Source organism: Acipenser ruthenus, chromosome 59 (assembly GCF_902713425.1).
Source record: "Acipenser ruthenus chromosome 59, fAciRut3.2 maternal haplotype, whole genome shotgun sequence".
Lineage (NCBI taxonomy): Eukaryota > Metazoa > Chordata > Actinopteri > Acipenseriformes > Acipenseridae > Acipenser > Acipenser ruthenus.
The window spans coordinates 2,895,002-2,960,001 of NC_081247.1; the positions used below are offsets into that span (position 1 = coordinate 2,895,002).

Genomic DNA, 65,000 nt, shown 5'->3' on the forward strand with positions numbered 1-65,000 from the left:
CACACGCACGCACACACTGAGACAAATATACACACACACACACTGAGACAAACATACACACACACACACACACACTGAGACAAACATACACACACACACACACACACACACACACACACTGAGACAAACTCTCACTCACCGAGACAAACACACACACACACACACACGCACACACTGAGACAAACTCACACACACCGAGATAAACACACACACACACTGAAACAAAACTCACCGAGACAAACACACACACACGCACACACACACTGAGATAAACTCACACACACACACACACACACACTGAGACAAACTCACACTCACCGAGACAAACACACACACACTGAAACAAACTCACACTCACCGAGACAAACACACACACACGCACACACACGCACACACTGAGACAAACTCACACACACATACACACTGAGACAAACTCACACTCACCGAGACAAACACACACACACACACACTGAGACAAACTCACACACACACACACTGAGACAAACTCACACTCACTGAGATAAACACACGCACACACACACACACTGAGACAAACTCACACTCACCAAGACAAACACACACACACACACACACACACACACACAGAGACAAACTCACACTCACCAAGACAAACACACACACACACGCACACACACACTGAGACAAACTCACACTCACCGAGACAAACACACACACAAACACATGCACACACAATCACACACTGAGACAAACTCACACACACACACACATACACATTGAGACAAACTCACACTCACTGAGACAAACACACACACTCACTGAGACAAAGACACACACACACTGAGACAAAGACACACACACTGAGACGAACACACACACTGACACACTCACACATGACACACACTAAAACACACACACAAAAACATTTTATTCTCTCCTTCTCCAGGTTATTAATTAATGGGAACTGCATTTTGCTTTTGTAGTTTCTATGAACCAATCTGTCATATTCCAATCTGTCATATTTTTGTCAGTGTGTGAGCCGTCTCTATTCATTTCTATAAAACCAGAGCCATATAGTTCTGTGCTGTAAGCAATCGCCATCTTCCAAAGTAATTGAATTCCTTTATGTTTCCATTTCCCTCCTTATTATCTGATGGTGTTTTGCTTCAGTCATTCTAAGTGGCTCCTCCAATATTGTTCTTATCATTTTAAATAAACTAACCCTTTCAAAGTGTCCCACAGTCAAAGCACAGCAACGTTAATAAAGCATAGTAAAATCATGGTAATAGGAAAGCATTGTAAACCACAGAGAGGTATGGTCAAGAATATACAAAAATAAACCATGGTAAACTAACCCTTATACAAGTTTCCAATAGAAAATGCATAACAACTTGTAATAAAGCACAGTGAAAGCATGGTAAAGCACAAAGAGGTATAAGAACATAAGAAAGTTTACAAACGAGAGGATGCCATTCAGCCCATCTTGCTCGTTTGGTTGTTAGTAGCTTATTGATCCCAGAATCTCATCAAGCAGCTTCTTGAAGTATCCCAGGGTGTCCGCTTCAACAACATTACAATAAATAAAGCATTGTAAAAAAAAAAGCTATGTTGAACTATTACATTAAAGATGCAGGCAGGCAGGCAGGCAGGCAGACAGACAGACAGACAGACAGACAGACAGACAGATAGTGCCCACAATCCTGTTCAGTTTGGCATTACAATATAAGACACTGAGACAAACACATACACACACTGTCACACACACACACACACACACACACACACACGCACACACACGCACGCACGCACGCACACACACACACACACACAAACACACACACACACATGCAGAATATGTTTGGCACAGTTTCATTCTATTTGTAATTTAAGCACAACCCTTATTTTTCTTATTTGCAGGATCATGATATTTTGCTGGCAATGTGATAATCTGTCTTCGCCGACAGCATTGTAATATACAAGTGAGACCTGCCTTGATTTACAAGTCCTGCAACAGAAAAAAACACAAAACATGATTTACTTTACAGTATTTCTCAACCGCTAACTCCCTTTTTTGGAAACTATGGTCAAAGATATCTAACGCATGACATCAGTTTTCAGTTTCTGAAACTCATTTTCAGAACGTCTAATCCCTTTCTACTCTTTGTCCATGAATAGCATATCCTTAGCACTGTTTGCACAACTCTTAACACAAATGTCATCAGTGAATACAAGATTCACTTGAGAATGCTGTGACTACAAATTGTTCACACATTGTTCGCAATTTAAGGAAATGAGTTCCATTTGTGTTAATTGTTTCAGCGACTGTGCAGCACAATAGCACAGAATACTTCATCGATCAATCAGCCCAAAGTCATCTATATACGGAGATATAGGAAAGCGTCAGGGAAGGCAGAAAAAAATGGAAGCTCAGAGAGAAACAGTGAGAGGAAGGGGTGTGCGTGTGAGGGGAGGGAGAGGAGCGCAAGGTTGTCAAAGAAGTCATACCAGAACAACAAATGTCTCAAATGAAATCAGAGCCACAATTGTGGACCATGTAATCAACCATGGCCTGAGCATGGCTGAAGCTGCTCGAAGAGTCCAACCAAATCTATCCAGATCGACAGTTTCATCTATCATGAGAATCTTTAGGATAGAAAATGGGTAAGTACTGTATCTCTGCCCAGCACAAACACTACAGTAATGTAATTGTACACTATGCATGTATGCACTTCCTGTACTGCAGCATGCTGTACTGTACAATCCCTGTAATGTGATGGACATTGTTGTTCATGGACATTCTTATGTTTTTATGTTGTTAATTAAACTCCAACCACCTGTGTATTTAAGGAAGGAATAGCCACAAGAGTAAGTGTTTTGGAGGAGAGAGTTGTTTTGCTGTATCTGTGTGCGGGGATGAGGAGAGTTATTGTATGGCGAATTACTGATCGCCTGTGTTCTTGGAATGTTTGGACTACCCTGCCGGTTGTAAGACCCTGTTGTTTATATGAAAACCTGTATTGTGTACCGAACTTTGCTACTCGACCTGAGAATCCCTCTGCCTGGTAACCGGGAGAGAATAAAGAACCAGGCCTTGCCCTGATTCAACGCAGAATCAGTGTGCGCTATCATTATTCTCATACTGATTGATACACAAGTTTGCCGTTGTGGGCCCTGCTTTGCTACAGCATCAAATCAACTCACACTCAGCAAGCCACCAACACTTTAAACACGGATACAATTTTCTTCTCAATTTATTTTTTCTGCTTTTTAAAATTGCTAATTTAGCTTGACCAAGGAGAAACGTAGCCAATTTAACTTTATACACACCCCCTTTTGAATAATTAACCCCATAGATAACAACAACATGAGAGAATTTCATTTTAAACCATTAAACACATCTTCTAGTAAAATCATCTGAGACTGCAGCCTTGGACAGAAAGGAAAACAATGAAAAACAGTTTCTCTCTGATGAAACACACACACACTTATCTGCCTCTGTCTGAATAATACTGAGAAAATAGTTCACAGCCACAACTCTCCACTGGAGATCACCTACTCTTTTCTGGATTGGTGGCCTATACAGGTTTCTCCAGGCAGATTTAACAGATTCAACCCCTAATCTCTCCCTCCAATGCGTATCTGGGACGTCTTTTACATGTTTCAAGTTTCTGACCTTAACACACAACCTGTACAATTCTGTCTATTGATCTGAATTGCAGGCTGTAGAGTGCATCAAACTGTAGAGGGTGTCCTGGGGAGTCAGCTTTCTGATCAACAGCAGGTCTAAAAAACCTGCAGATCAAAACCTGTTTCTAAACAGAAACATAAAACAGAAACATAACAAGCCCTCACTAGACAAAAACCTTTATCATCCACATCGATCTCACTCCTAGCTATTTATCATCCACACTGATCTCACTCCCAGCTCAGAGGCCAGGACTTCAGCGCTTTTCAAAGCCTGCTCTTTAAGATCTAATAAATGTGCAATTTGAATAAATTCTTTAGTAATTCACAAATACTTCAAACTATTTGACTCTGAAAGGGGGCATGTCAAATTAGGATTATATACTAAAGGCTCTTCTGAGAGCCAATACAACCCCACACACTTAAAATCTCTTTGTACTCTAAATAGCATCCAGGCGTTCAGCAGCCCTCTGTAAAAATCAGGTGAAACAGACAAGTCCAACTGTGAGGTATTCAACTAAAACACCTGTCTGGCTAATCCTAGCTTTCACGCCTATTGAAGGAAAGAGAAGCCAGTACTATCCAGGGGAGAGATTCGGGAGCATATAGCAGCCTCTGTAAAGAATACAGTCTAAATGCTGCCACCCTACTCACAATATCAACCAAGCTCTGCCTTCCCTCTTCAACAGGCAAATACAGCACGCTCTGCTTTATCCAGTGCAATCCGTCCCAGAAAAAATCCACCATCACCCTCTGGATCTCTTTTAGTAACAACACTGGGGGATCCACGCATCTTAATCTGTGCATAACACAGAGCAGTGGTTGCCAAACTTTTCTGTGCTGTGGCACACCTTGATATATAATATTTTTTTGATGCACGCCACCCTATTTTCTCCAACTGAACTCACTCTCTGATAAAAGACTCTATGTTTAAACCTCCTAAAAACAATTCAAGCCACCCTCAGAAGAATTTCTTATCAGTTTATGCTGTTTACAGTGATAGACGTTCAATGCCACAGGCTACAAGTCGGAGCAATAGGTGATATTTTGCCTAGATACCTGTGTAATACAATTTTCTAATTTATCCTGCATGTAAGATTTTAAGGGCAGGATTTTCAAAAGGTTAGAACATAAGAAAGTTTACAAACGAGAGGAGGCCCCATTCAGCCCATCTTGCTCGTTTGGTTGTTAGTAGCTTATTGATCCCAGAATGTCATTAAGCAGCTTCTTGAAGGATCCCAGGGTGTCAGCTTCAACAACATTACTGGGGAGTTGGTTCCAGACCCTCACAATTCTCTGTGTAAAAAAGTGCCTCCTATTTTCTGTTCTGAATGCCCCTTTATCTAATCTCCATTTGTGACCCCTGGTCGTTGTTTCATTTTTCAGGTCGAAAAAAGTTCCTTGGGTCAACATTGTCAATACCTTTAAGAATTTTGAATGCTTGAATCAGATCGCCGCATAGTCTTCTCTGTTCAAGACTGAATAGATTCAATTGTTTTAGCCTGTCTGCATACGACATGCCTTTTAAACCCGGGATAATTCTGGTTGCTCTTCTTTGCACTCTTTCTAGAGCAGCAATATCCTTTTTGTAGCGAGGTGACCAGACCGAACACAACATTCTAGATGAGGTCTTACTAATGCATTGTAAAGTTTTAACATTGCTTCCCTTGATTTAAATTAAACACTTTTCACTATATATCCGAGCATTTTGTTGGCCTTTTTTATAGCTTCCCCACATTGCCTAGATGAAGACATTTCTGAGTCAACATAAACTCCTAGATCTTTTTCATAGATTCCTTCTTCAATTTCACTATCTCCCATATGATATTTATAATGCACATTTTTATTGCTTGTTGATGTTGCATCCTCAAAAAAGTCAAGCAGGTTAGTTAGACACGATCTCCCTTTCCTAAAACCATGCTGACTGTATCCCAGGATATTGTTACCATACAGGTAATTTTCCATTTTAGATCTTATAGTTTCCATAAGTTTACAAAAAGCTAGGCTTATTGGTCTGTAGTTAACTGGTTCGGGTTTGTCTCCCTTTTTGTGGATCGGTATTACGTTTGCAATTTTCCAGTCTGTCGGTACAACCCCTGTGTCAAGAGACTGTTGCATGATCTTGGTTAGCGGTTTGTAAATAACTTCTTTCATTTCTTTGAGTACTATTGGGAGGATCTCATCCGGCCCAGGGGATTTGTTTATTTTAAGAGCTCCTAGTCCCTTTAACACTGTTATACTAAAATATATGGATAGGAACAGGTCGACATGTGAGGCATGTTGTCCGTGTCCTCCTTTGTAAAAAAGTAATCATTTAATATATTTGCTATTTTTTTCTCTTGATCTATGATGTTGCCATTTGTATCTCTTAGACTTTTTACTTCCTCCTTGAATGTTTTTTGCTGTTACAATATTGGAAAAACTTTTTGGAATTGGTTTTAGCCCCCTTGCCAATGTTAATTTCTATCTCTTCTTGGCCTTTCTAACTTCCTTTTTGATTGTGTTTGCAGTTAAAAAAAAATGATTCACTGCCCTCCAGTGTTTGACAAAGCAACTACATGGAAAATTAATAAATAAATAAATAAAGGGACTGGGTGCTTGTTGAGTTTTGTGAGGCAAAATAAATACTTAAAACAATAAAAATGGCACACTTTATATATGGGAAGTATATAAAGTATTGATGGAATACTAATACATGCTGGTGTATAAACTGGGTCCCACAATTGCCAATGTCGATGGTCTCAGTAGGTTGCCCTTGCCATATGCACCACCAGATTCACCTGCACCACCAGAACTGGTGTGTTTGCCGAGATCACCTGCCAGCAGCTTAAGTGGCGGCCATCCCGAGACCCTCTGCTATCTAATGTGTGTCAGCTAGTGAGAGAGGGCTGGCCCCATATGAGCCCATCTGAGGATCTACAGCCCTGCTTTAATAAGCGTAATGAGCTGTGTGTAGAAGATGGAATCCTGTTGTGAGGGCTGAGAGTAGTCGTGTCAGAATGCCATCAAGCACTTTTGGAAGAGCTTCATGAGACTCATCTCAAATATGAAAGCCACAGCTTGAACCTACATGTGGTGGCCTGGATTGGACGCTGCTGTGGAAGAAGTAGTGAAGTCATGTGGATTGTGTCAGCAGTTAAGGAAGGCTCCGGCAGAGGCTCCCATTTGCCCATGGGAATGGCCCGGCTGGCCGTGGACACAAATCCATATTGATTATGCAGGTCCGTTTATGGGAGACGCACACTCCAAGTGACTGGATGTGTTCCCAGCAAAGTTAGCAACTTCAGCCACTAGTGTTTAGTGTTGCCACACACAGTCGTTTTGGACAATTCTACCGTTTTCACAAGTACTGAGTTCAAAGGCTTTCTCTCAGCTAACGGGGTTCGCCACATCACCTCTGCACCTTACCATCCTGCCACAAATGGGCTAGTGGAAAGGGCAGTGCAGACCGTGAAGTTTGCACTTCAAAAAATAACGGAAGGCATTCTGCAGACACATGTGTCCAGATTCTTGGCTTCTTATTGTTCTACGCCTCACGCAACAACTGGCCTGTCTCCAGCAGGAATGATGTTTGGTAGACCACTAAGAACCAGGTGGGATCTACTCAGGCCGGATGTCCATGGCAGAGTCTTCCGTGGTCAGGAGAGGATGAAGCCGAGTCAGAAAAACCGTCAACCGGCACGAGTGTTAGCCTCAGGATCCGCTGTTTGGGTTAAGGACTTTACCGAGAAGGCAAAATGGCTCCCCGGTTCAGTGGTTGCTTCCATGGGACCCCTTTCATACAGAGTGTATGTAGCCGGTAACATGATGAGGTGTCATGAAGACCATCTGCTGTCCAGGCAGGAGGCCAGCGTACCCTCTTTGTTGGACCCCGATTCCAACAGTGTGACCCAAGAGTCCGACCTGGTACCGCTGGAAGGTCTCAGCAGCAATCCCGTTTCAGCTGATCCACCTGATCCAGCGAGATGTGGAACTCCCATGAAGGCTGTTCCTTTGAGCCCTAAGCCAGTGACTCCAGAATCAACTGCAGTCCCTTTCTTCAAGAGTTTGTAGAGTGCCCCTGCGTATGGATAGGTAGTTAGCAGTGGTGGGAAGGTACGGCCAGAATAGTCCTGCTTCCCTTACTGCTAGAGATGGGCAGTCTACCCCCGCTCTCAGCCAGAGTTTGTTGTGTTGTAATCCTGTAATGAGGGGGAGTTTAAAGTTCCAGTTATGTTTATTCTTAAGGGGGAGGGATGTGTGCACACAGGTGCGTGGATGTGCTGGGTGGAGTGAATAAAACAGTTCCTGTAACTTGGTGTGTGTGTGTTTTCCTTGGGTGGTCACGATGTAACACTTACCCAATCCCAGCAGAAACAACGGGTAGCTATTCTTCTGAGGCAGCTTCTGATAACAAATTCCTTTGGCTTTGAAGATTGTGTAAGGCGTATAATGGTTGATACACAATAAGTGGCTTCAGAAGGCTTTATTGGGAGAGTACACGGTGTGAGGAGGTGACAGAGCAAAAGGGATAGTGCAGCTGTTTAGTCTTGATTACAGTCCCACTCACATTTCTTCTCTCTCATTCTCACTTCCTGTATCCCCTACATTAAGGTCAACCCACAGTCAATGTACAAGAACCCTAACTGCCAAAATGAAAACATTAATTCAAACTGCCAAAATGAAAACATTAATTCAAACCTGTAATTTAAAGGTGTAGAGTAGACACACATTTCAAACATGTAACCAATACAGAGGACTTATTTTCTGTCCTACAGTTGTTAAAAAATTATACTGTCGGTTTCTCATTGCTTCTCTTCATTTTTCTAACGTTACTATATTTAAAAGGTTCAACGCTAGTCTACTTTTTAAGCAGGAATGATTGTATTTTTCTAACTAAGCAGGTTCAAGAATTAAAAAAGAAGGGTTGAGCATGGCAGCGACAGTGATGTCAACGCACTGACGTGTTAAAAACATGGGTTCTTTGAGTCTTACGACTCCCCTTAAAAAAGTGTCGTCAGTGTATTCGCTGGTTCCCGATGTTTATGTGGTCGGATGTGCAGTTAGAGAAACACGATCAGAAACAGCTAGGAAACAGTCGATACAGACACTGAACCAGTGAGGCAGTGCGCAGCACGAGCTGTAAATGTATTGGAATATCAATATTATATGAATAAATGACATTTTCCAGCAGAAAGGCATGCTAAGCACAAAATCTATTATCTCTGCCAGAGATGAAAATTGAAAGTGCACAGCCTGGCTAGGTCAAACAGCAGAGCCATGGAACGCCCGCAGTGCAGCACTTTGTGTGGGCTTTAGAAATATTAGTGAATCCAGTGTTTTGATTGGTTGAGAGAGGCTGAACAATTTATAATGTTTAAAGACCGCTGATGTGTTTTTATGCGTAAGCTAGCTGTGTGGTTCTCATTGTCAAAATATCAGTTATTACTCCTAATTTTAGCAGAATGTGTTCACCTAGTCACCAAGTGTTCAGTTAATTCTCCTGATTTATATAAAGGATTCTGAATGTTACTTTTTGAATCTGGCAGAAACTGAGGTTTTTTGACTGTTTCTGGAAGCTAGTGCAGCACTCTGCAGAACAGACGAGGCACAATCTAAACAGAGAATGAATATACAGTCCCAGAGTCAACTTTCATGATTTACAAGACGAGGACGTAAGGATTAGGGTCAGACTAGACAGGGCTGCGATTGTGGATCTCTGTAAGGTGATGTGATAGGTGTTACAGAAATGTGGTTGTCTGAGAGTGATGGAGACGAATATAATATTAGTGGGTACTCACTGTATAGAAAAGACAGGCAGGACAGAAGAGGCGGAGGGGTAGCGCTATACATAAGAAATAGTCTTGAAGCCCAGGTGTTAAATCAAGACAAAGAAAACAATGCAGAATCAATATGGGTCAGAATCATGGACAAAAATTCAAAAGGCATAATAATAGGAGCATGCTATAGACCGCCAAATTCAGACGCCGAGCAAAATAATCTGTTGTACAATGACATTCGAAATGCGTGTACAAAAGGAGAAGCCATACTAATGGGAGATTTCAACTTCCCCCATATAAAATGGGAAAACCCGATGGGGGGCACGACGGACAAAATTGAAATGGTGGAAATGACAAATGACTGCTTCCTAACGCAATTTGTCAAGGCACCAACTAGAGGGGAGGCATGCCTTGATTTAGTCTTTTCAAATAACGAAGACAGAATAACTAAAACAGAGGGGCAGCAGTGTGGAGTAGTGGTTAGGGCTCTGGACTCCAGACCAGAGGGTCCTGGGTTCAATCCCCAGTGGGGGACACTGCTGTTGTATCCTTGAGCAAGGTACTTTACCTAGATTGCTCCAGCAAAAACCCAACTGTATAAATGGGTAATTGTATGTAAAAAATAATGTGTAAAAAAATAATGTGATATCTTTTAACAATTGTAAGTCGCCCTGGATAAGAGCGTCTGCTAAGAAATAAATAATAATAATAATAAAGAGGTCAGAGAGCCATTGGCAAACTCAGACCACAACATGGTCTCATTCAAAGTTATTTTTAAAACCCCAAAAGTAATGACTAAAGATAAGGTTTACAATTTTAAAAAGCAAACTATGAAGGTATGAAACAGAGACTAACAGAAGTAGATTGGAGAAAAATAGAGAAAACATCCACAGAAAAAGGATGGCTGTTTTTTAAAAATGTAGTACTAGATGCGCAAAACAATTACATCCCAAAATCGATAAAATGGTTTAATAGATCAATTTTAAAAAATTCAACAAAAAAAGGCACTTTACAGAGCGTTTAAAAAGAACCAAAAACAAAGTACACAGAAAGAGTTAAATACATTTAATAATTGTCTTACCTGAGTTGTTGCCCTTGTTTTGATGTGGTCTCCCTTCTGTTTTTTTGTTTTCTCTCCCCTTCCTTTCTAGTTTAAATGCTTCTCCTCCTCAAGGATCCTTTCTCCGAGTAGATTGGTTCCCTTTCTGTTTAATTGCAGTCCGTCCCACCTATATAGATAGTCCTTGTTGTAGAATGTGCTCCAATGTTCAAGAAAGGTGAAGCCTTCCTGTGTGCACCATGATTTCAGCCATGCATTTTGATTTTGTATTTCCAGCTGTCCATATTGTCCTTTGCAAGGTGCCGGCAGGATCCCAGAAAATACCACAGTTTTGGTCTTGTCTTTTAATTTCCTTCCTAGCTCTCTGAATTTGTTTTGCAGGGATCTTGGCCTGTCTCTTCCAATGTTGGTTGTACCGATGTGGACAACTACTACCGGGTCGTCTCCTGTTCGTTCTAGGAGCCTGTCCACTTTCTCAGTGATGTGCTTGACAGAGGCTCCTGGAAGGCAGCACCCTGTTGAAGAAAGGGGGTCCAAACTGCGAACTGAACTTGCTGTGTCTCTCAATATGGAGTCCCCAACAATCATGACCTCCCTTCTTTTTGCTGCCTGGCCAGCACTGTCTATAGGGTCCTGGATGTTGTTCCTTTCGTTCTCTTGATGTTTGTTTTGGTCATCTAAATGTTGAAGTGGCTCAACTTTGTTGGATGTCTGGATTTCTGGTGGTTGTGTTTGACAAAGTTTCTTTTTTCCCCTGCTTCTGCCTATCTGATCCCAGCTGTTTCGACTCTCTTCCATCTCTCTGGTGGCTTTCAGTCTGCTAGGGGTGCAGACTTCCATGAATTGTGGGTGTGTCAGCCCCTCAAGCTCCTGTTGTTGTCTCATTTCCTCCAGCTCCATTTCTAACAGACATACTTGTTGAAGCAAGTCCTGGATCGTGCGGCACTTTACACAAACTTGGTTGAGCTCTGTTGGGTTTTCTCGGATTTCCCACATCATGCAGTTGTCACAGATTACTGGCTTGAAGACTATTTTTTTTGGAAGTTTAGTTTAGCTTCTGCAGCTGTCAACCTGCTTTCAAACTGCTTCTAACTGTGATGTACTTGTCCACTCATACTTCTCCCACGCTGCCGCCTCACACTGTCGCTGTGAACACTGGCTGCCTTTTGTTTGTTTTATGTTTGCTGCTGGCTCCGCCCCTCCCCCGTGTCTCAGAACGGCGGCGAATTTGAATCAGCTGCTCCAAGTTTCAGCTCGTTATCAGAAAAAGACACACAGCTGTTAGACTTTAAGCTGCAGTGTTTTCTGATTAAAGTAATTCAAGATGTAATTTAAAGATGTAATTCCTCCTTACTGCTTCTAACTGTGATGTACATGTCCACTCGTACTTCTCCCACGCTGTTGTCTCACACGCTGTCGCAGTGAAGGGTATTGTGAGTCTTTGTTATGTTTGTCTTGTTTATAATTGTTACTTGTGTGTTTATAGACGGCTAACACATTCTGGAGCTGTCGCTAAGGGCCAGCACTGAACCTGGAACAGCACTGCACTATTTGTCAATCTTTAAACTGTATCACCCACCACGAGCACTACAGGACTGGTGACCGTGGTTGTATATTGTGGGAGAGATACTGTGTTTATTGTTTAGGGCTGCAATCCCTGTTACTGTTCTCTGTGTTTTACACATCGCTGTGTATAACCAGAGTTTATTATTTGGTCACCAGACCTGGATTATAACAAAAATAAAACAACTATTTTCCATACCGGATTACAAATCTCTGTCTGTTTAGTCCTGCACTGCATCACCTTTGCACCTGTTCATAATCAACAACCACATTGCTACACGTGGTGTCAGAACACGGGATATGGATCGCAACGCACCAGCGGAGCTGATGGAGGCGCTGGATAGCAGACTGGACACAGAGGAGAGAAGGAGGGAGGAGCGCTACACTGCACTCATTGAAAAGGTAGGGCTGGCACTTTCCACAACACCAGCCCCTATCGCAACACCAGCGATGTCGGCACCGAAGGCTCGGGCGATGAAGACGACAGTGGAGGATGACCCAGAGGCGTACTTGGTGGCGTTTGAGAGGATGGCTACCACCGCGTCATGGCCGCGGGAGCTCTGGGCAAGCCAGCTGGGACCCTGCCTGATCGGGGAGGCTCAGGCAGCCTACCAGGCCATGAGCGACCTCAGCGCTGCCAGTTATGACCTGATCAAGCTGGCCATTCTCCGCCGCCTCAACATTACGGCAGAGACCCACCGGGTACGGTTCAGGGTAGGGATTGGGATACTGTCAGTTCCCGCCCCTCGGAGCAGCTGACCCCTACCTCTCTCTCCCCCAACACCACCCCTACCTTCAGTCCCGGGACCCAGACCTCCGAGACCGCTGACCCCAATGGGCCCCCTTGCCTCCTCTTCATGGAGACGGTGAGGCGTGTGAGTAATAATGGAATGTCCAGACAGTAATTTACGTGCAACCAAATAAAATTTGTTTTATTAATATTATTAGTTACACGATAAAAATAAAAGAAAACAAAAAAGAATGGCGTGAAGGAGAGGATGCTGGAATAATAATAAAAAGAAGGGTTTGGATACTTCTTAGTCCTCTTCACGATATCCCTGGACATAAAAGGGATAAAAACAGAAAAAAAACGTTAATGTGTATTCCACCCCCGTGCTAACAAAACAAAACAAGCCAACACTTTAGTGTCTCCCTCAAGCCCATTCACCCCGCCTATGCTTTCCAGGACCCACCCCAAACACAGTAGCACGTTCCCTTTAGTATGCAAAGCCCCGTCCCTGTAGTCAGAGGAACACCAATCCCAAACTGACAAGTGTCCTTACAACTCACTTGACTCCAGTGGCCGGAATTTACATACTCGTACTTCCGCCCCTCACCAAGGTGACGCCCCTCATAAAGATGACTTTCGTCATGGTCATGAGACCTTGGTAAGGGAAGTCCCGAGTTGGTTTGGTTCGGGAGGCTGAATTACAGACCGAAACCCCTTTGACTCATCACAGAGACCAAGGTTGGCCCCCAGCTGGGGTAGAGGTGCTGCCCCTGCCCAACGTGTTTTAGGTGCAACCAACAGGGACATCTGGCCAGGTCATGCCCCGTTGCCACGGAGTGTGAGGTGGTCTTGTGTAATTGGGCACCTGAGATAGATAACAGTGGGGAAAATGGTCGGGGGGGGGGGGCTTGTATGATTGATGTGGTTTTAGGCAATGTGAAAACCCACGCATTAGTGGACACAGGATGTGAGCAAACCTTAATTAGAACAGCTCTCTTGGGCTGTGTGTCGTGGCGGCCACAAGGTCAGGTGGCTATTGTATCCATGGAGACACGGCGGCATACCCCACACTAAAAGTATATTTATCGGTAGGACCGATAAAACATCACCTGGTAGTAGGCGTGGCGGAAAGGTTGCCACATCCAGTTATTCTCGGCCGAGACTGGCCAAAATTGAAAGAATTAATGCAAATAATGGCAGGCTCAGCCATATGAAGTGATTCGGGCTATAGGGAAGGTGAATTATGAAATTAGACAGCCCGATCGCCGCAATGAACGTGAAATTTAACATATAAATTTACTAAAACCCTGGCAGGCAAGGGAGGTCTTGTTTATAGCCCCAGGCAATATGAAGGATGATTTAGGCCCCTGTCCAGAGAGTCCTAGTACAAAAATCATTTTGATGGGGGAACAGTTGGTTCCAGATCAGCAAGGAGAGATGCGTAAGCTTATTGAGGAGTTCAGCGATGTTTTTTCTGACTGCCCGGCAGGACTAACTTGGTTGAATATGACATTATCTCTCCACCAGGTGTCACTGTGCTGGAGAGACCCTACCGGATCCCAGAAAATCGACGAAATGGAGTTCGCAAAGAGGTATGGGACATGCTCAAGCTTGGGGTGATTGAACCTTCCAGGAGCGAGTGGTGCAGTCCTATTGTCATAGTGGCTAAGAAAGACGGCACCAATCGCTTCTGTGTGGATTTCAGGAAGGTAAACGCTATTGCCAAGTTCGATGCGTACCCTATGCCTCGGGTCAACGAACTTTTAGATAGACTGGGTAAGGCGAGGTTTATCTCCACTTTGAACCTGACAAAGGGATACTGGCAGATCCCCTTAACCCGCAGTTCAGAGAGAAAACCACATTTTCAACACCAGAGGGGCTGTTTCACTTTAAAACCATGCCGTTTGGGCTACATGGTGCGCCCGCTGCCTTTCAGAGACTGATGGACCAGGTTTTACACCCACATCGTGAATATGCGGCAGCGTATATTGATGACGTGGTCATTTACAGCTCCACCTGGCGAGAGCATTTGGCTAGGATTGCAGCCGTCCTTCAGTCTCTAAGGGTAGCCCGGCTGACAGCTAACTTGAGAAAATGTGCGTTTGCCAAGACAGAGACTCAATACTTGGGATTTTTAATAGGGAATGGAAGAGACCTGTGGTCACCAAAATCCAGGCTTTGGTTGATGCAGCGATCCCCAAAACCAAGACTCGGGTGAGGTCACTACTGGCATTAGCCGGTTATTACTGCCACTTTATCCAGAGGTATGCCACAGTGGTTAACCCTTTAGTTGACCTCACCAAGAAGAGTTTAATTAAATGGTCAGCTGAGTGTCAGGGGGAGTTTGATACTATTAAGAGAGTCATCCTTCACACCGATGCGTCGGATGTGGGTTTGGGTGCTGTCTTGTCTCAAAAGGTAGATGGAGTAGAACACCCAATACTGTATCTCAGCAAAAAGATGCTACCTCGGGAGCGTAACTACTCTGTAGTCGAAAAGGAGTGTTTGGGCTACTCACTCTTTACGATACTACCTGCTGGGACACTCATTTGATCTTGTCACAGACCACGCCCCACTCAAGTTGTTAAGCACAATGAAGGACAGCAATGCCCGGATAACTCGGTGGTATCTGGCATTGCAGTCCTTTATGTACCGCATGGTACACCGTGCGGGGAAAGACCACCAAAATGCGGATAATTTTTCCCGGGAGGGGTGAGTAATGGGAAAGATAGATTCAGCCGAGTGTTCCTTCGGCTCCACTCAGAGCGGTGGGATATGTGACAGAAATATAATGATTTTTGGTTGTAAATCTCCTTCCCGACCTGTCAGGGCACTAAGCAGCGAAATGGAAAGGCTTTGGATGGGCTGGCCTAACAGTTCATTTCTTGGGACGGGAAGTTGGTCAGTCTGGAAGAAGGCGAGACTCTGTTGTAGGAACGTATTGACCTGGAAGGGAAACGATGTAGCAGCTGCAGACAGTAAAAAGACAGCTGCAGTCGTTTACCAAGGGGTCATCCGTAATGGCATAAAGGGGCCGGAGAATCGTAAATCTTTTCCTTCGCTTGGGTTTCAGAGCATACGAAACTAGAAGGACCGGGAGAGATCCCCTGTGTATTGTGAGCAGTATTCGTGATTTGTTTGTTTTTGTCGCTGTTAGTAATTGTTTTTTGTTTTATAAATTCACGAGACGGCTAACACGTCTCCAGAGCTGTCGCCTTGGGCCAGCACTACCCGGAACAACACTGCACTACAGTCACTGTTTAAATTGTTATCACCCACAACCAACAGTACTGCACGCACCCGGACTGGTGTATTGTATTGCACTGTGGGACGGATAACGTGTACTATTATTTGCAGGGGGTTTATTGTTTGGTCGCCAGACCGGGAGTTTTTACAAATAAAACAAACCCCTTTTCCAAACCGAATCATAGTTTCCTTTGTGTGATTATTCCTGCACTGCATCACCTCTGCACCTGTTTCTAATCAGCAGCCACTTTGCCACAGGGCTGAATTACATTTCTTCACAGCTAGGAAGACATTAAAGGTTAAAATTAAAGGTTCAACTGGGTAACTACAAGTGAGCAGTTAGGATGATACTAAGGTTATCAGGGTTACACCACTGAGTTGATTACAGGTTAAGAGGTAGGACTGGGACAGATCTTAAATGTATCTGTACATTACCCACAACCCACACTTATTGTAACTGGCTCCCACAATGCACCAGACCACTTTTCTACAATAAGCCTCCCTCACAATGTGTCACTCAAAAAAAGAACACCAGTTCAGGAGGCCCAGAGCCACCACTAGTCTCTGCAGCTGATGAATGCAAAGGACTCAGCATGTTTACATTTTCAATATTTTGCAAGTGTTGTGTCTGGAATTGGTGACCGCACCTTTAATTGTGTCCAGTTGTAATATGGGAATAGCATGCTGCAGTGTTGGTGAAGTCCTGATCTGACAGTACGTAACACAGACAGCGCTTATCATTTACATACCATTTATTTTTCAGTGAAAAAAACGTTTAAATTGCAGTGAGTTTGTTCTGCTATATTTGGATATTAAATACACCGCAGCAAGCACATTATCATACATTTTCATTAGCACAACATGAGAGCTAAATTTAGTAAATGCCATTTTTTTGTTTTTGTTTTTGTTTACTGCAATCAAGTAAGCTGCAGTACATGGTGCACTTCCTAATTAGAGTCTCAAGTATTTCTGTGTGTTCTGCTTTCACATTTTTTAAATGGTCAGTTTGAGAAAGCCTGTCACGTACCAGTAAAGGTACACGTACCACAGGTTGAAAACCAGTGGTCTAAAAAAATAAAATCAAAACAATTGTCTAACAACTAAATCGCTGGAAAATGCTATGAACAAAAGTTGTAGATCTTTTAAAGTTTAATATTTTATGATATTTGCAATTTTTGTGTAGGACTAACTGTTTTCAAGAAAATCATGATTGAAATTTTCATAGCTGTGTGCATAATACCTGTATTGCCCTGTATCGCCCATTTATGTTTGATGACTTTACCTTGAGTTGAATAAATGTGTTAATTTTACATAGGTAAATAAATAAATATGTTTGAAGACTTCATAATTTTTTTTTGCAATATGTAATACATAATTAGGCCCTTCCCTCCTATTAGCTTTAAGCCCGCCACACACAGCCCGACTCATCTCATCTGAGTTGTACAGATTTTGCGATCAGTTGTGCTCAGTTTTGGTTTGACGTTACAATTGAGTTTTTCCCGACTGGGTGTCGCACACTGCTAAGACTTAATTACTGACCACAACGATACACTGGTGATTTACTATGCATGTACAGTTAATTAATACTGCCCTGTACACATTTTTGTATAAACTTAGCCCAACAGCGACCCTCACATTATGCCTGGCATCGTATGCTGATTAGACGTCAGAGACAGCGCCGCGAGGCAATCAAAAGAAGCGCTTAGTCTATTAATTTAGCTATTGACCATACACTACACTTTAGCCTGTTGCAAATAAAATCCAACCTGTTTTTTATTTGACTTTGGCGTTTTTTTCTCAGCGTGTGGATCTAGGGGCTTGTGATTTGTGACCTATTGGAGATCGACGCACTGGTTACTTCTGTTTTAGCACAGTAAGAAAATATAGGCTGCCAGTAGATTGATAATTAACAGGTAAACTGATAATTTACCTTTTGATTAGTTTTTTTAGGCGTTTACTATTCAAATGTGCACATATCTGGTATTTATGAATTCGGGACACTCAGAGCATTTCAAGACTAATGTATTTTTACCTGTGGAACTAAAGCTGTCAATATTCCGTCATCTTGTATGACAAGTTACATGACAAGCTATGTCACTTAAACCTGCTTCACCATTTGTTGACACCCTCATGACTAATCGGTCTCAGTCAGTCTTCGCACACAGACAGACATGTGAATGAAACTGCGTCTGAAAAAGATTCAACCTGTTCAATCTTCAAATCTGAAGACATCTCGACTGAAATCTGCATAATCTTGGTTTTAAGGGCACACACACTGCTACGATTCATCCAGACTCTGTACGGCCGATGAGATGAGTCGGGACTGCTTGAGTCGGGCTGTGTGCTGCGGGCTTTAGGCCCTTCAAACCTTAATCCAGCCCTGGGAACAGGGTCAGAGTTATGGGTGTTGAGCCCGTTGCTAAGCAAAGGACACTTTGGAGTTCCTTGCGTATTCAAATGGTGTGGGGCATTATTGGATTTCATTTAATTACCCTGACAATGATTCTTAAAGGACATTGCTGATACAGGATCATCGAAATGTTTTACCAATTTTATGTCTCTGAAATTCTCCGATGACTGTCCTGGAAATCGCTAGATTTGTAGCTAGTTGCTTTTGACAACAAATCTCGCCAAGTCAGCCCTAAAGTCACTAAATTTGGTGAGAAATTCGCTAAATTGGCAACACTGCTTGAAGGCGCAGAAAAATAACTGCAAGATATTCTGACAGTTAGAAACTTAAATGAGGAGGATATGGATGCAGTGGAACTTTGTAATGAGCTTCCAGTATTAGCACCTATTCTAAAACGCAACACAACACCAGTTCCAGGAGTACATAGTCACAAATGATTTTGCTCCAAATGTTCACTTCGCATTTGATTGACTTTGCCAATCACTGTTGCTTCAGGTGAGCGAAGTTTCTCCAAGCTGAAAATAATTAAAAACTATTTACACTCTTGTGGCAAAGTGGTTAAGTGGATACCGGTGCAGGAGTGATGCAGTGCGTGATTAAACAGGCAGGGAGTTAGAATCCAGTTGGAAATTCGTTTTATTGTATCCAGGTCTGGCGACCAAATAATGAAACGGGTTACAGTCCCATACAATAAACACAAATATCCGCCCCACAATAATACCAACACAGTCACCAGTCCTGGGTGCGTGCAGGAGTGCTCATGGGGGGAGATACAAGTTTATTTAGTGACAGTGGTGAAGTGCTGTTCCGGCTTTGTGCTGGCCCGCGGCGACAGCTCCGGAATCGTGTTAGCCGTCTAGTAATTCACAAGACAAGACAATTACAGACAAACAAACAAAACACTCATGGTACGTATAAGTCACAGGGTCTCTCACGGTCCTTACAGCTTTCAAATTACAAACCAAAGCGAAGGAACAGATTGAGTCTCTCCGCCCCCTTTTATGCCGTCACACATGACCCCTTGGTAAAAGAGTGCAGCCACCCCAATCTGCGGCAGCCATGTCGTTTCCCTTCCAGGTCAATGCGTTCTTGCAACTGAGTCTCGCCTTCATCCAGACTGGCCGACTTCCCTTGAACCCTGGGAAAGAACTGTCAGGCCAGCCCATCCAGGGAACTCTGTTCTCACTGCTTAGTGCCCTCAAAGGTCAGGAGGGAGATTTACAACCAAAAATCATTGTATTTCTGTCACAGCTCTTCAATGTCAAAAGAAGGGCTGGTGATGCTCGCTATAATTTCTAACGAGCAGGATATTGCCAAGGAAATTGACTTTCACACAGTACTTCACGACTTCGCTAATGCAAAAGCGAGACAAGTTAGATTTCATTAGATGGAGACTGCACTGCACATGGGAACTGCGAGTTATTTTAATGTTTATACTGTATTTATATTATAATTCTATAATTTATATTGTTTCAGATGTCATACAAATAGCACTTACCAAGAGAGTCACACAGCAAAATCCTACAGTGTTACACTCTGAGAGAGTTAAAATAACAATGATCAGTGTCAAAATAACATTGATCAGGGCTACTGATTTAACACTGGAGGATTTGCTGCGCACGATTATATGATCACTAACCTACACATTAGATACCACTTTTATAGTACTTAAGGTATGCAATATGGTACTGTACAAATAAGGTGCAATGAAAATACAATGTGTTTGAAGTAACCTGCGTATCCTGTATCAGTTGTTATTGATAACTCTAAGCTCATGCATGGTGGTAGAATCCATTGATCATAGATATTGTCATTGTGATTGTATGTAGTTGTATATAGTTTTGTGAAAAAAAAAAAATCTGGTGTACAATATTCTGTTTATACATTGATATATATATATATATATATATATATATATATATATATATATATATATATATATATACACACACAGTCACCTCCAAAATTATTGGCACCCTTGATAATTAAATGAGCAAAAAAGGCTGTATAAAATAAACAGCACAGGTAATTAGCTATATTTTATGCTCAAATATATGGGAAAACCATATTATTATTATTTATTTCTTAGCCGACACCCTTATCCAGAGCAACTTACAATTGTTATAAGATATCACATTGTTTTTACATACAATTACCCATTTATATAGTTGGGTTTTTACTGGAGCAATCTAGGTAAAGTACCTTGCTTAAGGGTACAGCAGCAGTGTCCCCTACCAGGGATTGAACCCACAACTCTCTGGTCAAGAGTCCAGAGCCCTAACCACTACTCCACACTGCTGTCCATATTCTTTTATTCTAATGCAATTGCAAATTATAATACAAATTCTCAAAAAGATAGGTGTCAGAATTATTGGCACCCCTAAAGATGCTTATAAATAAAATCAAACAAAATTAAATCTGCATTAACATTTTACTTCTTTAAGTTCATCTCAATCTTAAGGAACTGTATTGTGGCCTTCCATGGCTTCCTGTTTCACTGGGGTATAAAAATGAGGTAACACGTATATGAAATCCATTTGTCATCCATCACCATGGGGAAAGGTAAAGAACTCGCAGATGAAAAGAGACAAATGGTTGTTGACCATCAAAATCAGGCAATGGGTACAAAACAATAGCTAAACAACTAAATATACCACTTACCCCAATTAGGGCAATAATTAAGAAGTTCAAAACCACTGGAACAGTGGTAAACTTGCCTGGTAGAGGACTTCAAGTGTATCTTGCCCCCACGCACAGTGAGGCAGATGGCTTGGGAGGCAAAGGGAAATCCAAGGGCCACAGTTGGAGAATTACAGAACTTGGTTGCATCTTGGGGTCACCAAGTCTCCAAATCTACAATTAGACGCCACCTTCATGCCAATAGGCTATTTGGAAGGGTTGCCAGAAAAAAGCCTTTATTGAGAGCAACCAACAAACCTAAGTCCCCAGAGTTTTAAAAACGGCTTTGGCACTTCGATTGGAACTGGGTGCTATGGTCAGATGAGACGAAAATAGAGCTCTTTGGCCACGCACACCAGCAGTGGGTTTGGCGTCGAAAGAAGGATGCGTAAGCAGAAAAGAACCTCATACCTACTGTAAAATATGGTGGTGGATCTTTGATGTTATGGGGCTGTTTTGCTTCCACTGGTCCTGGGGCCCTTGTTAAGGTCAACGGCATCATGAACTTTACCCCGTACCAGGATATTTTAGCCAAATACCTGGTTGCCTCTGCCAGAAGGCTGAAACTTGGCCGCAAGTGGATCTTCCAGCAAGACAATGACCCCAAGCACACATCAAAATCCACAAAGAAATGGTTAATGACCACAAAATCAACATTTTTGAACCCCATTGAAAACCTGTGGTTTCAATTGAAGAGGGCAGTCCATAAGCGCAGACCGAAGGATATCAAGGATCTGGAAAGATTCTGTATGGAGGAATGGTCTAAGATCCCTCCCAAAGCGTTCTCCAATCTCATTAAACATTATAGAAAAAGACTCAGTGCCGTTATCCTCGCAAGGGCAGGGTGCACAAAGTACTGAAATCAAGGGTGCCAATAATTGTGACACTTCATTTTTTTGGAAATAAATTTATAATTTGAGAAATGTGTAATTTTGGTTGATTCCATTAAATCATTAATAAAGTCAAATATATTCCAAATATGTTGGAAAATTACAATATAGCTCAGTACTGGTATTATTTATTTTATACAGTCTTTTTTGCTCATCTTTATCAAGGGTGCCAATAATTTTGGAGGTGACTGTATATACATGCAGAATTTAAAAAAAACAGTGACAAGGGAGGGATGCAAAGCTTCATTTGCCTAGGGCGGAAGAAACCCTTGCGCCAGCCCTGAATGTGTGTGTGCACCTCAGCGTGTGTGTCTGCCTATCTGACAGTGTGTTTACAACATAAAAAAAGCTTTAATTAGGTGTCTGTTTAAAAGGAGTGAGCTGGGGACTTAACAAGATTCACTTCAGGGAGAAACACAGACAGAACACACACTGAGATCTGTATCACAAGGAATTACAAGCATGCCTCGGAGTCACACTGAACACTGTTTTTTGTCTGTCTGTGTGTGTGTCTATCTGTCTGTCTGTCTGCAGTGTTAATACAAACTAAACTCTGGAAGAATGTAATAAACTAACCCAAACACCAAGAAGGAGGATTTATATTGTAGTGTCAAACTGAACCGGATTGGGAGTTCTACACTATTTACATGTCTAGTTTGCCTCTGGAGTCTAGTGTTTTGCAAACCAAATCAGAAGCCACAGACATCCTCTCTCACCTCCTCTCTCTCTCCTGTCTCTCCTCTCCCCTCCCCCACTGGCACATTCTTGTCTCAAACATATTGCGTGTTAGAACAAGTTAGAACAGAGAAGAGGAGCAGAGAGAGAATTAAATGTGTTAATCAGACTTTACAGAATGTTTTTAGAGACAAAGGGGGAGGGGGGAGAGAGATGGAGAGAGAGAGTAGTAAGAAATACACATTATATTTGCTGTAATGCTTTGTTGAATTTTTACAAGGGAGAGAGAGTCCTTAAAAGTGACCCACAGTGAAAGCACAGCAAAGTGTAATAAAACAGTGAAAGCATGGTAAAGCATAGGGAAGCATTATAAAGCAGGGTCTGGTAAAACTATTAAAAACAATGCTACACTAATGCATAGTATAACAATGGGAAAAGCATGGGGGAACTTTACAGTGCAAATTTACTGTGGTGAACATTTATAAGGGAGAGAGAGGAGAGAATTCACTTTGATTTAATGTTTTTACGAGTGGGAGGGAGAGAGAGGGAGGAGGGAGAGAGACTCAGGTAGAGAGGGAGGGGCCAGGGAGGCAGATAGGTAAAGAGGAAATGGGGGAGTGTTAGACAGAGAGACGCGCACAAACAGCTCTGAGCAGCAGAGTGTATGAGAGACAGGGAGGGAGGACAAGGAGGAAGAAGGAGAAAGAAGAGAAAGAGAGGCAGATAGAGTTAGATAAATGCTGCAAATACTGGATTCTTAAAATGCAATTCAAGTTCATAAAGAGATAGAGAGACAGGGGAGAGAAGAAAAGGGAGGAGAAAGAAGGAAATCAAGAAAGAAAGAAGGAGAGAGCTGGGATTGGAGGAGTGCTGAAGAATGTTGGTTAAAGAGTACAGAATCTGCATGCCTCTCACTGTGGAAGAGGTAAGAGAATCAGTGTGTGAGTGTGAGTGTGTCTCAGTGTGTCTCAGGACAGAGGCACACTGTGTATCTCTCCCTCACTCCCTCTCTACCCCTCCCCCCTCCCTCTCCCTCTCTTCTGTTTGAATCTTGAAGACAGTAGTTAATTATTTACATGCCTTAGTTAAGATGAATTTTTCAATAACCCGCTTTCCTTCAAAAAGCAAAAGTCTGTGTTTTTATTACAGTAGAAATTTTACAGGGCTTTTTATATGAATCTATTTAGAACATAACAATCAATCAGGGAGGGTTTGAGTGGAGTCTTAATCATTTCTAAAGGAATTGGCAAACCCTGATAGCTGATGGTTTAAGCACAGAAATCAGGACCAGAGGACATGAACTTAGGAGACAGAGAAGGAGACACTTCTTGACACAGAGAGTGGTGAGGATGTAGAATAGTTACCAAGGACTGCCGAGCCACGCTGTCAATGCTGAATCACTGGGATCTTTGAAGACCCACCTTGACAAAGATCAGTCAGCTATGAGGAACTTCTTCCAGTTCAGATTCACTTTGTATCATTTTCTGTTTCACTCGTCACATCCTGGGGACTTTTTAAAAAGTTTAAAGTAAACCCTGTGTCCTCTATAGAGCTCTCAGAATCATGTCTGAACTACATCAGGAACACCAGAGTGGAACCATTATTAACCTGCCCCCTGTGTCCTCTATAGAGCTCTCAGAATCATGTCTGAACTACATCAGGTACACCAGAGTGGAACCATTATTAACATGCCCCCTGTGTCCTCTATAGAGCTCTCAGAATCATGTCTGAACTACATCAGGAACACCAGAGTGGAACCATTATTAACCTGCCCCCTGTGTCCTCTATAGAGCTCTCAGAATCATGTCTGAACTACATCAGGTACACCAGAGTGGAACCATTATTAACATGCCCCCTGTGTCCTCTATAGAGCTCTCAGAATCATGTCTGAACTACATCAGGTACACCAGAGTGGAACCATTATTAACATGCCCCCTGCAACACTGCCCCCTAGTGAATGGGAGACATACATCAGTAAGAAATATATACAGCAATCTTGTACCATTATTAACCTGACCCCTTGAAAGACAGAGGGGCGAGAGAAAGAGAGAGCAGAGCGAAGAGAGACACTATGTTCTTGTTAAAGTCGATTTGAATGCAATTTGAAATAGAAAAGCAGAGAGGCAAGATGACAGAGGAGAGGAGAGACAGAGTGAGGAGAAGGGAGAGAGGAGATGAGAGGAGAGACAGAGTGAGGAGAAGGGAGAGAGGAGATGAGAGGAGAGACAGAGTGAGGAGAAGGGAGAGAGGAGATGAGAGGAGAGGGAAAGAGAAAGGAGAAATTAGTTTGGATGGTTTTTTTTGGAACCTGTTCCTCCTGTTTAATGACAAGCTCACAAACCACACCTCAACCAAACCAAACAAACTATGACCCCATTCATACTTGCGATTTTTCTCATATGCGAGTGCTCCAGAAACAAAAAGGGAGTCCAGGGTTGGCCCAGATTTAGGCCACCGTTTCGATGTGGCCCAGGTCTGCAATCCGGGACCAGAGCCGGCCTTTACATAAATATGAACACAAAGCAGAATTAGGGCCGCTTTTTAGTATCAAATTACCAATTTGATTACGCAGCTCAGTAGTAGGGTTCATAGGTAAGGTGACATGATGTCCTGTTTTGGACAGGACAGTCCCACTTTTGGAAAGCTGGTCCCAGTGTCCCCAGAACCTTTCTAAGAAACGTATGTTAGTGAATAATACAGAATAATTTATGAACTACAGTGCTCCCTCGCAATAAGGCTCTTGGTTATAACGTGCCTCGGATATAACACTCCTACAGCATGTCCCCCAATTCCCTATACTAGTGATTCATGCAATATTTATACAGTAAATATATTACCAGTGTTGTTCAAACTATAAACAACTTCTCAGTCTAACTTGCGTTTCTGTCTCTCCCTTTTGATACAGTATCTGAACTGAAGAAAAGCTGCGCTGGCACTTTATAACACAGACATCTTATTCAGCATTTGTGTTATAACTAAATAAATATTAGGCCTATTACCTGGTTCTCTTTCCTAATGAATTTACTTTTTATGCTGCGAGAGGAGCTGTGGCTTTCTCCGGGAAGTGAGGCGCTTCAGTCCCGCTCTGGCAGCCGAATCTGAGGCGAGCCCATCCCCTCTTCCCCTCTACCGACCCACTTTCCTTCTCAAGAGAACATAAGAACATAAGAAAGTTTACAAACAAGAGGAGGTCATTCAGCCCATCTTGCTCGTTTGGTTGTTAGTAGCTTATTGATCCCAGAATCTCATCAAGCAGCTTCTTGAAGGATCCCAGGGTGTCAGCTTCAACAACATTACTGGGGAGTTGGTTCCAGACCCTCACAATTCTCTGTGTAAAAAAGTGCCTCCTATTTTTTGTTTTGAATGCCCCTTTATCTAATCTCCATGTGTGACCCCTTGTCCTTGTTTCTTTTTTCAGGTCAGAAAAGTCCCCTGGGTCGACATTGTCTGTTTGAATCAGATCGCTGCGTAGTCTTCTTTGTTCAAGACTGAATAGATTCAATTCTTTTAGCCTGTCTGCATACGACATGCCTTTTAAACCCGGGATAATTCTGGTTGCTCTTCTTTGCACTCTTTCTAGAGCAGCAATATCCTTTTTGTAACGAGGTGACCAGAACTGAACACAATATTCTAGGTGAGGTCTTACTAATGCATTGTAAAGTTTTATCATTACTTCCCTTGATTTAAATTCAACTTTTCACAATATATCCGAGCATCTTGTTGGCCTTTTTTTTATAGCTTCCCCACATTGTCTAGATGAACACATTTCAGAGTCAACATAAACTCCTAGGTCTTTTTCATAGATTCCTTCTTCAATTTCAGTATCTCCCATATGATATTTATAATGCACATTTTTATTGCCCGCATGCAGTACTTTACACTTTTCTCTATTAAATGTCATTTGTCATGTGTCTGCCCAGTTCTGAATGCTGTCTAGATCATTTTGAATGACCTTTGCTGCTGCAACAGTGTTTGGCACTCCTCCTACTTTCTGTTTTCTACATGTTAACCACTCCCTAATCCATGTGCATGCATTTCCTCGAATCCTTAATGTGTTCAGTTTGAGAATTAATCTTTAATGCGGGACTTTGTAAAAAGCTTTCTGGAAATCTAAATAAACCATGTTGTATGCTTTGCAATTATCCATTGTCGATGATGCATCCTCAAAAAAATCAAGCAGGTTAGTTAGACACGATCTCCCTTTCCTAAAACCATACTGACTGTCTCCCAGAATATTGTTACCATATAGGTAATTTTCCATTTTAGATCTTATTATAGTTTCCATAAGTTTACATATAATAGAAGTCAGGCTTATTAGTCTGTAGTTACCTGGTTCGGTTTTGTCACCCTTTTTGTGGATCGGTATTATGTTTGCTATTTTCCAGTCTGTCGGTACAACCCGTGTCAAGAGACTGTTGCATGATCTTGGTTAGCGGTTTGTAAATAACTTCTTTCATTTCTTTGAGTACTATTGGGAGGATCTCATCCAGCCCAGGGGATTTGTTTATTTTAAGAGCTCCTAGTCCCTTTAACACTTCTGCCTCTGTTATGCTAAAGTTATTTAAAATTGAATAGGAACAGGTCGACATGTGGGGCATGTTGTCCGTGTCCTCCTTTGTAAAAACATGTGAAAAGTAATCATTTAATATATTTGCTATTTTTTTCTCTTCATCTATGATTTTGCCATTTGTGTCTCTTAGACATTTAACCTCCTCTTTGAATGTTCTCTTGCTGTTATAATATTGGAAAAACATTTTGGAATTTTAGCCCCCTTAGCAATATTGGTTTCTATCTCTCTCTTGGCCTTTCTAACTTCCTTTTTGACTTGTGTTTGCAGTTCCAAGTACTCTTTCTGTGCACTTTGTTTTTGGTCCCTTTTAAACGCTCTGTAAAGTGCCTTTTTTCACTGAATATTTTTTTTAATTGATCTATTAAACCATTTTGGCCATTTTGTTTTAGATTTAGATTTGTCTACTTTTGGGATGTAATTGTTTTGCGCCTCTAGTACTACATTTTTAAAAAACAGCCATCCTTTTTCTGTGGATGTTTTCTCTATTTTACTCCAATCTACTTCTGTTAGTCTCTGTTTCATACCTTCATAGTTTGCTTTTCTAAAATTGTAAACCTTAGCTTTAGTCATTACTTTTGGGGTTTTAAAAATCACTTCAAATGAGACCATGTTGTGGTCTGAGTTTGCCAATGGCTCTCTGACCTCTGTTTTAGTTATTCTGTCTTCATTATTTGAAAAGACTAAATCAAGGCATGCCTCCCCTCTAGTCGGTGCCTTGACAAATTGCGTTATGAAGCTGTCATTTGTCATTTCCACCATTTCAATTTCGTCCGTCGTGCTCCCCACCGGGTTTTCCCATTTTATATGGGGGAAGTTGAAATCTCCCATTAGTATGGCTTCTCCTTTGCTACACACATTTCTAATGTCATTGTATAACAGATTATTTTGCTCAGTGTCTGAATTTGGCGGTCTATAGCATGCTCCTATTATTATGCCCTTTGAATTTTTGTCCATTATTCTGACCCATATTGATTCTGCATAGTTTTCTTTGTCCTGATTTAACACCTGGGCTTCAAGACTATTTCTTATGTATAGTGTCTGAATTTGGCGGTCTATAGCATGCTCCTATTATTATGCCCTTTGCTTGTCTGTAGCTTCGATCTGAACTCCTGATCGCCGTTTAGCCAGGCTATTTATAGTTTAAAAATGCTAATTAAAATGACCCACGAGTGGGAACGTTACCTTTTTTTTAAAAATATAGCCTTGATTTCATGGTGCTTTATTCAGGTTAATTTATGGAAATTTACAAGGGGGTTATTTTATTTTGTATTTCAGGCAGTTGTGTGTTGTTATGTGTTCCGCAGCGCCCCCCACCTCCTCCCCTGTTTATAACGCTCTTCAGTTACAACGCTCATATTGTGTGTGTCCCGAGACCCACGTCATACTCATACCTCCAGCCGCCGCCAGCAGTATGACGCTACATTTGAAACAAAGTGGGGGGGTGCAGGTGCATGGCTAAGTACTGTCTGTGAATTTGCCTCGAGCACTGAATGCATGCCTGCCACAGGGCTCCCCTGGGTCCTAAACCCTACTAGTACAGACTGGGATTGCAGTAACCACACACAGGCCATGACTTTTGCAGACATTAAAGGTTTGCTGACTTAAGGGGGTTTAACAATGGATGTTTGCTTGTGTATTAGTCAACCCCCCAACTTCAGGATTGTGTTTTGGGTTTAAATTTCTGGACTTATACTCGAGCAAATACTGTATATGCATTTACATTGATAGTTGAGTACTGTATATGATACAAATAGGTTAAAACACTTACAAAAAAGACTCATATCCTCGTTTAATTTTACCTTCTTTAAAAAATAATTAAATAAACTTCCTTAGACGCAGGATAAATCTGTTTTTAATTTGGTGACTCCTTATTTTTATTTCTGTGTTAAATGTATTAAGTATATTTTATCCTGCGAAGTTTAAGAAAAGAATAGAGACAAAGATTAATGTTATCTGTTGCATAAGCGTGGTAGCTATATAAGGTATTTATAAGCATTTTACTTTTTCACAGCTATTAGTTTAATAGAAGAAAAACAACACATTGATAAAAACATGTTTTTCTTTCAGCAAAAGAGGCAAATGACAGGTCTTGAATTACCTGGGGAGGGGGTGGGGTCGATCCCTTTAGCTTCTCCAAATAATTGTATTTCCAAATGTCCTTTTTAACATGTTTGACAGGTATCACTTAAAACAGAAAGGAACCTGTTAAAAACGTGTTAATTGTATGATGACATTGATCCCTGTTTTTCAATACCAATCAATGATAATGAGAAGGCGTCTCATGACAATCTGAAAATGTCTCTGCGCATTTTACACAGGCTAATGCTTGTGCTTATATTAAGAGACATTAAATAGTATACCTTTTGTAAATAAAGAACTGACAACATTGCATTTGATCAGAAAAGGAATACGGTTTAATCGTATTACACCTTGATCCATGTCTCAGCCTATACTGTGACTCAAAAAATAAACTCCAGTCAGATCAGCAAAGAAATTAGCCTTCATAAAATTCGTTGTTATCTAATTTAGATTTTCAGAAGACGCTTTCTCACGCTCATTGACATGGAGTAGGCAGGGCATTTCATCATGCAACTAACACGTTTTCAACAGGCTCCTTTCCATTTTAAGAGATGCCCGTCCGCTTACAGCATGTTAAAAGAGGGATTTGAGAAACTTAAAGGGTTTGCCTACATGGATTACTATTCACCAGACTTAATAACTACTTCAGAAGGAAATTCCTGTTACTGCAATCAGGGCACACTAATGATCCAAGCAGAAACTGCAATAGACAAAAATATACAGAACAAATACCATGTCATAATAAATGGTAAGAAATTAAAAATGTTGAAAAAAACAGATTCTATTAAGTAACCATTTAAATATAAATATTGAGTATATATAATCTTTTCATATAGGAAGGGCCTGGTTTGTAGATTGGGCACTGGAGGATAGCATGGAGATAGAGATAGAGATAGAGATAGAGTTAGAGATAGAGATAGAGATAGAGATAGAGATAGAGATAGAGATAGAGATAGAGATAGGGTTAGAGATAGAGATAGAGACAGAGATAGAGATAGGGTTAGAGATAGAGATAGAGATAGAGATAGAGATAGAGATAGAGATAGAGATAGAGATAGAGATAGGGTTAGAGATAGAGATAGAGATAGAGTTAGAGACAGAGATAGAGATAGGGTTAGAGATAGAGATAGAGACAGAGATAGAGATAGGGTTAGAGATAGAGATAGAGATAGAGATAGAGATAGAGATAGAGATAGGGTTAGAGATAGAGATAGAGATAGAGATAGGGTTAGAGATAGAGATAGGGTTAGAGATAGAGATAGAGATAGAGAGAGATAGAGATAGAGATAGAGATAGAGATAGGGTTAGGGTTAGAGATAGAGATAGGGTTAGAGATAGAGATAGAGATAGAGAGAGATAGAGATAGAGATAGAGATAGAGATAGGGTTAGGGTTAGAGATAGAGATAGGGTTAGAGATAGAGATAGAGATAGAGATAGAGATAGAGATAGAGATAGAGTTAGGGTTAGAGATAGAGATAGAGATAGAGATAGAGATAGAGATAGAGATAGGGTTAGAGATAGAGACAGAGATAGAGATAGAGATAGAGATAGAGATAGAGATAGGGTTAGGGTTAGAGATAGAGATAGAGATAGAGATAGAGATAGAGATAGAGATAGAGATAGAGATAGGGTTAGAGATAGAGATAGAGATAGAGATAGAGATAGAGATAGAGATAGAGCAAGATGGAAAGTGGAAATCAAAGTGAGAAGATGCAGTTTCTTAGGCAGAAAAGGGACTAGATTTGCAGCAGTAATCAGCAATAAAATTGAATCTTGGGATTTGATATTATTGAATTGCTACTGTGTAATGTAATAACTATACTTGCTGTGTAGAAATGAAATTACAGATAATAAGATCATTTATTCACAAAACAGTTTTTGAAAGTAAAAGATTCCACTCTGAATATCACCATGAGTCTCTGCATTCACTTTCAATATGATGTTAGATCAAACATTGTCAAAGTGAAAATAAAAACCCTAGAGCTTCCGCGTAGCTTTGAAGTTGGAAGTTATTCATAATGTTTCCATACTGTCCCAGTTTAAGGACTTAAAAATCTGGTCACCTGAATCATAGTAATCAGTTTGCTGTGGAATAACAAGGAAAAACACTGACTATGACAGCACAGAAAAACGCGGATTGTTTTACATTTTGGGAGGGGCAAAAAACAAGCAAGACTTTTTGTTTGTTTGATAATAACCAAGTCAATACACGTGCCTTATATAAACATTGACACAGGCAACTGTGCTTTAAATTTACAAAAACATACCTGTCTAATAAAACTGCTTCTGGTCTTCAAGTTCAGTGTTGAATGAGGCCATCGAGGTGTGTTCAATTTATGAAAAAGAAATAAATAAATAAAACACATGAAGGTCAGCTTTATGATAAAACATTTTTTTTTATTTTATAACATGATGCTTTCATTTAATAGCATAATATATAATCTGTGTATAGTTTCTAATCATTTACTGTATTATTAGCACAATAGAAAGAAAGAAACTCTGATGTACAGGTAAGTAAGCTGGGCTGAGTTGAGTGGGGGACGGAGGGGGGTGGTGCTGGGACGCCAGAATCACCGTCGAGCCCTCTTGAGGTGTCGTGGGCTAGTCGACGAAACACAGAGGATGGAAGGTGCCCACTTGAAGACCCCAGAGATGTACCCTATTTAGCTCAATCCAGACGGTTGTCATGCTGATGTACTGGGGAGACCGCACTGTGGTTGATCCCCGGAGCCAGCATCACAGCCACTGTGTGTGCTGATGCGCCAGGGAGGCAATAAGCTGATCCCTGGAGCCAGCATTACACTTCAGCCATCAACACCAGACAGAAGGATTTCTACATCATCATATGGAAGGAACCGCAAATGGATGGAGACATATATGGATCACATTAGTTTACTGTAAAGCTACGTCTTAGTTGGTGCTTATCTTGGCGAGAGCCGAGTTCAAATCAGCATGAAGTTTTAACATCTACTCTCGTGTAATGGAAATCATGAAGATCTGGATACGTCCAGTGACTGCTGTGAATAGTGCAGCTGGCAACAAGGGAAAGACCTCGTGACAGCCTGGAGAGACAGCTGACAGGAGGAAAGAGACCCATTGGGGCTGGCAAGGGTTAGCTACCCTTGTCGGCAGTATCCAGCTCTGTGTTTACAGGATGCTGGAGACACCCTCCCAAGGCTTCTAAGAAATTAAAGAGAAAAATACCCCTAGAGTCTGCGAGAGCGGGGGCGGAAGATGACTCAACGTTGGACAACATGGTTAACGACTTAGGAACGGAAACGGATATGAGTATGGAGAGTACTTCACAAAAGACTAGTTCAAGATCTGCAGTTAACAAAGACGTGGAACTCCAGGTTTGTGTCTGCGGCTGGAGCAAGGCGACAACGGTCATGGGTTTGAAGATTCATCAAGGGAGAATGAAATGCTTGAGGGAGAAGGGACAAGGGCCTCGCATTGATCAGTACTTCTTACGAAGTCAGTCAAGTCAGTCGAATGAAATCCAGCGACAGGAAGCAAACCACAGTTCGCAGGATATCAGCACCCCTGTCATAGATGTGAGGAGGACTTGCATGGACACAGTTAGTGATGAACCTAATGATCCTTGTGAACCCGGTCAGACAAACCAGCATAAGAGAGACAAGAACCTCAACGGGCACAAGCCTGGAGTTAAATGGCCAAGAGCTTGTGAGAAAACTGCATGGGACACAGTAAACACAGATCTCTGCTTTGCATTGGAAAGATTAAGTGGAACAGTTGAAAAGAAGCTGGATAAATTTGGGGACATCATCTACGCATATGGAAGTGAGAGGTTTGAAGTTGAAAAAAGGAAGGAAAAAGTACAAAGTATTCCTGGAAAGTCTAGACGGCAGCAGGAGATTGAACGCTTAGTTAGAGAAAGGAGACAGCTGAGGAAGCAATGGAGAAGAGCAGAACAAAGTCAGAAGGAGGGACTCAATCTCTTACAAAGGGTCATAAAAGATGAGCTTGCAACATTGCGCAGAGCTGAGCGCCTACGGAAACGCTACAAAAAGAAGGAGCGTGCGAGAACTAACTTTTATAAAGACCAATTCAAATTTTTAAAGGTGTTATTCACCAGTGAGAAGAATGGCACACTAAAAGCATCTAATGCTTGAAAAATTACATATAACTATAGTTTTCCAAAAATTGAAAAATGTGACATTTCAAAATCTAACATGAAATACTGTACTACTATTGTAGTTTCTGGTAGACTTGTATTTATTTATTTATTTATTTATTTATTTATTAATTATGTCTGCATCCTAATATCCTACCAGGTGATGCAAAACATTTGGCCATATATGTAAATTATATTCGAGTACATCGCCTATGGTGTGGTACTGACAACTACTTGTGCACTACCGCGTAGTGCATACCGCTCCTGTGTGTCCGGGTGCAGACTAGCGGTACCGCACTGTGAAAATGCCCAGCGGTGCCGCGCCACGCCTGTCTGTCTCCGGCTTTAGTCTGTCCGTTTGTTATTTGTTGTGCATTTTGTTGAGCAAAGTGTATTTGATATATGACGGTGTATTGCTGTATTTAAATTAGGGTGCTTCCCTTAATGAAGTTGCTGTAGCTACAATGTCGACCCAGGGGACTTTTTCGACTTGAAAAAATAAACAAGGACCAGGGGTCACAAATGGAGATTAGATAAAGAGGCAGAACAGAAAATAGGAGGCACTTTTTTTACACAGAGAATTGTGAGGGTCTGGAACCAACTCCCCAGTAATGTTGTTGAAGCTGACACCCTGGGATCCTTCAAGAAGCTGCTTGATGAGATTCTGGGATCAATAAGCTACTAACAACCAAACGAGCAAGATGGGCAGAATGGTCTCCTCTTGTTTGTAAACTTTCTTATGTTCTTATGTGGAACAAAGGTTTTGTTATAGCCATATGTTCGGTAATCTTCCAAGAGAAGGGTAATGTTGATGTTCAGTCTTTACTGGTGATGGTTAGGGACTAGAGAATAATAATGACAATGATAATAAGAACATAAGAACATAAGAAAGTTTACAAATGGAAATCGGAAAAGCAGAGCGGTCCAGAATTTGGGACGTAACCTGAGAACAGGGTATATGTAAAACTGTGATTACATTACATTAGAGATAAACTAATGTATGCTGTACAAAATTGTAATAGCAGGCAGGATTATAGATAGATGATATTTGAAAGAAAAAAGTACATCACCACAGAAAGCCAATTCTTACATTTGTGCATAACATGATCATTTATATAAAGTAATAGTCACCCACAGTTTGTTGTATTAGTACAGCAAAATACCATATTATAAAAATTCTGGAAAGCAGATCTCTCTCACTCTCTCTCTCGCCGAGCACAATGTAAAAAATGCCTCCAAGCTTTCCCAATCGTGATGACGTCATATTCCTCCAACAGACAAGGACCAATCAAAATGTGAGAATGTTCTGTGGTTCCATCCCAAAAACCGGGCCTGTGTCCTATCATTACCACAGCAGCGGAGGATTATCTGAGTCCACTTGCATCGTCACACACATCTAGAGAAGCGCTGGTCTGCTTGTGATGAAACTCGCTCAGGACCTTCTTTAGCACAAGTTATTGAGATAATATCAGAATCTGGAGGTGTGTGGAGGCTGTCTGAGAGGGGTCAGGTGCTAGTGATAATGTTAATGAAGCTAATAAGAGGTAATAGAATGGATTGTAATAGTGAAAGTTATAGGAGTGTAAATATGATTCTTATAAATAGGTGAAAGGCTGTGAGTTTTACTTATTGGGCGAGGTTATGTTGCTTGTCGCAGTTAAGAGGTTTGTATTGTTAAAACTAAAGTTACTGCAGTTGGCAAAATAATTCTATAAACGTACCTGTTCAGCTGCACTGTGTTTGTTTATTTAGCAGTCGCCTTTATCCAAGGCGACTTACAGAGACTAGGGTGTGTGAACTATGCATCAGCTGCAGAGTCACTTACAATTACGTCTCACCCGAAAGACGGAGCACAAGGAGGTTAAGTGACTTGCTCAGGGTCACACAATGAGTCAGTGGCTGAGGTGGGATTTGAACTAGGGACCTCCTGGTTACAAGCCTGTTTCTTTAACCACTGGACCACACAGCCTCCTGTGTGTGAGTTTGTATTTACACTAGAAACACCACAGCTCTTAAGAACATAAGAACATAAGAACGTTTACAAACGAGAGGAGGCCATTCAGCCCATCTTGCTCGTTTGGTTGTTAGTAGCTTATTGATCCCAGAATCTCATCAAGCAGCTTCTTGAAGGATCCCAGGGTGTCAGCTTCAACAACATTACTGGGGAGTTGGATCCAGACCCTTACAATTCTCTGTGTAAAAAATGTGCCTCCTATTTTCTGTTCTGAATGCCCCTTTATCTAATCTCCATTTGTGACCCCTGGTCCTTGTTTCTTTTTTCGGGTCAAAGTAGTCCCCTGGGTCGACATATTCTATACCTTTTAGGATTTTGAATGTTTGAATCAGATCGCCGCGTAGTCTTCTTTGTTCAAGACTGAATAGATTCAATTCTTTTAGCCTGTCTGCATACTACATGCCTTTTAAACCCAGGATAATTCTGGTTGCTCTTCTTTGCACTCTTTCTAGAGCAGCAATATCCTTTTTGTAACGAGGTGACCAGAACTGAACACAATATTCTAGGTGAGGTCTTACTAATGCATTGTAAAGTTTTAACATTACTTCCCTTGATTTAAATTCAACACTTCTCACTATATACCTGAGCATCTTGTTGGCCTTTTTTATAGCTTCCCCACATTGTCTAGATGAAGACATTTCTGAGTCAACATAAACTCCTTCTTCAATTTCAGTATCTCCCATATGATATTTATAATGCACATTTTTATTGCCTGCATGCAATACTTTACACTTTTCTCTATTAAATTTCATTTGCCATGTGTCTGCCCAGTTCTGAATGCTGTCTAGATCATTTTGAATGACCTTTGCTGCTTCAACAGTGTTTGGCACTCCTCCTATTTTTATGTCGTCTGCAAATTTAACGAGTTTGCTTACTATACCAGAATCTAAATCATTAATGTAGATTAGGAATAGCAGAGGACCTAATACTGATCCCTGTGGTACACCACTGGTTACCTCGCTCCATTTTGAGGTTTCTCCTCTAATCAGTACTTTCTGTTTTCTACATGTTAACCACTCCCTAATCCATGTGCATGCATTTCCTTGAATCCCTACTGTGTTCAGTTTGAGAATTAATCTTTTATGCGGGACTTTGTCAAAAGCTTTCTGGAAATCTAAATAAACCATGTCGTATGCTTTGCAATTATCCATTGTCAATGTTGCATCCTCAAAAAAATCAAGCAGGTTAGTTAGACACAATCTCCCTTTCCTAAAACCATGCTGACTGCCTCCCAGGATACTGTTACTATATAGGTAATTTTCCATTTTGGATCTTATTATAGTTTCCATAAGTTTACATGCCCCTCTCTATCTCTCCTCTCCTAAAATAATAAGTGCCACAAGAATCAGAATAAAAACCAATCTCCCGGCATGCATCAGCACTAGTAGTAACAGTGAGGGATGCTGGGAGCTGTAGTTCTTTATACAGGTACCGGATGGAGCTGACGTGTCTCTTTCTCTGCCTGTCTCTCAGTACAGGATAGGCCAGCTCTATATGATCAGTAAACACAGTCTGGAACAGAGCTCAGCAGGGGAGGGGGTCGAGGTGACAGTAAACGAGCCCTGCGAGGACCCCAAACATGGGAGAGGCCAATATACTGAGAAGAGAATCTACCTGAACAGGTAAGAGGGAGAGGAGAAGGGGGAGGAGAGGATAGAGGGGAAGGGAGAGGAGAGAGGGGGAGGGAGAGGAGAGAGGGTGAGGGAGAGGAGAGAGGGGGAGGAGAGGAGAGAGGGGGAGGGAGAGGAGAGAGGGGAAGGGAGAGGAGAGAGGGGGAGGGAGAGGAGAGAGGGGGAGGAGAGGAGAGAGGGGGAGGGAGAGGAGAGAGGGGGAGGAGAGGAGAGAGGGGGAGGGAGAGGAGAGAGGGGGAGGAGAGAGGGGGAGGGAGAGGAGAGAGGGGGAGGAGAGGAGAGAGGGGGAGGGAGAGGAGAGAGGGGGAGGGAGAGGAGAGAGGGGGAGGAGAGGAGAGAGGGGGAGGGAGAGGAGAGAGGGGGAGGGAGAGGAGAGAGGGGGAGGGAGAGAGAAGAGGGTTTTTATTTTTTTTTGTTTTTTGTCAGTAAACTCCCTGGCTGGGCTAAAACATTTGTGCCCAAAATCTTCTACATCACAGAGAGAGCCTGGAACTACTATCCATTCACCATCACAGGTAGAGCTGACTGCCTGCCTGCCTGTCTGTCTGCCTGCCTCCCTGCCTGCCTGTCTGTCTGTCTGTCTGCCTGCCTGCCTGTCTGCCTGTCTGCCTACCTGCCTGTCTCTGTCTGCCTGTCTCTGCCGGCCTGTCTGCCTGTCTGCCTGTCTCTGCCTGCCTGTCTGCCTGTCTGCCTGCCTGCCTGCCTGTCTGTCTGTCTTGCTCAGTGTGAAATGTATTTTAATGTATTGTAATGAGTATCCGCTTTGTTCTAATATTTTGTTTTATTTTTTATTTTGCACCTTCCTTTGACTCAACCTCTAACTCCTAACCGACAGAATATACTGTGAGTATACTGTAGTGTGACACAGACCATACGCTGTGTCTGTCTGTCTGCCTATTTTCTGTCTGTGTTTATTTCTTCTCATTCTTCTCATTATTTCATTCTCTGTCAGTCTCCCCATCTTTCTGTCTCTCTGTCTGCCATCTGTATCTCTCCCTCATCTCCCCTCCTCTCCCTCTCCCCATTCTCCCCTCCTCTCCCTCTCCCCCATCCTCCCCTCATCTCCCTCCCTCTCCCCCATTCTCCCCATCTCTCCCTCCCTCTCCCCATTCTCCTTCATCTCTCCCTCCCTCTCCCCATTCTCCCTTATCTCCCCCTCCACCCCATCTCTCCCTCTCTCCCTCTCCCTCTCCCTCTCCCTCTCCTCCCTCTCTCTCTCCCCCTCACTACACCCCTTCTCTCCTTCTCTCCTCTCTTCCCCTCTCCCCCTCTCTCCCCCTCTCTCCCCACCTCTCTCTCAGGTGTTTTATTATCTCTCTGTCTCTTCCAGTGCTCTTTCCTGCCGAAGCTTCAGATCAGAATTGAGACCAAATTTGAGAACAACAAAGGAGACAATAACCAGGTGAGTCCCGTACAGCAGTCTTGTATCATTATGAACCCCTCCCATCCCCGGCAAGGGGGCAGAGTGTTGCAGGGGGTCAGGTTAATAACGGTACAACACTGCTGGATGAGTCCCGTACAGCAGTCTTGTATCATTATGAACCCCTCCCATCCCCGGCAAGGGGGCAAAGTGTTGCAGGGGGTCAGGTTAATGGTACAACACTGCTGGATTCAGGTCTACATGCAGTCAACCTCGGTTAACTCGACTGGTGGATAACTCGACACCTTCACTTAATTCGACAGTCTTGGTCCTGAATTCTCTCCATATAAAATATAGGCATCCTGCCTCTTTTAATTTTTTAATTCGACACCACTCTTTACTCATAACTCAACACTTATTACCAGAACTGAAGGGATAAAAACTATTAAAAAGTTGTTTCCCGTGACCGATCTACTCTAGAGCATTAACTAAGTTATTTTTATATGTTTTACATATTATTATAAGTAACTTATTACAATTAACATAAAATACTGTTCAAGAAAAATACACCAACTTGAAATGTGTTATGCACTCAATGCAATGGTAATCATGATAAATAATGGTATTATAAATCATGGTATGATAATCATAATATCATGAATCAAGATATGGCAAACTATAGATAAATCTGAGTGTGAGATCATGGGATACTATACAATGATACTGAATTCTGTTAAATAGTGCTATTGAATGATGAGTTGTTAAAAAAGGAAAATGAATTATATTTCAAATGAGATTTAACAGAATTGTATTTATAATAGTCATTCTTGACAATCTGTTTGCATTGCTCTTCCTCTGAATTGGACAGCAGCAGCTGATCCAGACCCAGCATGATGGCAATAAGTTGCTGCTGGTTAAGTTTAATTCAAGTTAATCAAGTTGTAAAGTTGCAAATACATATGATGTCACAACCTGCTCTTATTGTATCTTGCTCTTATTGTATTACTTGTATTGTAACACTTGAAATGTATTTGCTTACGATTGTAAGTCGCCCTGGATAAGGGCGTCTGCTAAGAAATAAATAATAATAATAATAATAATAATAATAATAATAATAATAATAATAATAATAACCTGCAGAAGAACATAGTTGTCATGCTATTGAAAACCTAAAAGCATAGCTCTGTTACATAATACAAGATTGCTTCATTTGTGGTTTGTGATATGAAATGTGATTTGCCTATAATCAGTGCTGCCATCTCAGCAGGAAGGGCTTCTTTTTTCACACTGCCACTTACTGCATGGCAAGCAAGGTATTCACCCGAATACATGCCATGCAGTACATCATTGACCAGCTTTTGAGCTGTACTCCCCCTAGCCCTCTGCAGCACATGTTTTGGTATAACCTGTGTAAAAGTCAGAACAAATTTAATAAAAGAACACTATATTATTAAAAAAATAATAATAATTGAAATTAAGACTTAATTAAGATTATTTTTAAAGCACATTATCACATCTACCTGAAAACAACCTGGCTCCTCATTATGAACAATATTACTAATATAAAGAAAGTCGCTAACAGCATTGCGCTTGTTTAGTACATTTCACAACCTCCATTTGCAACTGGTTTGCAGACTATTGCCACAACACTTTAGTACATCTGCCCCTAAATGTCTTTTGGTTTAGTGCCACCTGGTTTACTCCAGGATGGGAGTATCCTTGCCTCTACTGGCTCCATATCCTCCTCCTGGTCTTCCCGATCTTCCTGACAATCCATTAGCCTCCTCGAAAGCTTGACCTTTCTGAACCTTTCTTTTTTGCAGAGATAATATTGAATTATTTACCAATATAATTCATGTCATTTACTTGCACATTTTATTGTCTCATACCAAACATGACCATTTTTGAAGTGATGGGCTCGTATCAATGTAGTGATGTTTTTAAATGATTTCCTCCAACTTTCAATGCTTTTACACTTCTTTTTTGTAGCATTTCTTCATCCATCCTTCCTTGAAAACTGGCCATCTGACAAGCACCTGTGAATTATATTTATATTAGTTAAACATATTATTACGTAAATAAATAAATAAATATATATATATATATATATATATATATATATATATATATATATATATATATATATATATATGATTTAGATACTGTATCAGTGAGAGCCATCCATTGAATGACTTTAAAACATTAATGTAATTTGTATATACTGCTAGAACTGGTATAGTCACATCAGATTACTTTTACCAATTCTGTTTACCATCCACAATTTTAATAAATGAAAAATCTTTGTAGTGTGAGAAACAGAGGGGCAACCAAGTTCCATAGCTGGGGATGCGATTCCTGCAGAAGATCTTTTTTTTGTCCACAAAACAAGAATGTGTCAACCAAAAGAAAATGATAATAATTTTGGCCAATGAAAATTTGCGATTCTGGCTGGTAATCCTGCCCTACATAGGACATCAATTTGACCAATTAAAAACCGCAAGTGTAGTCTGTGCAGCAATCAGAGAGGGTCTGAATATGAATTAAACTCACACTGTGCAGCAATCAGAGAGGGTCTGAATATGAATTAAACTCACACTGTGCAGCAATCAGAGAGGGTCTGAATATGAATTAAACTCACACTGTGCAGCAATCAGAGAGGGTCTGAATATGAATTAAACTCACACTGTGCAGCAATCAGAGAGGGTCTGAATATGAATTAAACTCACACTGTGCAGCAATCAGAGAGGGTCTGAATATGAATTAAACTCACACTGTGCAGCAATCAGAGAGGGTCTGAATATGAATTAAACTCACACTGTGCAGCAATCAGAGATGGTCTGAATATGAATTAAACTCACACTGTGCAGCAATCAGAGAGGGTCTGAATATGAATTAAACTCACACTGTGCAGCAATCAGAGAGGGTCTGAATATGAATTAAACTCACACTGTGCAGCAATCAGAGAGGGTCTGAATATGAATTAAACTCACACTATGTGTTCAAATTTTAAGATGGTCAGTATTAGGTACTGTATAGTCTTGTCTGCTGGAAGCGGGCTGTTCTGCATGATCTTCCCGTGTAAGAACAAACTCTTGAATTTTATTAATATGTATTCATAGAAACAGTGTATTATTTGGGGCATCGAATTGTGTCTTGGGTTACTACAAAACCCTGTTAGATGCATTTGAGATGCATCAATTTTATAACCGTGTAGTTTCCCACATTTACCAATTTCTGACAACAGTGCTACTCAGACGGTACGACTTATTTCACATTAAATCTATGAACCTGATGAAGAACCTGATGAAGACACAGTAGTGTCGAAACGCATAGTTTGTTTGTTTTTATAATCATGTTTTTAAATTAATAAAGATATTGTTTGAAGAAAATAAATGGCAGGAGTTAATGTGTTTTGGTAAGACATCTAAACTGAAAGTTTGGCTGAAAAAGTTTTGAACTTTTGCATTGTCACAGAGACTCTACCTTCATTTATATATATATATATATATATATATATATATATATATATATATATAGTGACAAACCAAGGGGCCGAGTGGTAAATGGCAGGTATGTGAGGGCAGAACTGCTAACGCTCTGCCCTCTCACTGGATTGCGACCAGAGGGGGGACTACAATTTGCAAAATGGCCACCCCAAAAAGACTACAAGCCACAACAGCTAGAACAATGTGCCGAGGCGTGGCAGCCTAGAATATTGTGTTCAGTTCTGGTCACCTCGTTACAAAAAGGATATTGCTGCTCTAGAAAGAGTGCAAAGAAGAGTAAAATTCTGGGATCAATAAGCTACTAGCAACCAAACGAGCAAGATGGGCCGAATGGCCTCCTCTCATTTGTAAACTTTCTTATGTTCTTATAACAGTCATGGGGTGTGACTAGCCAATATAAAAAGGGTCAACACAGATCAGGAAGGGAGGAGAGAGAGGAGGAGAAGGTGGTGAGGCGTTGGGGAGTGTGTTAGTACTGTTTGTGGATTTTGAATTGATTTACTGTGTATGACCTGGACCGACTTTAGAACCCTACTGGCTGTGAACTTGATTTGTACGGAGAGCCAGACTTGTGAACTGACCCATGATATCCCTGACCCTGCGAGCCATGTGCCCAACACGGCACAAGGTAATAAATATACAAGCACTGTCTTGTTGAAGATAACTTTATTTGTGACTGCACCTTCTTGTGTGTGTCTCCCATACCGATTTGTGTACAAGTTTGCTTACCAAGCAAGAGCTTTGTCACTATATATATATATATATATATATATATATATATATATATGTATATATATATATATATATATATATACAGACGTGCTCAAATTTGTTGGTACCCCTCCACAAAAAACGAAGAATGCACAATTTTCTCTGAAATAACTTGAAACTGACAAAAGTAATTGGCATCCACCATTGTTTATTCCATATTTAATAGAAATCAGACTTTGCTTTTGATTTTTTATTCAACATAATATTGTAAATAATAAAACAAATGAAAATGGCATGGACAAAAATGATGGGACCGCTAACCTAATATTTTGTTGCACAACCTTTAGAGGCAGTCACTGCAAACCAACGTTTTCTGTAGCTCTCAATGAGACTTCTGCACCTGTTAACAGGTAGTTTGGCCCACTCTTCCTGAGCAAACTGCTCCAGCTGTCTCAGGTTTGATGGGTGCCTTCTCCAGACTGCAAGTTTCAGCTCTTTCCATAGATGTTCGATAGGATTCAGATTAGGACTCATAGAAGGCCACTTCAGAATAGTCCAATGTTTTGTTCTTATCAATTCTTGGGTGCTTTTAGCTGTGTGTTTTCGGTCATTATCCTGTTGGAGGACCCATGACCTGCGACTGAGACAGAGCTTTCTGACACTGGGCAGTACGTTTCGCTCCAGAATGCCTTGATAGTCTTGAGATTTCATTGTGCCCTGCACAGATTCAAGGCACCCTGTGCCAGGCGCAGCAAAGCAGCCCCAAAACATAACCGAGCCTCCTCCATGTTTTACTGTAGGTATGGTGTTCTTTTCTTTGAAAGCTTCATTTTTTCGTCTGTGAACATAGAGCTGATGTGACGTGCCAAAAAGCTCCAGTTTTGACTATCCAATGTCCAAAGGACATTCTCCCAGAAGGATTGCGGCTTGTCAATATGTATTTTAGCAAATTCCAGTCTGGCTTTTTTATGTTTTTCTTTCAAAAGTGGAGTCCTCCTGGGTCTTCTTCCATGGAGCCCACTTTCGCTCAAAAAGCGACGGATGGTGCGATCAGAAACTGACGTACCTTCACCTTGGAGTTCAGCTTGTATCTCTTTGGCAGTTATCCTTGGTTCTTTTTCTACCATTCGCACAATCCTTCTGTTCAATCTGGGGTCGATTTTCCTCTTGCGGCCGCGCCCAGGGAGGTTGGCTACAGTTCCATGGACCTTAAACTTCTTAATAATATTTGCAACTGTTGTCACAGGAACATCAAGCTGCTTGGAGATGGTCTTGTAGCCTTTACCTTTACCATGCTTGTCTATTATTTTCTTTCTGATCTCTCTCCTTTGCTTTCTCTGGTCCATGTTCAGTATGGTGCACACAATGATACCAAACAGCAAAGTGACTACTTTTCTCCATTTAAATAGGCTGAATGACTGATTACAAGATTGGAGACATGTGTGATACTACTTAAAGAAACTAATTAGTTTGAAATATCACTATAATCCAGTTATTTATTATCTTTTCTAAGGGGTACCAACAAATGTGTCCAGGCCATTTTAGAATATCTTTGTAGAATAAGCAATAATTCATCTCTTTTCACAGCTTCTTTGCTTTATTCTATGACATACCAAAGGCATGCAAGTATACATGATAAAATAGCTTTTAATTTCATCACTTTTCAGGAGGAATGAAGCATTATTTCAATGAGCTGTAAGGGTACCAACAAATTTGAGCACATCTGTATATATATATATATATATATATATATATATATATATATATATATATATATATATATATAGATAGATAGATAGATAGATAGATAGATAGATAGATATTGCAAGACATACTCTTAAATAAACCCTATCTTCAGACAGTGTGAAAGCCATATCACATACAATATTTGGGCTTTGTTTGAATATCACTGCTACACAATTAATATCTGGAGCATTACTAGCCATCTGTATATAATGTTCTTATAGTTTATATTCCCCTATAAATAGGAGTCAATAGTAATGATTTGTGATTCTACTTATTAGTTAATCCTCTGGTATGCCCCCGGGGTGGCTACTCTGGGAATTATATATCAAAGCCTTTGTCAGTAAATAATAGTTTATGATAGTAATGATTTCCATTACACAAGAGTAGATGTTAAAACTTCATGCTGATTTGAACTCGGCTCTCGCCAAGATAAGCACCAACTAAGACGTAGCTTCACAGTAAACTAATGTGATCCATATGTGTCTCCATCCATTTGCGCTTCCTTCCATATGATGATGTAGATATCCTTCTGTCTGGTGTCGTTGGCTGAAGTGTAATGCTGGCTCCAGGGATCAGCTTATTGCCTCCCTAGCGCATCAGCATGACAACCGTCTGGATTGAGCTAAGTAGGGTACATCTCTGGGGTCTTCAAGTGGGCACCTTCCATCCTAGGTGTTTCGTCAACTAGCCCACAGCACCTCAAGAGGGCTCGACGGTAAAACCATGTTAGTGCTGACTTGATCATGTTAGCTTCATGGTTAATCATTATTCACCATGATATATGATGAATAAACATGGTTTCGCAACTAGAATGACACTCGGCAGCACATCCTGAATGAGTCATCCGGTCGAGTACAATCTGCTGCATTATACATTATGCAATATCCAAATTAAAATTCAATGTACAATGGACTTTGGGACCTCACAGCTCCATGCAATTAAGCGAATTGTGCATTTAGTCGATATGCAAATAAGTGGAGTGGACTGTATAATGTAGGTTTATGTTGTGGTTTCTGTGCAGGTGTTTGTAGAAAGCTCCTCCTCTCCTCCTGATGAAGTCTGTGCCCTGGACATCGCCTTCGATGAGTTACCTGAGAGATACTACAAAGAGTCCGAGGTGAGAATCCTGTGCCTGTCCTTCACACACACTCTGCACTTCTGAGGTGCAGTCTTTAAAAGGAGTTGCCATGGTAACCCTACAGCCAGTACTGGAAGTGAAACACAGAAACCAGGACCAGAGGACACCGTGTGGACACTCAGTGGAGATAAAGTTAGGACGAGGGAAGGAGAATTCATCACACAGAGAGTGGTGAGAGGTTACTAATGCTGAATCACTTCAATGTAAATTCAATGACTAACGGCTAGAAGTCTTTCTCATTGTTTTCGGTGTAAATTCAGTGACAAACATCCCTCAGTTGGAAATTAAATGGAGACAGACTTATCAAGTTGCATTGTTGATGCTGAATCACTGGGATCCTTTAAGACCCGACTTGACAAAGTTTTGAGATCAATCAGCTGCTAAACAGGACGAGTGCTAGTGAGCTTATGTTCACTCTCCTCTCTCTCTCTCCTTTCCTTTCTCCTCTCTTCTCTCTCCTCTCCCCTTTCTCAGGACCTGCGGTTGTTCCGCTCTGTAAAGACAGGACGAGGACCCCTGGTGGAGGGGTGGCGCTCTGACACCCAGCCCATCATGTGCTCCTACAAGAGGGTGTGTGCCAGGTTCGAGGTGTACGGGTTACAGGGCAGAGTGGAGAGCTTCATTCACAAGGTATAGAATATTAACACAGAGAAAGTGGAGAGCTTCATTCACAAGGTATAGAATATTAACACAGAGAGAGTGGAGAGCTTCATTCACAAGGTATAGAATATTAACACAGAGAGAGTGGGGAGCTTCATTCACAAGGTATAGAATATTAACACAGAGAGAGACACACATAGAGGAGAGGAGAGAGAGAGTGGAGAGTATTTTGCAGCTACAATCACATCAATAGGTCACTTCGTAAGTGCAACACTATCTAAAAGCCTGGCTTGTGCAAACTGAGATTTGGCGTTACAGGACAGGTAAGATTCCAGGAATTATTTTGTCAGTTAAACACTGGAGAGGATGTAATCTTTAGGAATTGGAGATGATGTTAAAAGTTGTTCATCATCGCCCCCCCCCCCCCCCCCCCCCCCCCCCGACAGAACATTCGAGACGTCCTGCTGATCGGACACAGGCAGGCAGTGGCCTGGATCGACGAGTGGAGTGGTAAGCAAGAGCAATCAAACACCTATCTGTCTGTCTGTTTGTCTGTCTGTGAGTCTGTCTGCCTGTCAGCCTGTCTTTGGGTCTGTCTGCCTGTCTGTGAGTCTGGCTGCTTGCCTGTCTGTGAGTCTCTCTGCCTGTCTGTGCGTCTGTCTGCCTGTCTGTGAGTCTGTCTGCCTGTCTGTGAGTCTGTCTGCCTGTCAGCCTATCTGTGAGTCTGTTTACCTGTCTGTGAGTCTGGCTGCTTGATTGTCTGTCTGAGTCTGTCTGCCTGTCTGTGAGTCTGTCTGCCTGACTCTGAGTCTCTCTGCCTGTCTGTGCGTCTGTCTGCCTGTCTGTTATTCTCTCTGCCTGTCTGTGCGTCTGTCTGCCTGTCTGTCTGTGAGTCTGTCTGCCTGTCAGCCTATCTGTGAGTCTGTCTGCCTGTCTGTGAGTCTGTCTGCCTGACTCTGAGTCTCTCTGCCTGTCTGTGCGTCTGTCTGCCTGTCTGTTATTCTCTCTGCCTGTCTGTGCGTCTGTCTGCCTGTCTGTCTGTGAGTCTGTCTGCCTGTCAGCCTATCTGTGAGTCTGTTTACCTGTCTGTGAGTCTGTCTGCCTGTCTGTGAGTCTGTCTGCCTGTCTGTGAGTCTGTCTGCCTGTCTCTCTATCTGTCTGTCTTTTGAAGTGTGAGTTGCTTTGATGATGTTTGCTTTGATGATGTTTGCTTTGATGATGTTTGCAATCATTCAGAGTACTTCTTATTATTGAAATTACTCAAATACTCTGCTTTTTAATTTCTTGACTGCTTTCAGGTACTGCTCTTCAGTTGTTGCACGGCCATAGAAATGTGTAACACAGGCTACATCAGTTAGAGCCAGTGCCGACTAGTGCACAACTAGTGTAACCCAAAGTGGCAGCGCACTAGATGGCACTGACTGATCTAGCCTGTGTGGCAGGCAACTAGAACTGATGAGCAGCTCCTGAACTCACAATCAAAGCAACTGACTTATCAGCTATGGATATTGAAACGTAGACAAACTGTGGCTCTGTTATAAAGACACTTTGGCTGATCTAGCCTGTGTTACATATGCTCTCATTTCTAGTCATTTTTTACTAAGCAGGTTCAGGCCTCAACAGTACTTCATCTTATTATTATTAGTAGTAGTAGTAGTAGTAGTAGTAGTAGTATTAAATGATTCTCATATTATTCTTATTCTCATTATTATATTTCCCTGGTGGTGTGATGTTGAATTCTCTTTTGTTCTGTTTCGTTCAGGAATGTCTCTTGAAGATGTGAGGGAATTTGAGAGAGACCTGCAGGAGCAGACTAACAGCAAACTGAAACAAAACACAGGTGAGAGGAGACAGGGGGAGAGACAGAGCAGAGAGAGAGGGGGAGGAGAGAGGGGAGGGGGAGGAGAGAGGGGTAGAGATAAGTGAGGGGAAAGGGAGGAGAGAGGAGAGGGAGGAAAGAGAGGAGGAGGAGGAGGGAGGAGGGAGGAGTAGGAGGTGGGTGAATCTGTAAGAAGCATGTTTATTATTATACCTGTCCAACCTCATTATAACTGACCAGGCCCCTCTCCCCCTCTCTCTCCTCTCTCTTTCCTCAGTGATGGACAGTGCGGGTTCTCGTCCCCCTCTCCTGACTCGCTCTCTCTCTGTGATGGATGAAGCTTCACTCCGAAAACTGGGGGTGCAGCCCCGCCATGACCCTGAAACCCAAAACAGACAGCCCCCCCTCCCCATGAGACTGAACTCCAACCCAGAGTGAATACACACCTCTCCCTCCATCTTCCCTCTCACCTCTCCTCTCTCCATCTCCCTTTTCCCTACTGTTTCTGTTCTCTTCCCTCTCCCTCCCCCAGCTCTCCTACCCCCTAATCTCTTCTCTCTCCTCTCCCTCTCCTCTTCCTCTCTCCTCTCTTCCCCATCTTTCTCCTCTCCAATCTGACATAATACACTGCTAATATTTCAATTAAAACTTTTTTTTTAATGTAATTATGCCACTAAGACTATACGAGTGGTTGTGTTCAGGTATGAATGCTGTAATATAGAGACTAGCCTCTGCTTCATATTGAGTGATTGCTTTCCTCTGGTATAGTTGTCTGAGCACTGTGGTATAGTCATTGCTCAAGAAAACGAACTTGGACCCAAAGTCCTTAATCTTTATAGGCCTATCTTAGTATATATGAAAAATGTGAGTGTGGATTTCGTGCTGCACATAGCACTGAGACAGAAGTAGTAAATGATCTGTTGATAAGCTCTGACTTGGGCTTTCCTTCAATTTTAATTCTCTTAGATCTAAGTGATGCTTTTTTTATTCAAAGTACAAGAAGCATGATAACATGCAAACTCAAGCTGTGCGGTGAAATTGCTCAATTCAAATATCATGCATAATTCATATTTTTTGAATGTGTGATTATCTGGAGCGCTGGCTGGATCTTTTGATACTGTGCTCCTCTCCATTGTAATGAATGGTCTTGAAAGCTCAGTGGGATTGTCAGGAGGTGTCCTATCTTGGTTCAGGTCTTATCTCTCAAATAGGTTTCAGTTCGTCTCTGCTGAGAGGTGAAATCAGCACTGTCTGACGTTGTCTGCTGTGTTCCACAGGGCTATGCCAGTGGGCTTTCAGAACCAACAAAAACAAAAGTGGGATTACTTGAGTTAGACTTTAGCAGTCTCTCATCAGAACTACAACTAGAAATGATCCTGATCTACCATTTGAGACTCATATTAGGAAAGTCACTAAAAGTATCATTTTATCTTTTGAGAAATACAGCTAAACCTATTATTTCTGTTTTGATGCTGAAAGACTAATGCATGCCTAATCTATAATTGATTATTGTAATGTACTTTTCTCTGGGATCCCCAAACGAATGGTTTAATTGTTCATTTTTATTCTGTGAAGCGCTTTGGGATCCTTGTGATGAAAGGGGCTATAGAAAGTGAATTGTGTTGTATTGCACTGATGTGTTTTTACATGTAATAACACAGCTAAACCACAAAGGGGCGCTGTGCTACAGTCCACATGCTGTAATATAGAAACTAGACTGTTTAATATTGAAATCGGTCTCTTCCAGTTTTTAAATGGAACTCACATACAAACGTTTTTTTTTTATTAAAAATATATTTTACATTGTCTATGTATAGACAAAGTTTTAAAATATAGTGTGTGGTTTTAAATGTTTCATATGAAAAACAGAATTTATTAATATTTGTAATTTTTCATTCCTTTGATTAGATTTTAACAGTGATTTCACTTATATCTATATAGTGTAATAAAGCATAGTGAAGCATAGGTGAGAATTGTAAAGCCCAGAGATGTATGGTAAAGCATATTAAAAAAAAAAAAAAAACCATGGTAAACTATTGTGCAAATTATTCTGGTGAACTTTTATAAGGGTTGATACCAGAGGGGGTGGCCTTAATACCAAATACACAGGAATGGCCTTAATACTGAACACCAGGGGGGGGGGGGGGGCTTAAGACTGAATACAGGGGGTGGTCTTAATACTGAATACAGGGGGGGGGGGTGGCCTTAATACTGAATACAGGGGGAGGTCTTAATACTGAATATAGGGGGGGTGGCCTTAATACTGAATACAGGGGGGGGGGGGGTGGCCATAATACTGAATACAGGGGGGGGGGGCCTTAATACTGAATACAGGGGGGGGGGGGGGTGGTGGCCTTAATACTGAATACAGAGGGGGGATGGCCTTAATACTGAATACACGGGGGGGTGGCCTTAATACTGAAAGTGACGATGAAAATGTCTTAATTTCAGGTTGTGCATTGTTTTTAATCAATTGTGTAATGTTTTTTATTATTTTAAAATTGACTATTTTAAAATAAATATAAAACACATTGTCAAGCCACAGCTTTTTGTATCATTCTAGAGATAACTACTTTTCATCAATAGCCATTGTTCAATGTATTATACAACAGCGTCACCATACGATTCAGACAGTCCCCTTGAGTTTCAATAGCCATAGTTTTAATATATTATACAGCAACACCAAACATGATTCAGACAGCCCCCCTGAGCTTCAATCTTCATAGTTTTATATATTATACAGCAACACCAAACACGATTCAGACAGCCCCCCTGAGTTTCAATCTCCATAGTTTTATATATTATTGTTATTTGTTTATTTAGCAGACGCCTTTATCCAAGGCGACTTACAGAGACTAGGGAGTGTGAACTATGCATCAGCTGCAGAGTCACTTACAATTACGTCTCACCCGAAAGACGGAGCACAAGGAGGTTCAGTTACTTGCTCAGGGTCACACAATGAATCAGTGGCTGAGGTGGGATTTGAACCGGGGACCTCCTGGTTACAAGCCCTTTTCTTTAACCACTGAACGACACAGCAACACCAAACATGATTCAGACAGCCCCCCTGAGTTTCAATAGCCTTAGTTCCCTTTCAAGTGCAAAATGTAACCATTACCGAACATGTGTGTATATATATATATATATATATATATATATATATATATATATATATATATATATATATATATATATCTTATTCAATTCTGAAATAGTTCCTTGTGACAGGGTGGCACAAGGGATGAGGCCCAGAGACAGACTGTATATTAAATAGAAGACACAAAATAAACAGGCACAAGGGCCAAACAAAAAGGTTCTTAAACACAAACAATGAACACAAAGTAAAACTTACACAAATAAGGCTTCCAGGTTAAGCTATGCCTTCTCCAGCAAGCAGCACAAAACACCAGCTTGCTTCCTCAGCTACCTGTCTCTAATGAGGAGCTGAGGCCTCCTTTTATCTTAGGTGGCTGGGTGCTGATTGATTGCTAATCATTCCCACCTGACACAATAAACCTGGGCAGGGAGGAGAATTTAACCCCATCCCTGCCAATATTTACAAGGGCAGAGCCCTGCTCTGCCACACTCCTCTTTAATATTAAGCGTATATTTCTATCTCAGCCTAGGTTCTGATTCAGTCCCACCGAGGCCTGCTGTGCTGCTCGGCTCTTTGAGAGTCGATTTTATTATTCCTTGTAAGCACTTTAGTTAGGGCTTGAAGTTTTCACTTTTAACCGAAAATAACCGAAAAAAAAAACACCCCCAGACCTATTTAGAAGATTTCTTTAACCAATAAACGTATGTTTTGGCAACATAATTTAAATGTCAATCATTCACCACTCTCTTTCTACATGAAGAAAACATCTTTCAGAAGGCAGGCAGCGTGCAAAGACATTGCAACTGACCAATCATCAATTTCATGTACTTTGTAATACGCGTCATTTGTGTCAATACATCGTGTGCTTAGCAACGGGCTTAACGACCACGAACACAAATAAACTAGCAACATGGCGTTACCGTTTTATTCAACGAAGAACCGAAAAAGTACAAAAGCATATTCAAGTTTTTTTTGTGTATGACTGCCTAATTATTATTATTATTATTATTATTATTATTATTATTATTATTATTATTATTATTATTATTATTATTATAATAGGTACATAAATATCAAACCTTAATCTTGTCTGCTGAGATTAATTACAACAGTATGCTATAGTCATAAGTAGGGCCCTGAATTTTTCACTTGTTTTTTTAACCTGTAAGTTAGTCCTACAGCCCCGAGATGTCGCTGTAGCCTCCACTGTAAGCCTCGTAATGAGCAATCATTAAACAATCATCTCATTACACTACTTTAACCATTTGAATTGCTCATCCCATTACTACAAAGTATGTATTAGCAGATTAATAAACAGAATGCTGAAGATGGCTACTGCCATTTATTTTATTTTTTTTATTATTATTTTTTTTATTTATTTATTTTTTTTTTTAAATTTAGTCGTCGCCAATTATTTTTACCCCGGTTTTCACCCCAATTTAGCATGCCCAATTATTATCTGTATCCCCGGCTCACCGCTCGCAACCCCCCCGCCGACTCAGGAAACGGAGGCTGAAACACGCGTCCTCCGAAACGTGCTCCTTCCAAGCCGTCATTTTTCGCACTGCAGATCCACAGCAATGCTACCAGACCTATAGTGCCGGAGGACAACACAGATCTGGCGGCTCCGCTGCAGAGCCACAGGCGCCCTATCGGCCACAGGGGTCGCTGATGCGCGGTGAGCCGTGGATTCCCCTGCCGACCTAAGCCCTCCCTACCCGGGCAGCGCTCAGCCAATTGTGCGCCGCCCCCTAGGAACTCTCGGTCACGGTCAGCTGTGACATAGCCTGGATTCGAACCAGCGATCTCCAGGCTATAGGGCACATCCTGCGAGGAGCGCCTTTACTGGATGCGCCACTCGGGAGCCCTACTGCCATTTATTTAACCCTTACATCCCTATGAAACGTAGCTGGAGTGGCTACACTGACAGCTGGAGGCTTAGGACTGATTATCAGGATGTGAAAAACGCAGGGCCCTCCTCATACGATATGGTGGGCAGAAAAAACTAAACATGAACTGTAGCGGGATAGACATGCGGGCAGAAATGGGTGTAAAATTAAATCTGTTACTTCTCAGAATTCCCGCATTCACAGTGTATCCAGAGTTCTACATGACATCCTCACTCCAACACAGCAAGTTAACATTTATATATGTATCAGTGAAACGTACATTCAATGTATTACTGAAACTGAAAATTAATGTGTTTCAGTGTTTTATTTTTAATAACCGAAAATAATAATAATAAAAAAACTGAACAAAAAATAAAAACTGAAAAGTTCAAGCCCGTGTGTGTGTGTGTGTGTGTGTGTGTGTGTGAGTGTGTGTGTGTGTGTGTGTGTGTGTGTGTGTGTGAGTGTGTGTGTGTGTGTGTGTGTGTGTGTGTGTGAGTGTGTGTGTGTGAGTGTGTGTGTGTGTGTGTGTGTGAGTGTGTGTGTGTGTGTGTGTGTGTGAGTGTGTGTGTGTGTGTGTGTGTGTGTGTGTGTGAGTGTGTGTGTGGGGCAGCAGTGTGGAGTAGTGGACTCTTGACCTGAGGGTTGTGGGTCCAATCCCTGGTAGGGGACACTGCTGCTGTACCCTTGAGCAAGGTACTTTACCTAGATTGCTCCAGTAAAAACCCAACTGTATAAATGGGTAATTGTATGTAAAAATAATGTGATAATTTGTAACAATTATAAGTCACCCTGGATAAGGGCGTCTGCTAAGAAATAAAATTATATATTGTTATCAGAAAAAGACACGCAGTTGTTAGAATTTAAGCTGCAGAAATTTCCCAATTAATGTATTTTCTGATTAAAGCAATTCAAGGTTTAATTTTCTCTTACTGCTTCCAACTGCTTTCACTTTTCAATGAAGCACTTCTCACACGATTTTGCTCCCAAGCTGCCACTGTATGAACCAATAAGACCAATAAGCCTGACTTCTGTTATATGTTAACTTATGGAAAATATAATAAGATCCAAAATGGAAAATTACCTATATGGTAACAGTATCCTGGGAGACAGTCAGCATGGTTTTAGGAAAGGGAGATCATGTCTAACTAACCTGCTTGATTTTTTGAGGATGCAACATCGACAATGGATAATTGCAAAGCATACGACATGGTTTATTTAGATTTCCAGAAAGCTTTTGACAAAGTCCTGCATAAAAGATTAATTCTCAAACTGAACGCAGTAGGGATTCAAGGAAATGCATGCACATGGATTAGGGAGTGGTTAACAGGTAGAAAACAGAAAGTACTGATTAGACGAGAAACCTCAGAATGGAGTGAGGTAACCAGTGGTGTACCACAGGGATCAGTATTAGGTCCTCTGCTATTCCTAATCTACATTAATGATTTAGATTCTGGTATAGTAGGCAAACTCGTTAAATTTGCAGACGACACAAAAATAGGAGGAGTGGCAAACACTGTTGAAGCAGCAAAGGTCATTCAAAATGATCTAGACAGCATTCAGAATTGGGCAGACACATGGCAAATGAAATTTAATAGAGAAAAGTGTAAAGTATTGCATGCGGAAATAAAAATGTGCATTATAAATATCATATGGGAGATAGTGAAATTGAAGAAGGAATCTATGAAAAAGACCTAGGAGTTTATGTTGACTCAGAAATGTCTTCATCTAGACAATGTGGGGAAGCTATAAAAAAGGCTAACAAGATGCTCAGATATATTGTGAGAAGTGTTAAATTTAAATCAAGGGAAGTAATGTTAAAACTCTACAATGCATTAGTAAGACCTCACCTAGAATATTGTGTTCAGTTCTGGTCACCTCGTTACAAAAAGTATATTGCTGCTCTAGAAAGAGTGCAAAGAAGAGCAACCAGAATTATCCTGGGTTTAAAAGGCATGTCGTATGCAGACAGGCTAAAAGAATTGAATCTATTCAGTCTTGAACAAAGAAGACTACGCGGCAATCTGATTCAAACATTCAAAATCCTAAAAGGTACAGACAATGTCGACCCAGGGGACTTCTTTGACCTGAAAAAAGAAACAAGTACCAGGGATCACAGATGGAGATTAGATAAAGGGGCATTCAGAACAGAAGATAGGCACTTTTTTACACAGAGAATTGTGAGGGTCTGGAACCAACTCCCCAGTAATGTTGTTGAAGCTGACACCCTGGGATCCTTCAAGAAGCTGCTTGATGAGATTCTGGGATCAATAAGCTACTAACAACCAAACGAGCAAGATGGGCTAAATGGGGCCTCCTCTCATTTGTAAACTTTCTTATGTTCTTCTTATGTTCTTATAATTAGCCACATAACATTTTTTGTGCCGATATTAAGTCAGAGACATTCTTTCGCATGTAGAGTTCGTATGCACTGGAAGTCCATCTCCCCATAGCCTTGATTAGGTGTGGAGAGATGTTCCTGGAAGCAGCAGAAGTTGTCGGGAGGAAGCCCAGCGTGAAAGAGACACCGATGAAGGTGGTCATAGAACCAATTCCTGGACACAACTATCCCTTCCGGGGTGAGAAACAGGGGATCCTGGTTGCTGGTCGTCGGAAGCAGTGACAGATAGCTGAAAAGAACAGAAACAGGACAAATAATACCATGTGTTTTTGATAAATAAACATGCAAGCCTTTCTTTTCTTGGTTTGATTTTGAATGTTTTAAAAGAGCACGTGACCTGGGATTGACGATAGAGATCTCCTATGCAGCGGTCCGAGGATGCGTCGAATGATTGGTTCCAGCATGTGATTTCACCACATCGTAGGAATCCACAGAAGACCGAGACGAACATTGCTTCCAGGAGGGCATCTTTGTATGGAGAAAAGTAGCCTAAGCGTAGAGTGATGATCATGGATTCCAGGACTTAATTTGTAATAGGCAACTTGGAAGATGAAGGTTTGGAAGCAGTTCATTGAATCCCACGGAGCAGCATTTGTATCCGAGGAAGATGAGATGGGGAAGGATAGTGATTTAGAGCAAACGAGAGTGAAACTGTAGTCCTGACAAGTATTGGCGTATGATGGAAAGGGAGAGATTGCGTTTTAAAAAGCAATAAGTAATAAATTCTATGATGGAACATTCGGAAGTAAGGCATGAATGTGACAGGGTGCAATATTTGACGTAAGACTGCCACCCTGTATTATAAGCTGCTCTGGTGTTTTGTGAGACTGATTGTTTCATGAGATTAACTGCGGATTCAGAGATCTGGATGTTGGGAGATGATTGATTTAATACAATATGAGGTCCTTGAACCCTGGACATGGATGCAGTAGGGGGTCTCCTGAAAACAGTGCATGGAATTTCTGAAAATTAAAACGAGAGAGAGAGTCAGAGATTATGTTTTTTGAACCTGGGACATGACTTGCTTTGATTCTAAAGTTTCCCAGCACTGAAACCCAGGTGAGCTTTCTCATAAGCTTCATCATTGTATGGGACGATGATCTGCCCTTATTGATAATAGCTACTGTAGAGAGGTTGTCGCAATTAAATGTTATGACCTTTTTTGACCATTTATGCCCCCAGATTACGGCTGCAACAATAATAGGATAGAACTCAAACAATGCTGAAGATTGCTCTATGGAAGGTAGGGACTAGAACTCGGGAGCCATTTCCCGTAGAACCACTTGGAACCTGAGATAACACTGAAGCCCCGAGAGGGGGCAGCATCGGTATAGAGACCGAGAGAGTCTGCAGAAGTAGGTAAGTCATTGTAAAATAAGGAAATGCCGTTCCAGTTGGAGAGGAGGTGGGACCATAGGTTGATATCGGCCAGGTACCCCGCATTGATGTTAACATGGTGTTGTAGTTCAACTACGGAAGATGCTAGTTTTAAAAGATAAGAAACAAATGAATGTCCTTGTGGAATAATCCTTAATAATCCTTCATCGATAATTAGCCTTTTCTTGCCTGAATATTTGTGAGTTGCAACCCCCAGTGGACTAATACGGAATGACGGGAAGGGGGATTCAGGAAAAGGGCCAATCATGAATCCTTTGGAAGTTTCTTTCTTGAGCAAAATATCAACAGAATCAGAATCATTTAGAGCAGATCTTTGATTACTGCAAACATGGGAAACAGAGGGAGGAGTTAAGATACCAGTGGGGTAACCATCGTTCAGACCTGAAATAATATAACTAACAAAAACTATCTGGGTGATCTATGAGAGCAACCGCCATCGCTACGACATTAATGGGGGTGGACAGGAGGCTTAGTCATTTCTGCTGTGGCTGTCGCCCCAGAAAACTGCAGATGTGGAGAAAAGTACATGAGAAATATTCACAAACGTTCTATTAAAGTTATTACAGATTTGTCTCTTGCCAGAAAAGAACCTGCCTCCCTCGTTTGTCGTTAGATTGGGCTGGGTAAATGAGCAGAGAAGGATTATGAGGAACCCATGACTGGCAACTGAAAACTGAGATTGGAAGGAACTACATCTTGGAACTTCCGGCGAAACATGGCATTGCATTTGCTCGTTTAAAGTGGACTGGGCTGAAAGGGGGCAGAGGTTAGTTCTGTGAAAGCTGGAGCTGCAAACCATACAAGTAAAAACTTTCAGGCCGGCAAAGTGGCGACAAAACAGCTCATTGTCTAAGATGCCCTATTTAACTCTGATATTAAATTGTTCCAGAATTGAAGAGACCTTAGCTGAAAAAGACTTGTGATAGTCGTAAAAAGCTGAACCTCTGTATCTCATAGACAAATCGGTCACAAGGCTAAGATAGACGTCCAACTCCTGATAGCACATGGGAAATGCATCACAGAGAATGTCTCTGTATAGACTAAATGCAGTAACAAATTCTGCCAAAGTATGTTTTTTTGAACAACCGGATGTCTTGGATTTTAAAACAATGGATTCTTCTCTGCAGTCTAACATTCTGTTATCATGCACCTCGAGGGAACAGATAAGCAAAAGAACTAGATTTATGTCCCTACCTTCTTGAATTTGTGTCAGAGTTTGCTGGAGAATAAGGCTGGTCTGGACAGAAGGGAAGCTGGGTTGTGGGAATCGGAGCTGGTTACTGCTGTAAAAAAGATTAAAAGAAGGGCTAGAATTGAGTGGGCTTGAACAGGGAGCCGCAGCGGGAAGCTGAGATGGAGTGGCGAGGAACGCCGATGCAGAAGGACCGAGAGGTACGGGATGGCGTTCAAGGTAGGAGAGATGTTTTTCCAGCCCGGAGACTGAAGCTTGCATTGTTTTGCAGGGCTTGAATGGGGGACTTTAAGGTGATGTCCGGGGAATCCGACCTGGACTTGTCTGTTTGAACAGTGGAGGCCTCGCCAAATGGAGATGGGACCGGAGACTTGGAGGCTGATGCTTCGGACTGATATTTCTTTTTTTTTTTTTGGTACAGCGCGTTGAAGAGACAGCCCAGACGTTCTCTTGCTAGGTCGAACTGGAGTGGCTGGGCTCTCAGGAGCCAAAACGCGACTTTCAGATCGAGGAGTCAAATCCATAGTGCCAGGTAAGCATACCAAACAAAGAAACGACAGGGGTTTGTGGGCAGAGAGACCTATTTAACAAGTTAAACTGGGAACGTATGTGATTGATGGGTGGAATCTCCTTTCAGAAAGACAACAAGTTTCCAATCTAGACAATTTGGGGAAGCTATAAAAAAGGCCAATAAAATGCTCTGATATATACTGAAAAGTGTTGAATTTAAATCAAGGGAAGTAATGTTAAAACTTTACAATGCATTAGTAAGACCTCACCTAGAATATTGTGTTCAGTTCTGGTCACCTCGCTACAAAAAGGATATTGCTGCTCTAGAAAGAGTTCAAAGAAGAGTGACCAGAATTATTCTGGTTTTAAAAGGCATGTCGTATGCAGACTGGCTGAAAAAATTGAATCTATTCAGTCTTGAACAAAGAAGACTATGCAGCGAACTGATTCAAGCATTTAAAATTCTAAATGCAGCAGTGTGGAGTAGTGGTTAGGGCTTTGGACTCTTGACCTGAGGGTTGTGGGTCCAATCCCTGGTAGGGGATACTGCTGCTGTACCCTTGAGCAAGGTACTTTACCTAGATTGCTCCAGTAAAAACCCAACTGTATAAATGGGTAATTGTATGTAAAAAATAATGTGATATCTTGTAACAATTGTAAGTCGCCTGGATAAGGGCGTCTGCTAAGAAATAAATAATAATAATAATAATAATAATAATAATAATAATAATAATAATAATAATAATAATAATAAATGGTATTAACAATGTCGACCCAAGAGACTTTTTCAACCTGAAAAAAGAAACAAGGACCAGGGGTCACAAATGCAGATTAGATAAAGGGGCATTCAGAACAGAAAATAGGAGGCACTTTTTTACACAGAATTGTGGGAGTCTGGAACCAATTCCCCAGTAATGTTGTTGAAACTGACACCCTGGGATCCTTCAAGAAGCTGCTTGATGAGATTCTGGGATCAATAAGCTACTAACAACCAAACGAGCAAGATAGGCTGAATGGCATCCTCTCGTTTGGAAACTTTCTTATGTTCTTATGTTCTTATTTTATGTCCTTTCAATGATCCTCATTACTGTGCCACACATACATCAAATGTATTTTCCAGCATATTTAACACTAGTATGGCTTTTGTCAACAAAATAAATAAAAATAGCTCAAAAGATGGAAAACAAAGGTTAGCGTTAGAAATGTCTGTATACTTAAAAAAGAAAAGTACACAAGAAATCCATTGTCTTCAGATGTGTTCATATTCTAATTGTTCTGATTATCTTTTACAATGTAAATAGTGCATGTGTGGTAATGTAAGGTTGGCAGGGATGGGGTTAAATCTGTCCCTGCCAGCAATCACAGGTGTGGCCATTCCCTAATTAAGTAATTGAGTGTTAACTGAGTGAGTGTGAGTGTGAGTGTGAGTGTGAGTGTGAGTGTGAGTGTGAGTGCGAGTGTGAGTGTGAGTGTGAGTGTTTGTGTTGTGAGTTTTGAACTGTAGTGAACGTGGCTGCCCAGCCTGCATGTGACATGTATTTTGTTTGAACTGTTTATTTTTGCCCGTGTGCCCTGTTGATTTGTACCTGTTTTGTTCGTTTCTTTTATGTTTGATAAAGTATGCAACAGTGCTTTAAAACCGCAGCTTTCTGTCTCTGGGTCTAATTCCTGCCTTAACCAGCCTGGGCCGTGACGCTACCCTGACAGCAGCCATTATCTGTCAAGGTCCGATTGTTAAGGACTTTCTTTAGCACAAGATGCTGATAGTATCAGAATATGGGGGTGTGTGGAGGCTGTCTGTGTGTCTGTCTGTCTGTGTGTCTGTCTCTCTGTGTGTGTCTGTCTGTGCAATCTTTATTTTATTCCGATCTCTGTATCTCTTCCCATGGGGGTGAATGGACGTGCTTTAAGGTTCTAAATTAACTGGGTGGGCTTTTTAAAGAAGATTTTAACTAGCTAATTACAGCGATTAAATTAATTAAAATGTTTTGTGTTTGTTGATTTTAAGGGTGGTTCAAAACTGAGATAATTTTCTGTTCATCATAAACCACAAACTGCAACAGAAATGATAATGTTTTTAAGTTAAAATAAAGGTTAGGCTTGAGGCATGGAGACTGAATGGCACCCTCCCACCCTCAGCCCCTAAGAGAAAGGGTGCTCCCTCCAGTCTAGGGCAGGCTTGACTGAAGATAATTTTTTCCTCGTTCTCACTTCTCTTCTCTTCTCTGTCTCCCTCCCTCCCTCCCTCCCGCTCCCCCTCTCTCAATTCCAATTCATATATTTAAGAGCATCTGTTTGTAATTATGTAACTCCTTAACTCTCTCCCTCTCTTTCCTCGCCCCCCTCTCTCACCTCCCATCTCTCCTCTCTCTCCTCTCCCCCTCTCATCTCCCTCTATCTCCTCTCTCTCCCTCCCTCCTCACCCCTCTCTCCCCTCTTTCTCTTTCTCTCTCTCCTCTGCCCCTCTCCCCTCTCTCTCCTCTGCCCCTCTGTCCTCTCCCCCTCTCTACCCCCCCTTCTCTCAGTGTGTTTTTGCTCACAGTATTCACTATTCAGAGTCTCACACACAGACAGGAAGCTGACACACAGACTCAGAGGGGAGTGGACGCGTCTTGTTTTGATCCGAACCAAGCGTTTAAACATCGTCTGAACTGAAGGAGTTGTTTTAGCAGCGCTAAACTTTCTAAAGGAATGATTGTATCAACATTAAACATTTTACAAGAACTATATCAACTTTTAAAGGAATATTTGGAGGAGTTATTTTGTCCATGTTAACTGTTTAAAGAAATAGTGTCATTTGCAGTATACTTTTTTAAAAGGATCATTGCATCTACATTCAACTTTACAAGAATTGTCTACAAGAACTGTTTTCTAAACTTCTAAAAGTAGATTTTACAGGAATCATTTCATCTGTGTTGAACTATAAAAAGGAATAGTTTTATCTACACTGAACTTTTTACAAGATCTATCAAAACTTTTTAAAGGAATAATTTTAACTACACTGGCCTTTTTAAAGGAATCGTTTATTTTATGTTAAATTTTAAGAAGGAACTGTATAATTTGTGTAAAACTTTCTGAAGGAACTATTTTATCTTCAATAAATGTTTCTGGAGGAATTATTCTAAAAGGCATCACTTGTTGGACAATATTCTAACCCAGGCTTCATTTTGAACCTTCCTCATTATTTTTATTTTTGAAGGCTTTTCAAGGAGCTGTTTTATCATTTTTTAAATGTTAAACTTTTGAAAGCAATCATTTTAAAAGAATCCTGTTATTCTTTTAATAATTTGTCTAAGTAAATCCATACAATTCAAACTTTAACAAAAAACATTTTCTAGAACCCATCTAGAATCCTGTTTTTTTCTATATATAAATCACACTAGACTTTAGAGAAACAATTTTATCTGCTCTAAACTTTTAAAGGAAGAGGTTTATCTGAGTATATGTAAATTTGCAGGGTGCAGTTTAACCTTTTGAAAAGTCCAGCCACTAGTCTGGAGTGAACTTTATTTTAAAGAAACTGTCTTCACTAAACAAAGGTGAAAACAAATTAAAGGAGCGGCCTATTTTTTTTTGTCCAACCAGTATAAAGAACGACTTATTTTTTTGTCCAAACAATTGAAAAAATGGCCTATTATTTGGATTAACCTAATTTTTGACCAGCAATTGAAGCTAAGCTTTGGACCAGCCTGTTATATTGACCAACATTGCAAGGACCTCATTGTGACCGATCTATTTTTGTGACCGTCCTGTTATTGTGAGCAGCCCCTCCGCTCAGCATGGCTGCACTGCTGATTGCAGTGACTGTGCTGCACCTCCTGTCTCTCGCCATGCTCTTCACTGCCATGCTGGACAAGGTGAGGGCTGTGACTGCAACCGGACCCGGGACCAATCAGCAGGGCACAGGCAGGGCTAGGGCAATACTGCAGTCAGAAGGGCACAGGCAGGGCTAGGGCAATACTGCACTCAGCAGGGCACAATCAGGGCTGGAACAGGGCAATACTGCACTCAGCAGGGCACAGGCAGGGCTAGGGCAATACTGCACTCAGCAGGGCACAGGCAGGGCTAGGGCAATACTGCACTCAGCAGGGCACAGGCAGGGCTAGGGCAATACTGCACTCAGCAGGGCACAGGCAGGGCTGGAACAGGGCAATACTGCACAGGTGAGAGAGCGAGGGGGAGAGATCAGTATATCTGAGTGTCTCAGTGTTTCTGAGTTTCTGTGTCTCTCAGTGTCTCTTGTCATCTCTAGGTTTGGTGGGTCTCTCCTGCAGTCAGAAACACTGACTTGTGGTATAACTGTCTCTACACCAATTACACCGGCACCTGGCTCTGTGCAAACTCTGCAGACAACGGTGAGGCAAACAGCTTCAACACTTCATCCTCTCTCTCCCTCCCTCCCCCTCTCTTTCTCCCCCTCTCCTCTCTCTCCACCTCGCACTCTCTCTCCCCCTCCACCTCACACTCTCTCTCCCCTCTCCACTCTCTCTCCTACTCTCTTCACCTCTCATTTCCTCCCCCCTCCCCATCCTTCTCAATATTTTTAACAAACAACTACTCTGTCTATCTTTCTTTCATTGCCTCTTCTCTCTCTCTCTCTGTCTTATTTTGCTGTGTCAAACTGAACAGGATCGTGTGACTCTGTCTGTCTGTCTGCCTATCTGAATGTCACTCCCTACTTTCCCTCTCTATCAATTCAAATTGAGTTCATGTTTAACAAGAAGTATCTGTTATTATGCAGTCACAAGTACAAACTGAAATAATAGCTGTCATTTTAAAAGGTGCCTCTCCTCTCCCTCTCTCTCTCTCACTCTCTCACTGTCTCTCTCCTTCTCCCACTCCTCTCCCTCGCCCTCCCACTCCTCTTCTTCTCCCTCTCTCTCCCCCTCCCCCCACACTCCTCTTCCTCTTCCTCTCCTTCTCCCTCTCAGACTGGCTCCACGCAGTGCAGGCTCTGATGGTTGTATCAGTTCTGTTCTCTGCTGTCTCGTTCCTCCTCTTCCTGTGTCAGCTCTACTCGCTGCGCAGGGGGGGCCTCTTCTACATCACGGGAATGTTCCAGATATTCGCAGGTCAGTCTCTCCGTCCATCTGTCTGTCCGTCCGTCCGTCTGTCTGTCTGTCTGTCTGTCTGTCTGTCTGTCTGTCTGTCTGTCTGTCTGTCTGTGTGTGTCTGTGCGTTAAAACTGGGATTCTCTTTCCCTGTGTGTTGTTGATGCTGAATCATTAGGATCCTTTAAGACCCGACTAAAGTTTCAATGTAAATTCAGTGACAAATGTTTTCACTAGAAGTCTTTCAATTAAAATTCTTCACTAAATTCAATTCCATGTGTGTGTGACTATCTGTGTGTCTCTGCCTATCTATCTCTATGAATCTCCCTCTCCTCTCTTTCAGGGTTGACAGTGTTCTCTGCCTCTCTCATCTACTCTCTTCACGCTCCTGAGATTCTGAGCGACTCTTCGCTGCCCCCCGCTGGTCACTTTGGGTACTGCTTCGTTGTGGCGTGGCTGTGCGTCCCGGCCTTGCTGTTCAGCGGAGTGCTCTACATCCACCTGAGAAAGAAAGAGTGAAACAGAACAGAATGGAGGAGTGAAGACCCCCTCCTCTGTCCTCTTCTCCCTCACCCACCCCTTTACCCCCCTCTCAATTGAATCACATGATCTTTATTGGCATAACAAGTCATATAAGCATTGCCAGCCAATGTACAGAAATAGTGAACATTTATAGAGACAGAGAGAGAGGAGAGAGAAACAAAATAGTCTGCTAATGAATATAAACCTATCCCTGTAATTACTGTTAATTGCATTGCAGGACTGACATTACTATAAGGGGTAGAGACAGATGGAATGAGGAGAGGGAGAGAAGGAGAGGTAGAAGGGGAGGGAATGTGGTAGAGTAAGACATTGTGCGTCTCTGTGTGTCTATTTGTAGCTCATATACTCATCACTACTCAGTTAGAAGGTTATAATGAAACTGGCTCCCTATGGATGCCATGATGGCTCTAAAGGCTCCATGCTTCTCTATAGGAGCCAAACTGCATGCTGGAGCCAAGATGCCACCAGTCTCCTCAATGCTGTCTGAATACCTGTGGCTGTCTTATCTTATATTCTCAGATTCCATGTTTTACATCTAAATGTTATTTTGTTTGTTTGTTTGTTCTTTGCTAAGATGCTTTTTGTTACACTTTTCTGTAATAATTTTTAAAATATAATAGTTCTTTTTTTCAATACTGTGTGGCATTTATTTTTTTACCCTGAAGATAATCAATCTTTCTTTCACTAAACTATACTGTGCTAGAATGACATTGTAACTGCAGTTTAAGATCTCTATACATTATTATTATTATTATTATTATTTATTTCTTAGCAGACGCCCTTATCCAGGGCGACTTACAATTGTTACAAGATATCACATTATACATTATACAGATATCACATTATTTTACATACAATTACCCATTTATACAGTTGGGTTTTTACTGGAGCAATCTAGGTAAAGTACCTTGCTCAAGGGTACAACAGCAGTGTC

The 65,000-nt window shown here is 41.5% G+C and overlaps 2 protein-coding genes across 2 annotated transcripts; both read left to right on the forward strand.

Moving 5' to 3' along the window:
• Positions 1–23,292: 23,292 nt before the first annotated feature.
• Positions 23,293–48,658, forward strand: pitpnc1b (phosphatidylinositol transfer protein cytoplasmic 1b). Its single transcript, XM_059018406.1, has 10 exons — positions 23,293–23,600; positions 36,948–37,096; positions 37,532–37,620; positions 37,941–37,948; positions 38,436–38,507; positions 45,450–45,545; positions 46,041–46,196; positions 46,613–46,676; positions 47,929–48,006; positions 48,263–48,658. Exons 1-10 carry the CDS (start codon positions 23,553–23,555, stop codon positions 48,421–48,423), a joined length of 921 nt encoding a protein of 306 aa, XP_058874389.1. The 5' UTR covers positions 23,293–23,552; the 3' UTR covers positions 48,424–48,658.
• Positions 48,659–60,823: 12,165 nt separating this feature from the next.
• Positions 60,824–64,699, forward strand: LOC117409932 (epithelial membrane protein 3-like). The gene is made up of 4 exons (XM_034016245.3): positions 60,824–62,329; positions 62,725–62,827; positions 63,404–63,544; positions 63,867–64,699. Exons 1-4 carry the CDS (start codon positions 62,252–62,254, stop codon positions 64,040–64,042), a joined length of 498 nt encoding a protein of 165 aa, XP_033872136.2. The 5' UTR covers positions 60,824–62,251; the 3' UTR covers positions 64,043–64,699.
• Positions 64,700–65,000: the final 301 nt, after the last annotated feature.

Excerpts from the sequence above, each read along its gene's own strand:
- pitpnc1b (XM_059018406.1), top strand. The coding sequence starts at position 23,553 with ATGTTGGTTAAAGAGTACAGAATCTGCATGCCTCTCACTGTGGAAGAG. Across the intron at positions 37,097-37,531 it reads AAGAGAATCTACCTGAACAG|TAAACTCCCTGGCTGGGCTA; the intron begins GTAAGAGGGAGA and ends GTTTTTTGTCAG. Across the intron at positions 45,546-46,040 it reads GATACTACAAAGAGTCCGAG|GACCTGCGGTTGTTCCGCTC; the intron begins GTGAGAATCCTG and ends CCCCTTTCTCAG.
- LOC117409932 (XM_034016245.3), top strand. The coding sequence starts at position 62,252 with ATGGCTGCACTGCTGATTGCAGTGACTGTGCTGCACCTCCTGTCTCTC. Across the intron at positions 62,330-62,724 it reads TCACTGCCATGCTGGACAAG|GTTTGGTGGGTCTCTCCTGC; the intron begins GTGAGGGCTGTG and ends TGTCATCTCTAG. Across the intron at positions 63,545-63,866 it reads AATGTTCCAGATATTCGCAG|GGTTGACAGTGTTCTCTGCC; the intron begins GTCAGTCTCTCC and ends CCTCTCTTTCAG.